This window comes from Tachypleus tridentatus, chromosome 13 (assembly GCF_004210375.1).
Source record: "Tachypleus tridentatus isolate NWPU-2018 chromosome 13, ASM421037v1, whole genome shotgun sequence".
In the NCBI taxonomy this organism is placed as follows: domain Eukaryota; kingdom Metazoa; phylum Arthropoda; class Merostomata; order Xiphosura; family Limulidae; genus Tachypleus; species Tachypleus tridentatus.
Window position 1 is genome coordinate 62393274 of NC_134837.1, and position 60948 is coordinate 62454221.

The following is a 60948-nucleotide window of genomic DNA, read 5'->3' on the forward strand; positions in this document are numbered from 1 at the left end:
CTTCTTAGTATTAACATTATTATTTTAGATGTTTGGAAGTGGTTTAACTTCTATTTCTGAGAGTCTTTATGTTACGTGTTTGCAAGTGTTGTAAGATACCGTTATAAGTATTATTATTTTGCTTGTTTCCCACTGTTATTTATCACTGAGTTGTCCCGAAAGATTTATCTTATTTACTGAATCCTACTTTCTGCTCCATCTTTTTAGTGAAGTAACATTGCTTGTGTTACTTATTATTTGCTGTCCGGCTATTCTCTTCCATACTTCATAGTAACGTGTTGTAGCAATTTATCACGGAAGTCAGGCTTCTTTGAAGGTACCCTGTCGGAACCCTTTCATGAACTTTCACTTGTTACAAGATGTGTTTATGGAGGACTGTGTAAATGTTTTGATTACGCACAATGTTACTATACTGGCGTTAAATTGTTGAACAAAATTAAATCTACGAAATTACATAAACCTAACAAGTAGTTTTTGTGTGATCTGTAAGAAAATGCAATCTATTCTTTTTAAAGCTACTTTCATTCACAGTATTGGCGATAATGTTTAATATATTTAATGTTATTACTTGTGAGTATTACGCTTTTAATACACAGATTGTTTGAAATTGCTAACCTGGTATAAAGATTTCAATTTAACCTTAATTTCCTCAGTTGTGCTAATGCTGTGATAAAACTAAACTGACGAAACAATGCTTTCTATAAACAAGAACGATAAATAGTATACTTCACTACCTATAACCTTTAACTGGTTTATTATTAGTTTTGCTCTATAAGTCAGAAGTTTACATTAATTGGTAGAAGTATGCCGTAGTTCGCTAAAATCAGGAATTTATATTAATACTTAAGTGCATGTTACTGTTCGCTATGATTGGAAGGTTATATTAATAGTAAGATGTATGCTGTAGCTTGCTATGATAGGAAGGTTATATTAATAGTAAGATGTATGCTGTAGCTTGCTATGATAGGAAGTTTATATTAATAGTAAGATATATGCTGTAGCTTGCTATGATAGGAAGTTTATATTAATAGTAAGATGAGTGTTGCAGCTTGCTATGATAGGAAGGTTATAATAATAGTTAGATGTATGCTGCAGCTTGCTATGATAGAAAGTTTATATTAATAGTAAGATGTATGCTCCATCTTGCTATGATAGGAAGGTTATGCACTGCTGGCAAAAATCTTAAGGCCAATGAACATAAAGAAAAAATATGATCTTAAACTTTTGACCAGCTAGTATTTAGGCTAATTTCATATTGTTCACATTTTCCCTATTAAATGTTAAAAAGGTTTTTTTTAATTTTCGAACCTCTACTCAAATAAGTGGTTGAGTCTAACAACGCAAAATGCATATTTTTCTTTATGTTCATTGGCCTTAAGATATTGGCCAGCAGTGTATTAATAGTAAGATGTATGAGGCAGCTTGCTATAATAAGAAGGTTATATTAATAGTAAGATGTATGCTGCAGCTTGCTATGACAGGAAGGTTATATTAATAGTAAGATGTACGCTGCAGCTTGCTATGATAGAAAGGTTATATTAATAGTAAGATATGTGCTGCAGCTTCTTATGATAGGAAGTTTATATTAATAGTAAAATGTATGCTGTAGCTTGATATGAAAGGAAGGTTATAATATTAGTCGGATGTGTTGTTGCTTGGTGCGGTTCAAAGTTTATACTAATAGATGTATGCTGTTATGATCAGGAGTTTATACTTTCAGTCAGATGCCTGATATGATCGGAAGGCTATATTGGCATCTGATGTCCGCACTGACACAGGCCCTGATTTCTTGAATCCTAAACTTGTGCAGGATCAAGTAAGTGTCGACGTTCACTCACTTAGTGAGATCAATGACCAAAGTCCTGAGAATAATGGCAAACCATATTTGCATTAAAGTGACATCGAAACCCACATTTCACAGAGCTAGAGGACTAATGAACAAACTTTTCTAATTAAGGCCAACCAGTTATTTGTTTGTATGACTGATTTAGAAAAGTTACACAAATTGGCTGTCTTAGTATAGTCGTCCATAATTTTGAAATGGTAGACCTAAGGGAGGACAGTTTGTCAACAATACCAACCGTTAACCCTTGTCTGATCTAAGAGTATGATTTGACGGTCATTCTTATAACGCATTCACCGCTTATAATGACTAAGAATAATTTATGAGTGTAATGCTCTAGATATGTTACTGTAGAAGCAGCAAAACCTCACTTGTATATATACATAAATATAAAGGAACAAAGAAGTTATAATAACATTTACATTTTAGTCATTTGAATTATAGTACTTACAGTGTTGTTTTAAGACCCTTCGATATTGTTGTTTGTAGTGTATGATAGGAAGTTTATATTAATAGTAAGATGTATGATGTAGCTTGCTATGATAGGAAGGTTATATTAAGAGTAAGATGTATGCTATAGCTTGCTATGATAGGTAGTTTATATTAATAGTAATATGTATGCTGCAGCTTGCTATGATAGGAAGGTTATATTAATAGTAAGTTTTGCTACTCTGAATCAGCCGTCTTTAATCCGCATGACTAAAAACGGTTTGTTTGTTTGTTTGTTTGTTTGTTTGTTTGTTTGTTTGTTTGTTTGTTTGTTTGTTTGTTTTAAATTTCGCACAAAGCTACACGAGGGCTATCTGCGCTAGCCGTCTATAATTTAGCAGTGTAAGACTAAAAGGAAGGCAGCTAGTCATCACCACCCATCGCCAACTCTTGGGCTACTCTTTTAACAATGAATAGTGGAATTGACTTTTACACTATAACACCCCCACGGTTGAGTGAAAGAACTAAATAAGATTCTAAGAATAATGTTTACTTATTTGTTTCTTATTACGTAAAAATCTATATACTGGTTTGTCAGTGTTACGCCCACCGCCTATATCGAAACCCATTCTTCAGCCTTCGGACTTAACGCTGAACGATTGTGAAGCATAAGTTAATGTAACGCACAGCGCAGAATTATAACAATACTTACAAGCACGTGACACTGTTGCTATGACAGATCTCAGTAGCAGAATGATATGTGTGTGAGATCACGTGACGATGTTGCTACGATAGTCCTCAATTATAATGAACTGATGTAGAAACACCATCGTAACCTGTTATTAGTATACAAAAAAAGGTACTTATATCAAAGAGATTGTAAACACCACCGTTATCAGATATTCCAATGTTAACTTGATTTTCTTTGATAATTTGTTTCTCACTTCAGATTTATAAGCATGTGTTAATATACTCTTCAAAAAAAGAAACGCAAAAGGGATATTTTTGTTATTTTAAAGAGAAATATCTGTAATAACGTTACAAGCTCAGAGTATGTGATGTTACACGTGTTAAGGCACTGATTATCAGACCAAAATGACAATAACAGTTGTGCACTTTGAAAACGGAGGAAAACATCGGATTTTTCGCCAAAACGCATTCGTGTCCAATAAATTTGTTTGAGAGATCTGCATGTTCTGCAAGTGCAACATGTGCAAAATCCCTATAAAAGTGACGGGTTCTCGGTTTCCATAGCTCAGTATTAAGCCACCGACACGCAATACAGTTACGCCAAAACTGACTGACGCACAACGCAACAACGCCATTGGTCGCTTGGAAGAAGGCGAATCTCGATCAGATGTTGCCAGTGCTGTGAATGTCTACCCAAGCACCATCACAAGGCTATGGAATCGTCACCAACAACATGGATCAACTCGTGACCGTCCACGACCTGGCAGACCTCGTGTGACCACGCCCGCACAAGATCGCTACATCCGGTTACGTCACCTTCGGGATAGGACCACCACTGCGACGTCTACTGCCTCAACCATACCAGGCCTGCGTAGGATTTCCGATCAGACCGTACGCAACCGTCGGTAAGATTCTTAAGCCCCATGTGCAACCCATCATGGTGAACGTCAACGACGTTTTTCAACATGACAACGACCGTCCTCACACAGCCCGACTCACCACTGTCTTCTTGAGACACCACAACATCAACGTTCTTCCCTGACCCTCCAGATCACCAGATTTAAACCCCATCGAACATCTTTGGGACGAGTTGGACCGACGTCTGCGACGGCGACAACCTCAACCGCAGACTCTACCTCAGCTTGCAGCAGCTTTGCAGGCTGAGTGGACAGCCATTCCACAGTATGTGATTCGTCATCTCATCGCTTCCATGAGCAGGAGATGCCAAGCAGTTATTGATGCTGACGGGGGGCATACTCGTTATTGACGATGAGTGACGTTAAACTTCACCTAGTGATCGTGGACTTTGCCTTTGCAGACTTTGGATGTTCAGCAGTGAATGTGCAAAGTTTCACACATGTCATACAGAACTACCCGGAATAAACTTGTTAACAATATGTCTCAAGTTTTGCCTTTTGCGTTTCTTTTTTTGAAGAGTATATCTTAGAATGTGAATTCAAGCTTGCGATCTCTCGTTCATGTGCTTCTATGCGGATAATATAAAAGAATTTTAAAGGTTATTTAAAAAATTAAGTAGTCTTGTGGATAAATGTAAGACCGAAGGAATGATCTCAGAACATTATAACTTTTACACTCTTCAAAGTTAAGAAGTGCTTCTTTTACCATGTTAAACTCGAGAAATCTGCAGAATGCTTTTCTTCCTATACCTATCTCATGAGAGCTACAAAGTGTTTACCTCATGATCATTTATGCCCACCTTCTGAGAGACACAAAGTACTTTACATCAGGGTCATCTAAGTTCATCCCTATCCTCATCTCCTAAGGGTTAGAAAGTACTTTACCTCATGATCATCCATGTCTCCACCCCCTTTAAACAACAATTCCTATATCCTGACAACTACATGGCAGCCCTACTGCCAAACTTGTCTCTTGTAGTTTAAACAGCGATCTGACAATACAAAGATAGAAGGTTTCTTTTTACATTCCTACAATGCAATAAATGATTACTAATAATTGAGATATATAATGTTTCCAACAATGACAATGTAAAACAATGTGCCTCTCCTATGTAATGAACAGATAAAGGTGTAAGACATTTTACGACAGTAGTGTTTCTTAACACAGTTATGATATTATAATTTCCGATTATCCTAAAACTGTTTGTGTATTGTGAGTTAGGAAGTTACTAAACAGAGTGAAATATTTTTTCAATTATAATTAGAAGAATAACCCTGTTATTTTTAGCTAATTATTGTTGTTATTTTAAGAACTGATACACTGTAATATTTTCTTTCTTTTTTTGTCACAAACTCTATTGGTCGTTCCCAGCAAATCTAAGAGAACTATTTTGATGAAACAAAAGCAGAATGGTAAAAAGAGTCGACCATCAATTCCTTTCGGTTTATCCATTCTTCTTCAAGAACTGTGTTTGCCAGTTTAACATGGTGCGTGGGGGTGGAGCTTACATTAGATTGATGTTAAAACTACTTGTAGGGAACAATGGTTCGGTACCGTGCAACTGATGCTGAGACAACTGTTGAAACAGCTAATCAGTGATGTCGAGAAAACCCACTGGTAGAGAAATATATATGTAAAAACGGCCGTTTTTACATATATGTTGAAACAGCTGTTTTGTATAGTGGAATTAATGCTAAAACAGATGCTTCATGTAGTGGAACTTCTTTTGAAACATGTTCTGTGTATTGGAGCTGATGCTGAAAGAGATGTTCTGTGTAGTGAAACTAATGCTGAAACAGCTGTTCTGTGTAGTGGAACAGCTCTGTAGTGGAACCAAGGCTGAAACATGTTTTGCGTAGTGGAACTGCTTCTGAAACAGCTATTCTGTACAGTGGAACTGATGCTGAAACTGATGTTCTGTATAGTGGAACTGATGCTGAAACAGTTGTTCTGTATAGTGGAACTGATGCTGAAACAGTTGTTCTTCTGTATAGTTGAACTGATAATACTGAAACAGGTGTTCTGTGTAGAGCCAATGGTGGTTAAAATGTTCAAAATCGTTACGTTTTATCACGCCTTAAAGAAATCACAAGACATAAGTCACACCTAAAGGCACAGAAACAATACTAAGAAATTTGTTATTTATTTGAGCCATCGTAGGAGAATGTTTGGTATTCTACAATACTTTAATTTTTTGTGAGGTATTTTTACACTAGCAAATTATCGATTTGTTTATCTTCGGCTTAGGGAACTGTTCTCTACTTCAATAATGTTTCATCTTTAAATGATCTTTCTTTATTTAGTATTTTGAATTATTTATTATAGAACACTATTATACTGCCAAATAAAACAAGTAAAACTTGCTCATCAAAACAAGAAATCTAACGAATCTGAGTTTCCAGACAGAGACGTATGATCGTGATTATCTTCAAGATGATTGAAGTCACCCGCTGACACAACGGGAAGTCTACGGATTTACAACGCTGAAGTCAGAGGTTCGATTCTCCTTGGTTGACTCAGCAAATAGCCCAATGTGGCTTTGTTACAAGAAAAAACACACACACATACACACAAGAAGATTGAAAGTTATTCTTCAAGATTAATCACAATACGCGCCGTGAGCTCGTGCATGCGGAGTCAAAGGAAACAATCGCCGCAATACTTGCGTGATCAGACTGGGCAGTAGAGAACGTGTTGTTTGTAATAATTGTGTCGAAGTAGATCAACTTTTGAGATTAACAAAGAGTTCTGTTCTCGTCCATCTGTCTACCTCTGTCAAACTAAAATGTCGTTAGCTTAGGAAAAGAGGTTTGAGGGTAAAAATAGTAATCCAACAACATAGTAAAACCGAGTGACTAACATGTTCGTACCCGAAGCTTCAGGTCAACGTAAATTAACCCCATCTTAAGTAGGTTAAATACCTAATCTGATAACGAGAACAAACCTAAGTCTTTTTACTAAGTATTAGGGCAGAGGCCATACAAAATGGTTGACCAACATCAGTCTGTCCGCCCAAATGAATATTGTGAACCTGTCCTTGTGCTCTTGATGTCTCTCTGTTTATACTTGTGTGCTGTTATATTTCTTTGTCTGTCTGTCCAAAAACTTTCTTAGCGTGTATGTATATGTTGGGTCTCTGTATATTTGTTTTTATAAAAGTTACTTTCAGAGTTACTTACAGCGTTTATTTGTCCTAAAAATATTTCTCTTTCTTCCCCAAAGATGATAAAACAATAATTAAGATAATTTCTTGCGTAAAAAAACTGAAGGATATTTGCCGAAAGTAAAGGCCCGGCATGGCCAGGTGGGTTAGGGCGCTCGACTCGAAATCAGAAGGTCGCTGGTTCGAATCCACGTCGCGCCAAACATGCTCGCCCTTTCAGCCGTGGGTGCGTTATAAAGTTACAACCAATCCCATTATTCGTTGGTAAAAGAGAAGCCCAAGAGTTGGCGATGGGTGGTCATGACTAGTTGCCTTCCCTCTAGTCTTACACTGCTAAAGTAATTATATATATATATGTAATTGGCGTTGAGTAGTTGCTGATAAAGGTGCTTATGATAATGAAATATAGATTATTTCATAACAGTAATTCGTTGAGTTGTAGGACTATTGTTTAAACAATTTCTACAACATGAAATACATTTTGATTCAATCCTTTATCTTTAGTCTAACTGATCGGAATCAAATATAATATCTCTCATGATTCATTATTCAGCCTTGCGCTCAAATACACGGTGTCTGCAAGTGTATCGTTAAATCTGTCTCAAACGTGTTAATATAAATATCTAACTGCATGTCCAACTAAATTTCCCTGTGGTTATCAGTCTCAATACTGAAGTCTGCCACTGTATGTAGATATGTTAGATATTTTAACACAGTTCGACAAAGTTCAAACTGTGTGCTTAAGGTTTTAGTAGAACTAAAACAATTAAGTTCAAACTCTGTTTAAGGTTTCGGTAGAGCTTTAAAAATTAAACTCAAACTGTGTGTTTACTGTTTTAAGAATTTAAGCAAGAAAAGTAGAAGTACATGTTTAAGAAAACAAATAAAGTAGAACAATACATTTTACAGACAAAATAACGTAAAAATATGTTTACTAATGTCATTATATTATTAGAAACTTTGGAGACTTTATACGAAAAACCTGGGTAACAAAACAAATACAGTCCACTCTTTGAAAGCATAATAAAACAGACTTGCTACTCGACTATGGGCATTGGTTAAGTTCTAGAAGCGTTGTAAAACAACTTTCTGAACACCATATAGTTTTTGGTTTAGGTCTCGGATTTCCTTTTTCTTGTTACTTTGGTTCGGGATCAAATATACTTTGAATTATCATGTTTCTATTATGTTTCTAGAAACCCTACTTGAAAAACTCTTATTCCTTCATTAAACAATAATTTATTTTACATAAAAATAAAACAAAGGATAACTGGGTATTATAATATTTTGGACTTAATGAAGAAAAAATAATTTTATTAAATAATAGCAGCAAATAGCTACTTGAGGGCTATCTGCGCTAGCCGTTCCTAAATTTGCAGTGTAAGAATAGAGGGAAGGCAGCTAGTCAGCACCATCCACTCCCAACTCTTGGGTTACTCTTTTACACACGGATAGTGGGATTAACCATTACATTATAACGCCCCCACGGCTGAAAGAGCGAGCATGTTTGGTGTGACGGGGATTCGAACCCGCGACCCTCAGATTGCGAGTCGAGTGCCTTAATCGCCTGGCCATGCCGGGCCCAAATTACAAAGAAAAGCAAGTATTATGGTGCCAGTGCCTTTTTAGCTGTTGTAACAAATGGCTTATATAAATAGTGTTCCGACCACCTGATTAACTCTGCACTGAACAAACGCGTCTGTACAAAGTATATGAGGAGAATATTTTTCTTTTTGAAAACTTCTAAGAGACTGAATAGATATCATTATTATTAAAACGTATATCACACTTACTACTATCTTGTGACAGATGTAATTTTACAAAGACAAAAGTGTTGGTGTTATAAATTATATATTTTTTTCCAGTTCACTATTTATAAACACGAAAAGGATTAATTCAGATTTATATCCCAAATGATAAAGCTAATGTGATTTCATAACGTATGTTTGAAAAGATGATAAAATCAGTCTCTAATAAGCTGTTTACTGTAGCAAATTTTATCTAACTCCATCTGGTAGTCATTAAACGAAATAATAAATTATGAACAAACATATGCAGGTTTGAAGCCACTTGAAAATTAGCGTTAAAATAATTAGATTAATAAATCTCCTCGAATATTTAAAACCGCACTTCTGGCTTCCAAATGGATTGCTCATTTTGTAGACGTCTATATTACAAAATCCAATGTTTCCATTTGTGTACTCATTTCCCACAATCCAATATTTCTAGTTGTGTTTCTTTCTTTTAATTTTTCCTTTGCTGCAATCTAATATTTCCAGTTGCTTTTCTTTTTTCCACACCATTCTCTATTACAGTCTAATATTTCCAGTTGCTTTTCTTTTTTCCACACCATTCTCTATTACAGTCTAATATTTCCAGTTGCTTTTCTTTTTTCCACACCATTCTCTATTACAGTCTAATATTTCCAGTTGCTTTTCTTTTTCCACACCATTCTCTATTACAGTCTAATATTTCCAGTTGTGTTCATTTTTTTAGACCTTCTATTTCTCTGTTAAAATCTAATATTTTCAGTTGTATTTCTTTTTAGGAACCTTCTCTGCTGCAATCTAATGTTTCCATTCGTGTTTTTTATCTTGTGTGCAAATTACGTCAATGTATACAATTTCTAAAGTTATTGTGAGTAACCAATTTTTTTAATATTATTAATTTTTCAAATCTAAAGGTAGGTGCATTAAAAATAAATTTAATTATGGTAACTTATTCACTCAGGATAGAAATTCTCATTTTGTTTATAATAAAAAATTCATACCTTTTTTTGGACATATTTAAACATCAGAATTCCAAGGAGACGTTCATGTGTCTATTTAAATCATTTAGAGTGAAATACGAGTGTTTTCTTCGTATGAATATTTCTGATGCTTCAATCATTTAATTGTTTTTTTTTTTACATCGTTAAACTTTCACTCCAGTGGAATTTAATTTCATTAGCTACAGATAAAAACTCCGCGCTTCCAGTTTTCAACTAGGAAAAGTTATTTGTTTAGAACAAGCACAAAGCTACTCAATGAGCTTTCTGCAACCTGCCCACCAGGGATATCAAAACCCGGTTTCTGGGGTGTAAGTCCGCAGACATACCACTGTGCCACTGGAAGGGGAAAAGAAAAAGGAAAAAATAGAGTACATTCTGTTACCAATAACAGTTTAGAATGCTATTTTCTCAGGTCTAACGGCGCGGCATGGCCAGGTGGGTTAAAGCGTTCGAATCCCGGTCGCACCAAACATGCTCGCCCTATCAGCCGTGAGGATGTTATAATGTTTCAGTCAATCCCATTATTCGTTGGTAAAAGAGTAGCCAAAGAGTTGGCGGTGTGTGGTGATGACTATTTGCCTTCCCTCTAGTCTTACATTGCTAAATTAGGGACGGCTAGCGCAGATAGCCCTTGAGTAGCTTTGCGCGGGGTCCGGCATGGCCAAGCGTGTTAAGGCGTTCGACTTAACGATCCGAGGGTCGTAGTTTCGAATCCCGGTCGCGCCAAACATGCTCGCCCTTTCAGCCGTGGGGGCGTTATAATGTGACAGTCAATCCCACTATTCGTTGGTAAAAGAGTAGCCCAAGATTTGGCGGTGGGATAGCCCTCGAGTAGCTTTGCGCGAAATTCAAAACAAACAAGCTTTGCGCGAAATTCACATCATATCTAATTATTTTTGTAATGCAGTTTATTTGTTTAGAATAATATATTTTCGAACGTAACTTATTATGAGTTATCAACGTATAGACAATTGTTAAGGTATGTTCAAGCTGAGATGGCACAGCATCTGTTTAAAAGAGTGCTCAGTTTAGTCTGTTAAGCACACAGCACAGTTTTAAAACTAACTTTAATCTTACTCATCGCAATATTTCAGTTTTTCGTTATTCATATTTTAAGCTGACCAAAAAATAACTAGTGTAAACTAGTTCCATGTAAAAGGAAGTCACTGCGTTTAAAACCATGTTTTAAATCTAGGAGTTGTGTATCTATCTCATCATGGTTCTATGTCAACATGATACAAAAGTTTTACCAACGATTGTTTTACACAAAGTTTCACGATATTGTCTCTAATTTATTATCTACCTTACTCTAACGTTGTCTTCTTTAAGTCCTTTACACTTTATGATGATTTTTTTGAAATTCTCAAGTTTGATCATCTAAACGTAAGCTGGAAAGAGAAGTAAAATAAATAAATTAATATTTACCTATTGTATTATTGTTAATTTGTTCTGGTACTTTGCATGTAATGTTTTTGATAAAAGAAATGACAACAACATGTAGTACCCAATACCAATCTTCCTTTATCGAATCATTACCTTTAAAAAAAAAAAATTTATTAGAAATTCTTATTTTTTCTGTACAAATACTTATAATATTTACTGAAAGCTCAGCAGATTTTATGAAGATACGTAAATCCTATTGGACGACGTATCGATAGAATCGTGTCACGGCTTCACAAATACCACCCTCGTATAGTACCTCTGTATCGCTACATCTTTAGTTACAAATGAATAAATAAATGTCTATGAAGTGCCTTAAGTTATGTGAAAGGACAGGAGACAATATATTCCCGACATCAACGAAAAATTAACCAACGTTTGGAAAAAAACTTATAACAAAACACAAAATTCCAGTAAACACCAAAATTATTCAAAAACCAGGTATAAAATTAAAGTCCATACTATGTAAAAACTTCACTGACAAACATAACACCACGATTATTCTCTTGTTACAGTAGTGTCATCTAAACTGTTATCTTGTTAAAGTAGTGTCTTATAAACTATTCCTCGCAAACGCAAACTAACGTGCCAGGGGTTTAGTTTAGAGAGAGAGAAATCAGAAGAATTCTCTCTCCAACTGGGGTGTTCAGGAACGTTGTGGTTCCTCTTCGTCCCCTCTTGTGGAAGGTTATTGAATTTAGCTGGGTTTTTTTAAAACTCTTTTTGGGTGAAGGAGTGAAGTTGGTCAAATTTAATATTCATGAGCGAGACAAAGGTAGCACCGGAGAAAACAGCCAGATATCGTCCCGAAAGGCAGATGACATAGTAAATGTGAACATAAACACGAAACGACCCGATTCAGGGCATGGCAATAAAGTTGCCTTGGCTGGGATCTAAAGATCCAATGCCTAAGATTTTGCTGTGGGGGGAAACGGGAGTGCCCCGAGAAAACCCACTTTCACAGGACAGGCGCTGAAAGATTTGTCTGTCCTATGCCCGAGACCTGAAAAAAAGAATACATAATATTTGCGTGAGGTTTGCCCTTTATGTACTTTGTTGTGTGATTTGTAATTCCTGAAATATGTTGTATGGTGAAATAAATTTGGTTTGTGCACTGGCTAATTTACAGAGAGATGCAGTTAGTTTAAATTATTCCTTGTTACATTAGTGCTATATAAACTGTTCTCTAATTACAGTAGTGCCATCTGAACTGTTTTCTTGTTACAGCAGTGTCTTATAAATTGTTCCTTGTAACAGTAGTGTCATATAAACTGTTCTCTCGTTAAAGTAATATCTTATAAAATGTTCTATTGTTGTATTGGTATTTAATAAATGGTTTTCTTGTTACATCAAATAAACCGAAACTTTTCATATGAAAAATAAGATCTGTTCTTCATTATGAAGCATGAGGAACACAAGTCGGTTAATTTAATATATATACATATACTAAACAGCTCAGTCAGAAGTCTTAATTAGCGGTACAGAAATAAATCTTGTAAGCAGATAATAAAGGAATTACACATCAGTACTACATGAACTTTAAACATGTGATTTTTTCTCGTCTTTTTTTATTAAGTCAACAGTAATTTAATTAGAAATTTATGACAATAAAACCATAACAATTTCATCGTTGTTTGGTTATTTACAAAAAACACATATGACTTGCATACCCATTTTAAAATCATTGTATTCTAAGAATATGGGAATGTTTTAGAGAAATGTCAGTACAGTTATCAAATGTGCAAAGCATTATGTTAAAGAAAACCTTATACCAATAACGTCTTAAAGTAAATTGAATGATTACAGGCACAACGTAGCTTTCAGTGTAAGGTAGTTCCATATAAACCAAAGAAGTGTTTACGACTGGTATCGGGTGTCTGAATGTTTGTTCAAACATCGCTGGTAGATGCATATTTAAACGACACAGAAAAAAATTCCATTGAAGTACTGCCTAAAGAAAGAAAAACAACAACCTATTCTAATACTGAAGAAGGAAAGTTTGGTTTGTTTTGGATATTTCCCCAGAGCTAGTCGTCCATAATTTAGAAATGATACACTAGACGGAAGACAACAAGTGTTGGACCACTCTAATCGAATAATAGGATATTACTCTTACACTTATAATACACCTAAGGGACACGAATTAAAAAGTTAACTTCCATTTATTGTAGTATTGCACAAGGAAGGAAAATTTTTGTCTATTTCAATATTAAAGAAAACTAATAATTACCTCCTATTTTTGCATATTGCAGAAAAAAAGATAACTAGTTCGTGTCAAATTAATTCTGTAATGCAGAAAGTAGAATAATTACTGTGTATTTCAATACTGTAGGTAAAAGGATAGTTATTGTCTCTTTCTGTTATGCAGAACGTAGGAAACCTGAAGTCTATTGCAGAAAGGAGAATAAACGTCTCTTATATCATCAATGCAGAAATAAGGATAATTGTCGCCCATTTCATTATTGCAGAAAGGATAAATGTCTGCTTCAATATAAAAAAAAACTACATGTTATTTTTATCGTCACCAGTTCCGGTATAACAGAAAGTAACATGACGGTTACCTTTTTCGAATTGCAAAAAGTAAAATGACTTTTGGAAATCGTTCGGGATTTTCTTTTAAAAAATGACGTTTCAGTAAATACAATTAGTTAAAACTATACATTAAATTTTATAGAGATTATTTAAAAAAAACTATTATACTCGCAAACTCTTGGGAATTCAAGTTTCTACGAACAGGAACTACTCTGAAAGAAGGCTTGGGGAGGGGTTATAGCCAATTCAACAGAGTATAAGACACGGTGGTCATCTATAGTTATTGAGACCAACCCCCCACACACACATGTAAAAAAGGTTGGCTCCAGACGTGCAACGAACTGATTTTTTTATCTAGTTTAAACGCAAAGCTGCACGATGTGTAGCTATCCGTGTCCACCACGGGTATCGAAACCCAGTTTTTAACGTTATAATTCATATACTCACCGCTGTGCTACTAGGGTCATCTTGTTTGATACACTTGATAATATTTAACTGTCGTTACGCATATTAACACCTGATGAAAACCTAAACTCGAAATAAAAGGCAGAAATGTTGTTGTTGCGTGAAGTTAAGCGCAAAGCTACACAATGGGCCACCTGGTCCCTGCCCACCATGAGTACCGCTGGGCCACTGGAGGACCAGAGAGAATTTTATCTACACTATAAACAAAGTACACAAAATGATTAAAATGTGAGTCTTAGAAAGAAAGATGTAGAAATTTCAAAATAAATCAAAAGAGAGAGAAAAGAGAACTATATTTGGATATAACTGAGAAATAAAGAATTAAATAGCTTAACAAATACATGTATGAAGATAAAAAGTTGATTGACTGTTTAATTTGAATTTTCGCACAAAACTACACGAGTTCTACTCGCGCTAGCCGTCCTTGAGCTGAAAACGATAGACCAGATTGAAAAGAAGAAAGAAAACAGAATAAATAAATAAATATGTTTATAAAACTAGACATAAAAAAGTATTGATTTGAAAAGAAATGTGGACAATAGAAATATAGAGATGTAGTTAAATGAGCTTGTTTTTGAAACATTAAATTAAGAGAAAAAGAAAATAAATGGTTTTGGGGCGTCATATAATTACCATGAAAAATCACTGTTTATAAGTATGTCCATAGGAGAGAAGAAAGTATTAAATATTAAGAGGCAATGATAACGTCAAAGGTTACTACGAAGAAAGCTGAATAAATAAAGGTTTTCTATACAGTGAACAAAGAAAGAGAAATCTTTAGAAACAAAGAAAAAAGAGACAGGCTTATAATGATCGTGAGATAAAAATAATAAATTTAGAAATACTTCAATGAATAATTTTTGTAGAAGCATTCTGTCTTATTTCTTGTAGAGCGCAACGCGTGCACGAGCTGTAACTTCAACGAGTTCTAAATTTTGCGTGTTGCCTAAACCGTTGTTTTCGTCTTCTTGTAAACACACCATTGAGCTAAAAATTTACATCAGATTGGATAATATTCTCAAATTATATACTTTGAATATCATGCAACACAGAAATTACCGCAATGAGTAAAGTTCAATTCCAGCTGTTATCAATAACTAAGCGATATACACGTAAATTTAGAAACTTTTAAGTATATTTTGCAACGTAAGTAAAACGTAGTACGATTTGTAATAGTATAAAAAATAATAAATTATGCTTCGTATTGAAGTTTCGTCGTTATTAAAGTTTTCTTTCTGTGTACTGATAATAAATAATTTATTAAATTATTAATCATCACGAAATCTCGACATCAGTTATTTTTTCTGTCACGAGAATTAATAGGAATACGAAACAGGTGGCGTTAGTTCAAAATCAGTTTATGCAACTACTGACTGTAGTTTTTAAGCCTAAATTCGAAAGTAATATACATAAATGATTTTACCTGCTGAAACTTTTCCGTACTTTTATTTAATGTCGAAATATATTTTATATTTAGATTTTTCTCACTATGTGGCGCCCTTTTATCCTGTTGAAAATATACGAAACAGCACATGCTTAATTTGCTGAAAGATATGATTTAATTTTTTACAAAATCATTTCTCGAACCATGAGAATACAGAAAGCTGCGTACGCTATATTACCACGGCTTTAAATATTTGTTTCATAAAGTCACGTGACAACCACAGGCGCTATAAAGTTACGATGGAACAACATTCATCACAACTATGTTTTGATATTTCTTGATGTTACGTAGCTATTTTGATAACATGGAAATTAATCACTTCTAGAGAGTATATGGCAAAACAACTTCCGATGGAAAATATCCATACACTCAGATCGTGGACTTTGGATGTTGTAAGACGGGAATATTCTCGTACTTAATGGCATGGGAAAAACAAGCGAATTTGAATCAATTTGGAACACCAATTAGATCTGACCAGGTTTTCTGATTTTACTACTTTCTGGGTATGTTTGTTTGAAAATAAGCATGAAACTACACAATGGGCTATCTGTGCTCTGCCCATTGGGGGCTCGTTTTTTATACTAAATCCGCTAGAAATAAAACAAATGTAAGAAAAATAAAAATGAAAAAATAACAAACAAAGCAGCACGAAAAGCAAACAGTGATAGTAATACCATTCGAGTACCATAGTAGTTTTATATTTAGTATTTTGAAAACTAAAAGATGATATGAATACTCATAATAATTACACATAACACATCTATGGTGTTAATGTGAAAGTTGTACCGAATAAAAAATTCAAACACAACTGACATTCCTACCTGTTGGACATGGTTCTTTATTTTTATTTGTTTTCAAGTATTTTGTTTATTTTTTACCGTGTACAGTTAATTTTTGATAACAGAATATTTCATTACACTAAATGAGGGTGAAGTAATTCTCAGAAAAAGAAAAAAAAAATTCCTTCGGTTGGCTCAGCAGATAGCCCGATGTGGCTCTATTATAAGAAACACACACACACACACACATATATATATATATATATATTCAATAAAACAGTGCAAGTTCTCCAATGCGTATTCAGTCATAATTGGAAAGAAACGATTGTGATTTTATATAATGTATACCATTCTACCTCTCTAACGATCACCATATGTGCATGCTTATAATAAGGCTATGATGTAATATAATTTAAAGAAACAACATAGAAAGTTCTAGAACATTTTAAACACCTCTTAAGTATATATATATATACAGTCATGTGAAAAAATTAGGACACCCAATGAAAGCCTGTGTATATATGTAACAATTTTGGATAAATGGATACTTAATCTCAATTGTAACAATACTGAGAGATTAAAGTAATATAACTAAACAACTAAAACTGAAGAAAAGACTTTTCAAGATCTTCTGTAAAATGAAATTCGACAAAAATGCATATTCTAACTGAGGGAAAAGTTAAGGCACCCCTACATTTATACCCACTTAAAATGGCTCAACTCATGCACAGGTGTATCACACCAGGTGCACGTGCTTAGAAGATCGTTACTCAGCATTGTGAATGAGGCTTGCCCTATTTAAACCTCAGACATTTAGTTTGGTGTGCTCCTGACTGTTGAAGTGAGAGTGAGCACCATGGTGAGAGCAAAAGAGCTTTCTGAGGCCTTCAGAAAGAAAATTGTAGCAGTTTATGAGTCTGGTAAGGGATTTAAAAAGATCCCAAAAGATTTTGAAATCAGCCATTCCACTGTCCGGAAAATAGTCAACAAGTGGAGAGCTTTCAAAACAACTGACAATATGCCCAGGTCTGGTCGTCCAAACAAATTCATCTCGAGAGCAGACCGCAAGATGCTAAAAGAGATATCCAAAAACCCTAAAATGTCATCACGGGACCTACAGCAGGCTCTGGCTACTGTTGATGTGAGAGTGCATACCTCTACAATCAGAAAGAGACTGCACAAGTGTAACTTGCATGGAAGGTGTGCAAGAAAGAAACCTTTGCTCTCTAAGAGAAACATCAAGGCCAAACTGAAGTTTGCCAGTGATTATGTAGACAAAGACCAGGACTTCTAGAATAATGTTCTTTGGACAGATGATTCCAAGACTGAATTATTTGGACACCAGAACAGAGGACATGTATGGCGTAAACCAAATACAGCATTCCAGGAAAAGAACCTCATACCAACTGTTAAGCATGAAGGTGGAAGTGTCATGGTTTGGGGCTGCTTTGCTGCAGCAGGACTTAGACAGCTCACAATTGTAGAATCCATCATGAATTATACTGTGTATCAAAGGGTGCTTGAGGATCATGTGAAACCATCTGTAAGAAAATTAAAGCTGAAGCGGAACTGGACCCTGCAACACGACAATGACCCAAAACATACCAGTAAATCCACCAAGGATTGGCTGAAAACTAAGAAATGGAGAGTCCTGGAATGACCGAGTCAAAGCCCAGATCTTAATCCCATTGAGATGCTGTGGGGTGACTTAAAACGGGCTGTACATGCAAGAAACCCTTCAAACATCTCTCAGATGACAGAATTCTGCATTGAGGAGTAGGGCAAACTTTCTTCAGACCGATGTCAGAGACTGGTAGATGGTTACAAGAAGCGTCTCACTGCAGTTATTTCAGCCAAAGGGGGTTACACTAGCTATTAGGGGGTAGAGTGTCCTAACTTTTTCCTCAGTTAGAATATGCATTTTTGTAGAATTACATTTGCAGAAAATCTTGAAAAGTATTTTCTTCAGTTTTAATTGTTTAGTTATATTCCTATAATTTCTCAGTATTGTTACAATTGAAATTAAATATCCATTTATTCAAAATTGTTGCATATATACACGGGCTTTCATAGGGTGCCCTAATTTTTTCACATGACTGTATATAATACCAGTGGGTTTGTTTTTTTATCAATAGGTTTTAAAGGCTTGAGCCTAAAACGCAACAATCTGAGTGGTGCATCTTGGGAAAAAAATAAAAATAAGTTCAATTTCGAAATTTTTTGGATACAAAAGAAATTATTCTCCATTTCATTGGATTTTAATTTATTGTTGATATAATGCTTATGGATCATTTTCATGGTGAGTCATTTGAGAAAGAAAGACACACCTACAGTTACAGACCTAGTGTGCTTCATATGCCCCTGTGCAGCACATTAACCTTTGCTTTTCAAAACTAATTACATATACACACGCACAGATATATATATACACACACGAATACATATGAATAAATTCAAATGATTTACACAATGCTACAGTTAATCACCTTCCTATAATTCTCTGTCACACCGTACAGTGGCGGCGCTAGGTATAACATAGTCGAGTGCCATTTTGTTTCAGATATAAGTACTGAAAAAACGCCACATAAGTCTTGAGCGTTTAGTTGCTCAGGTATTTCTAAAATGACCATTTGACCAGCGCCTCAGACTCAAGGAAGACCTCGAATTTATCATATTTTGGCATTTGTTAAGCTTGACAAATTGGTTCTTTTTTCGTGCCTCTCGGTGTGAGCTGCAAGTTATACATACACAAATGATAATGCACAAAGTAAACATACTCAAATTATACATTCACAAATTATACATATACAAATGAAACGTACATAAATTATACAAAGTAAACATACTCAAATTATACATTCACAAATTATACATATACAAATGAAACGTACATAAATTATACATATACAAATTAAATATCCAAATTATATTTCATTCTTCTTTTGAGCAAATTATTATCTTATTTTGTTTTCATGTGCCATTTTTTTAATTGTAGCCAGGGGCCTCAAAAGATGAAGTGCCTGCCTCTTACAATATAAAGGTATTGAAGACGTGGATGACTGGTATACGTAGAAAGTCCTCCAATAGATGTACCCGAATGATGTGTGTGTCTGTTATACTTTACAGTTACCTGTATGGTACCTTACATATCAAGGTTCTGAGTAGTAGATGTACGTGTACGATGTGTGTATCTGGTATACTTCACAATTATTCCTTAGGTGTGTCACTAAATAATGAATATTTAACTTTGTAAATCCTCAAACTTACCACTGGAAGGATGTTACAAAGCGACAAGATGCCCATACCTACTCGTAATTCTCATATAAGAACGTCATAGTGTTATTGAAGAGAGCACTTAGCTAGTACCAAAACCTCTGTTACAAGTCTGTGACACATGTTGTGTTTCAGAGCCAATGGTCTCGCCAGATCAGTCAAACTACATCTGCAGATCGGAAGTGTAACAGTTCAGATTATTACAAGTTCCTCTGGTGACCAAATGGTTTATCACATAGTGTCTCTATTAAAGAAATATTCTTTTCCATTATCCTCCACTTACCCTTCGGTTTTCTCGATGCTCCGAAAATGGTATAGAAATTACGAATAACCCTATATGTTCACAGATCTCAATATACCATTTCACTCTCTCGATAAATGTGCGTTCATTTCGAACAACATATTTTTGTCAAATACGAAAAACCGAAAAGATAACTTAAAAGCACTCGATAGAGAAAGTTTTTGTTTTGTTTTTATCGCAAGCTTACTTGTTTTCCTGAAATACAAATTACTTTTCAAATGTATCACAATAATATCTCTTTAACCGTATCATTAAAAGTGTTTGTTTTTCATTGTAACTCGCTGTTTTTATTTTTTAAGATTTGTGTGATTTATAAGTTTTATAAACGCTCTTCCAGTTCTGTGCAATTATATTTTAATTATCTTGGCTTTCGTGCATGTTTGTAATTAATTAAACTTACAATAAGTACGCTTACAAGCGTTAAATATTAGGTTTAGACCCAATAATTGGACTTTGAATATTGTTTGTATCTCTAAGACACTAACATTTTTTTTACAAAGTCTGTGATACCCATCGTTAAGCCTTCACGAAAACGTTTTGTTTTCTAAGGTTCGTTACGGCTTATCGAGCACGTGGTGCATGGAAAATATAATCATCCATTTACAGCATTAAAAAAGCTAATTAGAAACAAAACCGTTGTGTTGTTTTGTTTTGAACACAGTCTTAATATTTTTTTATATATATATATTCTTACTACTAATGATGTGTTGTTTTTTTTTAAATTTAAGACAGTTATTAGAATATTAGCATACATGCAAGTAAATGAACGTTAAACAAATTTTATTTTCATGTTTTTGTCGATATATTTTTCCTACTTCTCGCATTTTCAAATGCATCCATAAATTAAGGCATTCAAATTATTAATTAATTAAAGATCAAGATAACTAAGTATAATTTGTAAATTGAAATGAAACTGCAGTTATTTACAAATGACTTAAACAGACTCATTAAAATATAAATTAAATTATAGAAAACTAAAACTTCGCCTAGTCAACTTCGAATCCCCGTTACACCAAACATGCTCGCCCTTTCAGACATTATAACGTGACGGTCAATTTGTTGGTAAAAAGAGTAGCTCAAGAGTTGACGGTGGGTGGTGAAGGCTAGCTGCCTTCCCTCTAGTCTTACACTGCTGAATTAGGGACAGCTAACGCAGATAGCCCTCGTGTAGCTTTGCACGAAATTCAAAAAAATAAATAAACTGCGTTATTCTTCCTTTATCTGTTCTGAACTTGGTTAAATAACTTTTGAGATGAAAATCTTATTACGTGTACAGTTGTTTTTTTAGAATAAAAAGCTTTCTGTTGAAACAAAAGAACGTATATTTTAACTTCATAAACGCTTAACAAATAACTAGTGTAGGGTGCCAAAAACGTCACACAAAGGGTGCGAATATAACATAAAAAGGTTTTGGATCTGAATCGATAAGCCTGAAGCAAAATAACATAAATGTTACAAGTGCCTTTTTAAACAATATGAAAACTTCACATCTGAGAGAAAACCCTTAATTTTTCTCTTTGTTAGTACATGGATTAAAATATAGGACTGGCCCTGAAGTGGCGCTGTAGTAGGTATTCCAATTTTCTTATAAAAGTAGATAACGATATGGACGCGTTGATGGAAAAGTTTGTAAACCATTAAAATAATTTTCTTTTACAAAAAAAAGTGCGATTCATTAATCAAATGTTCAATATATCGTGTCTGTACTGCGTTACTGTGTACAACTCTGAAAACAATTTGTCGTGCCAGACCATTATGAATTGATTTTGGATTAATTGACAAATATCGTGTGCGCCATGTGTTCCAGTGATATCTAATAAACAACGTATAAAACCAGTTCTATGAGGCACTAGACTCAAAAAAGTTATACGCGCGTCTTGCCTGGGATTTGTACTTATACTTGAGTTTATTTCAGAGGCCTAACGTGCACCAAACAAGTCTCAACCTATGATTTCTACATATATATATTTTGAAGCTAATTTTCTTTCACATAATGTGATTTGAAATTCCTTATCGAATAATTTTTAGGCCTCCTATTAATTTTGGAAACAGTACTAGGTTCCGTGAAATCATATCTTGCTTACACGTGACACATTTGACCTCTAGATATTCACTAACATCGTGCTATTCAAAAACAAATATGCTGTGTAGTTAGTTCAATGCTTTGTTTTGTTTTGGGAATTTCGCACAAAGCTACTCGAGGGCTATCTGTGCTAGCCGTCCCTAATTTAGCAGTGTAAGACTAGAGGGAAGGCAACTAGTCATCACCACCCACCGCCAACTCTTGGGCTACTCTTTTACCAACGAATAGTGGGATTGATCGTCACATTATACACCCCCACGGCTGGGAGGGCGAGCATGTTTAGCGCGACGCGGGCGCGAACCCGCGACCCTCGGATTACGAGTCGCACGCCTTACGCGCTAGGCCATGCCGGGCCTAGTTCAATGCAAGTGTGAGCTTTCAATTCTCTTTTTGTTACCATGCCCCTCTAACTTAACCTGTCCACTCACTGAACCTTATATTATGCTTAAATATTGTACAATATATTTACATTATAATGTATAGACACTTTATGTCGAATATAAGGCAAAAAACTTATAGAATAGCAACAGTTTCGTTGAACTCAAAAAACTGGACTCATAAACAACCATTTACTGTCAACATTTCTTTGGTTTAAAATTTGAACGTTACCGTTTATTTTGGAACAAAGCCATATTAGGCAAGTTGGTGTGTCAATCGAACATCAGGTTTGGCGTTGTATGTGGATGAACTTACCGCTTTCCCACCGGGAGGCTGAATGCCAGACGGAGTTGATGCTGGTCTGGAATACGGTACGTCTTGTGCCATCTTAAGAACTATAGTAATTCACGTAAAACGTTTTTTTTTTAGCATTTCTTGTTCGTTAAATATCCTGACTAGTTAGTTTTGATTAGTTCTCATGAATTTTTGATAGAAAATCTACATCAATTTTTAATCATGACGAAAGTTTGTGGATGCAAAATTCATTGCTAAAATTAAACCTAGATGATGAACATCTTTTAATATGGGTGGTAAAACTGCATGATTTTTCTGCAAATCAATAGGTAGTAAGGGTGAATGTTTTTGGTGCAAATTAATTATATATATATATATATATATATATATTTTGGGGGGAAGTAAGTCAGATATTTAGCAGCAAAGTAGTCGCTGACAAATATTGGGTGAAAACATTCGATTTCACAGCAGACCCCTTGAATGAAACATTCCCAAATAAGTGTCAAGCGAAACACCTTTTTTTTATACAAAAGCATCCAAAGTACACATTTTACTACATCTATATTATTATGTTATTTTAACTCAAATTGTTATATTTTAGTGCTATCTATTATTGGCCCCTTTTCTTCAAATACAAGTTATACAACACATTGAAATCAGTCTCAAATGCGTGCGAAGTTATCTTTTTTTTTGCGTTTCTAATTTCAATTTACCTGCCCCCTCACATCACTGTATAAAGTTCCCAACTTGACTGAATATGTTCAGCCACTTTTCAATGATGTCTTAAGTAATATGTTATGCAAGTCATAAAAACCTGGGATGAACTAATCATTCACCATCTGAAACAGTTAAGGTCTCTACAAACGAAGCAATCTTGGCAAGAATTTGGTTTTTTTTTTTAAATCTTTATGTTCCAAAATGATCTTCAGGGTCTCAGGATGTTCAGAAATTTTGTTTTTTCTTCACCTCGAACCTTTATCTCTTTCTATTTTTGCAAAAAAGTAATGAAGCATCTCAGTTTTGTCTCAGGAAAATACTGTCTGTTATAAATGTTCAGTCATTATTATGTATCAGACCTTTTTTTTTGCGAGTTCAGCTGGTTAACAAAACGAAATTCACAGATGTTGAAGAAAAAATTAATTTAATCTACAACACAAATACAATGCATATTTAGATTATCTTTTCTAACATATAAAACACTTCTGTTTCTGAGGACAAAGATTTTATTTCTACAGAACAGTTGTATTTTCTTGAAGCACGTCAAGAAACACAACATATTTTGTCATACTGTCAAAGAGCATTCAGTTCTTGTTGTTTTGATTATGTGTTTGTTTTGAAGCATTCAAGATAAGACAGTAAAAATCATAATAGATCATACAGGATAAAAAAGTATGTGGATATCCTTCATGGTAACTGAGGGCAATTTTTCTAGAATTAATTTAAACATAACTTATTTATTAAAAGTTAATATATTCAAAGGTTTCTGATACTGCAGTGGACAAAAAGTGGAAGGTAAACATTTCATTGTTCTAAATAATAGGAAGCTTTTAAAAGATTGTCATAAACTATACATACATAACATGAAAAATACATACTGAAGTTGTGGTCAACTTGCTTTAAATTAGAAACATACATAAATAGTTGAGAATGGGGTAAAGATAACAATGAAGGGACATTCAAACAGTGCAGTTCAAGTAGACCATTTGTAAACAATTTCTCTCTAATTTAAGGTGATATTGGCCTACTGATGAAGAAAGTCATAAATGTACATCCTGCATTGACCAGGAAACTATCATACTTTCAATTAGTCTTGAAAAATTTAAAATGAGCAATAAAAAGGATGGGGAGGGGTTCACAAATAAAATATAATAACTTGAAAAACAGGAATTATTATCAGTACAATCAGGAATGTACAATATTATTCCTTAAGAGATAGCAAGGGAATGTTTCAGCTGGAGTGATTACTGATATTTCTTATTCTGACTCTTTAAACAGTTTCAGTAAATTACCAGAAGGTCTCCTGACAATTACAGATGCATAAGGAACACTTAGGTCTATTGATGATTGGTTGATTATTACACACACACACACACACACACACACACATACACACAAAAGAAAACAAACTTTTATCTAACATATAATAGTTGCAACTTAAAAATAAAAAAAGGATTTCCATTGTTTTACCATCTCCAGCATGGATCATAAATGTGTATGCATTGAATAATAATGATAAATAATAATTCTAAAGACAATTTACCTTTAGGAGCTTTTACATATGTTTATGATAAAAACAGTTTCTAGTCATGTTAATATTTCTATTTGTTATTCTACTCTTTCACACCAGAAACATTGGTCATGGGAGGGTTCTGACTAAAAGGAAGGATAGAAAAATAGAGCCAGTCTCTAGGTAATTTTTTTTGCTCTTTGTTTTTTACAAGAATCTTCCACCATTGTGATAAAATCTGAAAAAAATGAAGTAACTTACTAAAACTGATCTTAGGCAGTTGTATGAATAATTCTATTATTATTGTACTCGCAATTTCTTATTGGCTGGTTCTTTGGGTGCCTCAGTTTCACTAACTTTGGGTTTTTCTTCAACTTCATCACTTAAAATGAAACTGTCGAGATTTGAATCTTCAGACTTTTCTGGACAAGTATCAACTGAAGAGATTTTGGAATCATGGCTGTCATCTCCTGGCTCTTCATAGTTGTTATCTGGCTCCTTGTTGACAACAGCATCTGCTGGTGTTTGGTCATCTAGTTTTTCATCATGCTGGTGACTATTTGATTTACCATTAGGAGTGGCAGGGTCTTCATCTACTTTTACCATAGGCATTCCTTCCAGCAGGGAAGGTTCAAGCTCTTTTGCCAAATAGTGGGTCCACAAGGTAAGCTCTACCTTATGAGGAGTCCATTTGCCTGCAGAGCCTGCCAAGAATCAAAAATAGGTAAAAGCTGGAAAATGCTGATAAGGCATAATACTTCAGATTTATAACAGCACAATCATAAAAACTGAGGATTAAGTAGAAAAAGAAATTAATACTTTCAACAGATTCATACATATGTGACTATAAAAATGAGAGTTTGTAGTTAATACTTATTTATTAGTTGCTCTATGGTTCATTGTATAGTGACTACAGTGGAAAAAGCATATTGTTCAAGTGGTATGTACTTGAATATAAATTTCATTCAAGAATTAAGTTAGTGAAGGTTTTTATGTATAAAAGTAAGATCTGAAAAAATTTAGAACTAAGATTGTACAGGATTCAAATTCAAATTTTTGAGTTACAATCAAATGGTCTAATGAATCAAGCTCAGGTTTTGAGCTTAACATCACAACCAAACTTTATTTTATTAATTTGTTAAGACTGAAATGGGCACAACTCTCAAGCTATGCTAATCAGTCTTTAAAGTTATGAAACTAACAGAGTGAATTTTGTGTTAAATGTGCCAAGTTCATGCTTTGAAATGAACAGGAATAACTAAAAGAAAAAATGAACAAAGAATATGGCTTGAACTTGAGCATTTGCCAGTTAACAGAGCATTCTAATGAATTAAACAGTTCTAATAACCTATCTAATCAGTTACTCATGAGCATAAAGTTGTTCTTTCAAAGGATCACCAAGATAACAGTAACGGCTATAGAAAGAAAAAAAACAGATTACACTGTGACACTGTAGCTGCAAGTTATATACAGAAAACATTTACTTTAATAGCATTTTTTAAAAGTATAACATTTATTTTCATCATTTTAACTTGTTAACTATCTGGTAGTGCCTCAGATAACTAGAAATCTTTACTAAAATCCTTTCAAACAACTATAAATCTTCAATTATTTCAAACAACTAAAAATATTCTCTACAATCCTTTAAGAAGGAAAAAAAGGACCCTAAACTCGAGCTCTTGGTTAAGTTGATTACTTCAAGAAAATAAAGAATATCTAGAATTTCCTTTAGAGTGAATCGAGTGTTAAACTTAATTAATGAAGCAGATGGTTCTTTAAAACAAAACTCCACACATGGAGTGTTTATTGTATTGTAAATAAGTAAATATTAATTTGGATCAGCATCAATAGAAAAAATATACACATAAAACTTACTTTAGAAGAAAAAGAAAAGTATAATGGAATTCTCTCAGATGTAATAATAAGAAAGGGGGATTGCAATTTGTAACCACATGGAAATATAAACAAATGTGTCTAACCTAGTATTCGCTTTTATTATTTTACACTTGTAAAAACACGTGTAAATACCTTTATGACCATCTGGAATGACTGCCACCAGTAATACATAGTATAAACATGGTGTCCACACCAAGGGCAAAATGAAATTCCCCAATTTCCCCCTGACCTTTTCCTGATCAAAATTTAACAATAAATAGATAATATATAATGTTAAAATCGATATACAATTACAAACATTTTTAATTCAAACCAGTCTCTGGCTTACCTCTAAAATATCCATAGTAATTACTACCTCAATCTCAAGAGCGTACCATGCTTTGAAAATCCATAGTTTTACAATACTAAAACTATTAATCTGATTATGCTGTTAGGTTCTTTTATCTTTACAGTTTGTTTTTATTCATTCCAGCTCCTAACATCTTGTTTGTGACTTGGCAAATAGCAAGTTTTTCTAATATATGATTCAGATTTGTTTGTTTGTTTTAATTTCATGCAAAACTACATGAGGACTGTCTGCACTAGCCCTCCCTAATTTAGCAGTGAAAAACTAGAGGGAAGGCAGATAGTCATCACCACCCATTGCCAATTCATAGGGTACTCTTTTACAAACGAATAGTGGGAACAATTACCACATTATTACGTCCCCATGGATGAAAAGGCAAGCATGTTTGGTAGAACACGGATTTGAACTCAAAACTCTCATATTGCGACTCAACCACCCTACCATCTGGTCATGCCAGATCCATTTTTCAGATGTCTGATGTATTATATTATAGATTATTAGATAAAAAAGGATATATTCAGTTATTTGGTGATGCTATTTCTACACAGATTCATACATAACATATAGTGCTGTATTCTCAGAAACCTTTATATGCCTCAAATCATCAGTTACTCTTAATGATTTACTTGATGTTTTCCAAAACTTATTATTATTTACAACTCACTAATATTATACATCTTCATACAAGTTTATTTTTACTTTCATTGGTATTAAACTATCTGTTCCTTGAAGATGCTGCCTGCTCACAACTCATGCCTATGGTGTACTGCCCATCATGAATTTGTGTGCTATAAACAATACTTAGTGGTGTATATTTTAAAACAAAATTACTGATAAATTGTTATTTCAAACAGTTATTATTTACAATAACTGAGTACGTACAAGTACAGATATGAAATGAATATAACTCACCAAAACTATCTAGATTTGTTATCTTTAAATTCTTAGGCTTTATCAAAACAATCAAATTTTGTTTTAAACATCTTTTGAACATGCCAATGCTCTATTATATCCATGATTACTGACTTGATGGTTGTCTTATTAATGCACTAAAATTTTGAAGATGAAAAAATATCTAATGGAAAACAGCCTATCTATAAATAGTAAATTGTTAGGTTTTTAGGCTGTAGTAAAACAGTTCTCCATTACCTTGCTTCAGGAAGATGAGATGAAACCTTATCTAGAGCCCTTACATTCCAATTAAGTGGGAACCTTCCTGTTATTTACATAACCTATTAAGGCCACCTTCATGCTTCGTGACAACTAATGATGAACAAAATAATGCTTATGCACATTTTATGTATAATGATATGATAAATAAGCTGTGAGTAACCTGTATGTGGTGTTTATGCACTAATGATAATTTACGTTTTCATCATCTGTATCCAAGAAGCTTCAATGAACCACAGGATATTCAATGATTTTTTCCATATTTTTTCCTGCTAAATGAACTTTCCATGATGTTTCCAGCAGGATAGACAAAATATAAAGTTGAGTGACTTTTCCAAGTGGCATAACTTGTGGGAACTGTGCTTAATGTATAAATTTAATTTACTAATAAGATACTAGAAAATATGTTAGATTTTGCTTCTTTCCTCTCAGCATTTAGATGTAAGCTTCAAAAACAAATACAAAATTAATATTTCATCATATTCTCAGCTAAGTAATTAATGAGAAACAAAACTCAGAGAGGAAACAAATATTTTTAAAGAAAAAAACACTATACTGAATAGACTTAGTTTTACTTTCATTAGAAACTACTTAAATTACAGAAACGGGTAAAATATAACGTACGTACCACTGCAACAAAGTGAAACATTACATTTGAATTACAAGTAATTTTCTAAATTACCACACTTAAAAATGAGTGAATAAATTAAACTGTAAAACATTCTATCTAATGACACTCCTTAAATAAATATTTACACATGCCAAGGTAGAATGTAAAAACAGGAAATTATACAGTTTAACCATGCTTATTAAACCTACAAGTTAATTTAAAAAATTGTTGCTCTCATTATAATAAAATGTGCATACTAAAATTATTTTATCACCAGATGGCTTTTCATTGTTATAATTTCCATCAGTTAAATAGATATACTTTATGAATGTGCATTGCTCCTGGTAAAAATACAAACTGAAATAGTGAGAGCCACCTGAATTATTATTTTGCCAACACAACCCAATTTCATTAAAAAACACTCCTGTTACTTTTTGTTTCCAAATTTTTCACTGTTTTTGTGATAAATAACTAAAAAAAAACTTCTGAAGAAAGGACTCAATGTTTTAGTTAAGTTACTTAAATTGAATCATTTAAGAATTGAAAGACACTTAGGGCTAGCACTTAATAACTGTTTCCATGACACAAGTGGATGGGCATAGTTACACGTTCTCCATGGATGGGATGCCAATCCATTGCAGGTTAATCCCCAGCTATTAATATCAGTTGGTATCTATTTTATGAACAAGTAGATCAAAGTACATTTTGGATAAAATGCCTTGTTCACATACACAATGACAAGGAAGAAGCAAACTTTAACATGCAACCAGGTAATTCACTGTTTAAGTATATATCATAATTATTCCTGCTAGGAAATAATTAAATTCACTCTTAACTAAAGGTTATGGAATATAACATCTCGTTTCTTTTACTTTTCATGGTTCATGCATTTCAAAGCTTTAAGTACTAAAATCTGAATATCTTAATTATAATGAATTCTGGGAAATTCAAATTAGTCATTAGATTTTTATACCTTTTGTAATATGAAAAAAAAGTACAGTAATATTTTAGCATAATACAATCAAACAAGTCCTAATTTGATACTAAACAACTTGATATCTACTGATACTACCTAACTCTTTTAATTTGCTTTTCTTTTTAAACACAGTTTTTAATTGTTATCAAAATATAAATTCCAAATTATATAAATTGTACACAATCACTCATTAAAAACGTGTGAAACTTAAACACATAAAACTACAGAAATTATTACATTTTAAAATGTAACCAAAGATCTTCCTCACTAGCTTTCCATAACAAATTGAACATATTTTTAATTAAGCCACCAGCTTCTTTTCATCTCACAGCCAACTTCATTTTCCAAAAAGGTATAATAAGTCGTCTCAATTAAAGCTTTTATTAAGTGTTTCATGCCATTACATTGAATTTGGTGCAAATTTATTTTTCAAAATATAAAATTCCAAAATTAATTTGCATTAACAAATAAAACAGAAGTTAACACAAATTTTTGAAACTCACATATTACCTACTTGCAGGTTAAATGTGTATGATGCTGTTATGTGACATGCTAAAGTAAAGAATAAAGCTGTTCGTTTGATAAAACAAAAATTCAAGAACATTTACACAAGTTGTACTTAGTTATAATTTATGGAAGAGTTCAAAACACCTTGTTTCATAAATAAATGACTTAGAAAAGACTCAAGATAAATTAATAATTGTGATATCTGTCACAATTTAACAATTTTGTACAGGTAGGTAGGTATTTCATGTTTATTAGCACAAAGCTACTAGGCTATCTGTGCCAAACAATATGTAGTACACTATAACGGTATATGGAAATGAAGGTAGAAATACTTAAAATATTTAAAATTAAGACCTGCCAGGAAGACTGAAGCATTAAGTTCAAACTTGCTGTCAGTCACATGAAGTTGGCCTTTTCAGTCTTGGGTTCAGGTCAAAATAAAATTAAAATGTATAAAAAAATCATGCTAAAACAGTATATAGTCCAATAAAAACCTTAAATTAAGTTAAAAAGACTAATGGCTCTTAAAAATGTAAAAACATTAGTGAGGTGGCCAGTATCACCTATGACATTGGCTAATGTCAAGGGCAAACCCACCTTAAAAACATGTTTAAAATGGCGTCGTCATTCTTAGTTGTAATGACGGCATGATAATAAAATATGTACGATTATGACTCAAGTACCACACAGACCACATATTGGTGCATTAATACCACATAAAAGGAAGTGGTGAGTTAAAAAACTGTTAGCAATGCGTAGCCTAGCCAAAACAACTTCCTACCTTCGATCTTTACAGAAACAAGATGGCCAAAGAGCTAAAGAAGGCTTGATTTGAAAAAGCTTACAATTTTTTACAGTACTGAATAAAAGTGTTAGGACAAGAGTATATATTGTCATTCTTTCTACTTTATAAAGCTAATTCTTCCATGTCATTGCAGAATGTAAATTTCAAAACTATGATAATGTTTCACTGATTCATGTTGAGAATACTTATTTTTTGGAATTCCAATATACTTGGTACCAAGGACATCTCATAAGGGTTTTGCTTTAATGAATATATTGACCAAATTTAGGGTCTGCATGGTACCCCATGCAGTGTCTTAATTATATAGAAAGAATCTAGCAAGGAGCTAGTGTATGTTACCAGTATATGCTAGAAGATATTAATATAATAGCACTCCAGAAATAAACCTTGATAAAAACAGTGTTTAACACTATATATTAAGTTTTGTTGTCATGTCACGACTTAAAACGCATAGAAAATTATCACCAGAGTAAAGGGTTCACATAAAAGGTTTGTGATGCACGTTGGACTCTCCAATAAATCACTGCAGACTTGAAATGCTCCCTAGATATCATCAAGTACACCTTAGATGAAACAGGTAAATTTAAAAATAGAAAAGTAAGAGGCAGAACATGCATCTCGTTACACCTGGTATGGGTATTAAAACTTTTATTGATAAGCAGAGAACAATGTTTCGACCTTCCGGGGTCATCTTCAGGTTAATAAAAAAAGACGTGCCCAACAATGGTCAATTGCAAACTCTCTTTACTTATCAATAAAAGTGTTAATACCCATACCACCCGTTCTGAGATACATTTTTATTTCAAGTGGGTTACTCGTCATCAAGAATTAAGAGGCAGAACACCTAAACTCATTGATACTGATATCAAGTATCTTTGTTTATCTAGCCTTCAGGACAGGGGAGAAACTGCTACTGATCTTAAGCAAGAGATAAACAACTGTGTACCAAATGACAAAAAAGGGTACAGACCTACAGTATCAAAAAGACTCAATGAGAATGGAATATTTGGCAATGTAGCAATTAAATAACATTTACTTCACTCTTCAAATACGGTCAAGAAACTGAAATTTGCTAAAATGTACAAAAATTGGAATGTTGATAATTGGAAAAAGGCATTATAGATGGACGAGTCCAAATTTGAAATATTTGATTCAAAACATAGATTGCATACCCAGTAGTAGAATGTTGAATGATACTTACCTCAATGCATAGAAGCATGACGGAGGTAGTGTGATGGTTTGGGGGTGTTTTAAGGCTGAAGTAACAGGACTTGTTTACAGAATACATGAAATAATGGACCAGCACAAGTACTATCAGATACTAATCTGTCACGGTATACCCAATTGTTTGCCTATTCTTGATAAAGGATTCTAGTACCAAGTATAAATGATCCTAAATGCTCATTCAACCTATGAAGAAATTACTTAGCTAAGAAAGAAGCTGCTGGAGTCATTCAAATGATGCAATAGCACTCGCAGAGCCTCAATCTCAACCCAAGTGAACATATCTGAGATTTTGTAGATCAAAATGTTGACAAATCAAAAGTTTCTTTCAAAGAAACTTAAAAGGCTCGTATTAGAGACATTTGAAGCAAAATCCCAAATAACACTGTTTAATAATATGTTGCAACAATGCCTGAAAGACTGTCTGTAGTTATTAAAGCAAAAGAGATACAAAATATTAATTGTTTACTGGATTCAAGAACTTCCACTGAACATCTGTTCTACTACATATGAAGGTTACTAAAATGTTAATGTTCTACCTATGATTTATCTTCCATTGTTCTTTAAAAGTAGCCTGAAATCCAGGTTTTGACATTTTACTAACACCTTTTGCACAGTACTGTATTTTTGCCTAATATTCAGAGAATGTTAACCCTAACATAACAGGACAGATTTCTTGACTCACATTCAAACTTTTATTGAACAGCTAAATTATGAATTTATGTCATTAAATTTGATATCAGTCTGTAGATTATAATTCAAATTTTCCTATTATACATTTTTTCTTAATTTAAAAGTAAATATTTTAAAAAAACACCACCACCTAAACATCACTTTTTGTGTGTCACATGGTATGATGAATGCAGCACCAGTTCAAATTAGATGCTTGTGATGTCAAAATACAAAGTCTATGGTTTTGTATGAATTGGGAACTCAAGTTATTGATATTTAAAAGCTACAATATAAAATAAAAAACCTATCTTTTCTATGTGCTTTGACACGGTTAATGTAGTGAATCAAACACAGCAGGTCTGCTCACCTTCAATTTTTGAAAACAGTCACAGTCCCTTACATACACTTAATTCTATATATAACATGTGAATAACCAACTGAAAGCTCAGAATGTTCCACAACTAGTTTTTCTCAGCAATTTTCAAATATAACACTGTCATTTCTTTATTTTGAGACAAACCTTCAGGCTGATAAGTTGAGTCTTTTGCTTTTTCAAAATTTCATTTTTTTAGACCTAAATACAGCTCAGTTACTAAACTTGATAAATTATAATGGAATTCTAAAGCAGGTATCCATATAGCAATTTATGATTTTTGGTTATTAAATTGTGTATACAAAACCTAAAATACTTATTTCATTTCGCATTCTCTACATCCAAAATTCTATAAGGCTGAGCAACCTATGACAAGCTGCAACCGAGTACAAAGGACATAGCTATAAGATATAATTGTTTGCTATTACAATTTATTTACTGTTCTATGTTTTACAAAAAATAAGTTTAAAACTTATTTGTAAATATTAATAATGTGTATATATATATATATATATAATGTATTATAACTGAAATGTGACTGTTTTTTCCAAAATACCAATCCATTAAAACACAGACAAGAAAGGTCACATTGTATGAGTAAATATTATATTCTTGGATACAGTAACATGAGGTTAATGCACCACATCATTGTAATGACTATTAAGTGAAACAGCAATGAATGAAGGGTCAGTATAATAAAAATAATAAACATATATAACTGTATAATGTTATGACACTTGAGCTATTTAAATTAAACATTAGTGTTTTCAAATTATAATTTGTTGTCATTCTAGAAAGAAAAAAAAAATTATATTTATTTTCTAATCCTTTGTGGTGGTTACAAGATTGGTCAAATTTATAGAACATATAAAGAGATTCCAATTCTGAGATGGAAATAGATAAAATATGAAGCTTTTTCTTTAAACCATTTCATAATTATCTGGATTATAAATATTTCACATGTGAAATTTGAAAATATTCTGATGCATAAAAATATTTTTAATTTCATGATGAAAAAGTACTCAGCATGTTGAATGATTAACACTTTGAAAGAAAACAATTTATGAAAAAATCTTTAAAATATTTTAATACTTAATTCAAAAATTTGATACATTGTGTACAAAATCCTTGTACTATTTACCAATAGCCTGCAAAAGTTTGTAAACATATGCATACATTATCAAATATCACACTATAGTTACTCTCATGAATATTTATGTGGTTACGAGCTGGGTGGATTCTACCCAACCCATAATGAAAGGGTTAACATCTTACCCAAAAATTAAAATGTATTTCACATATAGTCACCTCTCCACATGTACATGTACCAAGCTTCTGAATTAAACACCCACTCCCTACATGTAATAATACTGAACTACTCTATAATGAGATCAGAATAAGACAACAGTCCTCCAAAAACAGACTGATGGCACACTCCCATGCACAGTATCCTCCTTGATTATCACATACACACTAAAATTTTCTTTATGATAAGGCTAGACACATGCTTGAATCAGAGAGCAAAGAGATGTGAGTACCTATCTAAAACACATTTCTAGGTGTGGAAAATGTCAATTTCCAAGATATTACTTGTGTATCCACATAACAAATAGCTAGAATCTCACATTGAAGTGGTGAAAGTATCAGTATGGATAAAGAGAATCAAAAGGATGATTTCCATTCTGATAATAAACTAATAGAAAGAGAAGAGTTGCAAAATGTGTCACCAAATAAGGGGAGAGGAAGAATTTACTGGAATCATAACATGGTGGGAGATTACACCTATTTTATGTATGGAATAGTCCCTACCTAATACAAGTGGTAGATAGCTATCCTCAAAACAACCTTCGGTTTGTTGCTGAAGTGTGACAAAGGTGAGTGGAATGGAAATACTGCTCTCCCATCCATATATCTCAGAGAATTGGCAGACATACTTTTTGTGCCCAGGGCAACAAGTTATACAGTACATGAGAAATACCTAATATACTTACCATAATAAGCTGGTGCTGAGACAAATCTACACCCTAAGGAGAATGCAAGACCCATCAAAATGGCTTCAATAATCAAATACAGTCCAGTTCTTAGCAGGCTGTGGTGGTCTGTGTTACAATTCCAGGTAGACACCCATACCATACTTCTGATATAAGGGTGTATCCACTTAGTCTCATATGAGTGAAATTACACTGACACTAAATGAGAATTCTCTGTATTAAACCCCCTAAGTTGCTTGGTTCTTGATAAGCAAGGGCTCCCCCACTCCCCTGAAAGACTGTGCAACTGGTTACTACAAACAGAAGCTGATGGCCAGGTGTGACTGCAGGGAACTACTTTGTGTATTTTGGTTTTATTTTAAAGAGAAGTATAGCTTGAAAAGTAAAATACAATAACTGCTAAAGCAGCCTTGCAGAAAGCCAAATCTCAACAGCAACATTAAGCAGGGGCACGTAAGCTTAACACTTTTATTATCCTTACTTGATGCAGACTTTGGGAGAAAGAAAGATGTATTCCCTGTGTGGAAACACCAGCCATGTGTTGGTTTCTACTGTCTCCAATATCTATTTACTTTGTACATTGAGATGGTTGTTTGTTTTGTTAAAGTTATGAGTAAAAGAAATCACAAACAACTCATACCTTTAGTACCTCTGGGAAAGATTGGAGAATGAAGAAACCTAGAAGCAGAAGAAATTGTAATGATGAATGATAAATATGGGACAAAGGTGTTGGAGTCATCTACATCCCTAAAGATGCTGTGAGATGATGAACTACATTAGAGGTAACATGAGAAAGGTGAAAGGTGTCATCATACACAGACGAATAAACACACCAGATGAGTTGATTAACTTGACCAAAAAATGTGTTTGTGTTTTTCTTATAGCAAAACCACATCAAGCTATCTGCTAAGCCAACCAAGGGGAATTGAACCCCTGATTTTAGCATTGTAAATCCAGAGACATACTGCTGTACTAATGGGGGGCTGACCAAAAAATATAGACACGAGAAGAATAGGAAACTCATGGCAAATAAAAAACAAAACAGACGATATCATATGTCTGAAAGAAAAAAAACAGTACAAGCAAGATAACAGCAAACTAACATGATCTGAAGTATCATACAGAAAATAAAGGACAAAACCTACATCACTCTTCTAAGCAGCTTAAGCCTTAGAGATAAAATCAACTTGTTAAAGTAAATAAGAATGTGAGAGACATAAAAGGCAAGTGACAATTAAAAGAAAATATTTTGCAAGAGTAACATGGTAGATAAAAGGTTTGAATGAGGACATACATATATATGTAAGAATCCCGAGTACTAAGCAGAGATTTTTGTCCACAGAAGGAATTACTCATGAAGATCAACTAAATAGATGGGTTTGGAAGAGATGTATAAGCACTGGAGAAAGAAAAGACATTGTTTATAGAAAAAAATGGAAGACTGTTAAAATAAATTGTATTGTAACTGACAATCACAAAAACGGAAATATCAAACTCAAAAATTAGATAAAAAAAAGGAAGTACAGTGAGAAGATGAAGATTTGAACAACTTGTGATGAAAAATTACAAGAATTGATGGCTTACAAAAGAAAGACAAATTGTCTATTCTGCAGTAACAACTCATATACCTTGCAAGGGACTGAACAAGAGCCACATGTGAAGATGAATGCATGGAATACTGTGATAAGAGATGATATCTGATGCTGAAATAAAAAGGGACCTTCAGGATGAAAAAGATAATGGCCCAAGGATCACTATAAATTGAAGAAGTAGAAACCATGACTGAACTGACCCAAAAGAGGTTATAAGAATAACCCAATAAGGAATACTGTGAGTTAAAGATTGCACATTGTCTGGAAACAAGTTAAATAGGAGGATAAGTATACAGAAATAGGGTGGACCAACTAAAACTCAAAGGGAATATCATCAGGGTCATGGAGTCTAGGATTGGAAGCCAAAAAGGTGAAATTCTTATGTACAGAGGAACCAGAAATGCTTTAATAAGACCACTCCCAAAGTGGGAAAAAATTAACAGAAACTCCAAATATAAGAAACATTCTGTCAGGATTCAGTCCAAGAGAGACAGCCAATCCACCACTAATTTTCACAGCTTCCAGAGTAAACAAACCAAAAGTCGTATATTGTTGTGAGCCTAAATGTAGAGCTTGAGAACAAAAATAAAAAGTCCCATGAGTGAGTGCCTCCTTGTTGATTGATTTAATAAATGACAGTCTAAATGTTAAAACTTATGAAAACAGGATGTCCAGACAACTGTTATAATAGATGTTGACATGCACACTGAACTTTCTACATTTCAAGTAACTGTGGTGTGGAAAACATACTCTACAGGAGACCACATACCTCAACTAGAGATATGTGTCCAAATACGTGTAAGAAGGGATAAGGGTGGAAGAGGGCTGATGCTCAGAGTCATGTTCAATATACTACAAAAGTGAGAGGTAAGGAAAGAGAGTGAATCACAAGATATAATCGAATTCACTAAAACATGACACTAAAGAACACATCTAGACAAAAAATGGGCAGACATCAGAGACAAGATCCTCCAAATTAAACAGGACCTTCTGCACAGTAAGAGAAAGAGAAATAAGAGCCTTGAAAAATGGAAACTCCATATGATGGAAATGTAAAGAAGGTTGAACCAATCCAAGAAAAAGGGATGATAAAGACTTCCAAATGAATTAGACACAGAACCAAAGACAATACTGACTTAGAAGTCTGACCAACCAACTCAAATAAGCAGACACCCAAATGATAATAGAAGTTATGAACAGAAGATGCCTCCCAGGACAGAGTTAGGAACATCAAATGTCTATATTGTGGTAGAAAAGCAGACCCAATAAATGAGTTCTATACATAAAACCCTCAAGACTGAAGTGTGAGACCAAAATAATAAAGATAGTCTCTGAGAAAAAATTTGCGAGATCCAAGGGTTTCCTGCAAATTGAGTCCACAGCTAGACAAAGTGTAAAAGTGAAAGGATGAAGAATTCCCTAAACAATAACATAAAAAACACACAAAAAAACACTACTGCAAGAAGGGTGCCATAGAGAGTTACCCAAGATAAAACTGAGAAAGTATAGCTTCAACAACAGCACATGTGAACAGTGGTTTAATGACTATGATGAATATTCCTGTCAAAGAAACCACTGAAGAACACGACCCAAAATCTCAAAGTGTGGTTAAGAGACGAAAAAACAGTAACAGAAGAAAAGATAACAATTATCTCAAACTGAAATTAATATAACAATCTGTATTTTCTTTTCCAAAATCAAGAGAAGAAAATTCAGAAAGATAATATTTCAAAGGTTACAGAAAAGTTGAAAACAGTGAGTGCAAAAATTTCACAATTCAAAATGAAATAAATAAATAGATACCGGAGTGCCAGGGGAGGGGGGAGCATTTGATACAGACGAAATGCTTAAAAGGATTGCCATGCATGGATGATGTACTGTCTCCTATTGATGGATGGCTATAGTCTAATGCTGATTACATCGTAGATTGATGTAGTACCTGTTATTATGTATAAATGTTGGAGTTCCATCTAAAAGCTTTACACATGTGCACAAACATTGACACAATTGTGCAAGGTATTAATGTTCTGTTCTATGGAGAGGTGAGTAGTAATTCTGTAAGTAATTTTTAATCCTGTTTTCATTTTAATTTTTTTTCTAACATCTATTATACTTTTATAATGGTTGAGACAATTTATAATCACAAAATTTTCCATAATTATTAACAGGTTTACATTTCATCATTTTGTACATAAACATACTGAATCCTTTGTGACGACTTACTTTGCTTATTCAGACGATCACAGCACTTCTTAATCTGTTCATTATAATTCAGATATTCTGCTACAGTATAGTCAGTTGCTTCAACACCTGGTGTTGACAACATACTTTCATCAGCCATGAATGCAACCTGTTCAGGATAACCTGCTGCCAAAATAGCTATAAAAATATAAATTAATATGTGAAAAAAAAAACTGTATTAGTACTTTATTAAATACTTTTGAATTTAAGTTTTACCTAACTATATTGTGAGTTATGAGCTAGGAAATATTTCAGGAGCATAAGGCTCAACTTCTTGTGGAAATTAGACACTACTTTTAAAAACCACATGAGCAAGCTTTACTTCTATTCACATAACTTGGTTGTTTTTGTAAGAACTAGCTTAATTTTCAGTAACACAAATAAAGAGAAAAATGTTAGTCAAAACATAATAATTCACTAATTTTTCATTTTTTTTCAAATGGATTTGTGAACAGGTTTTAACATTTGTACATAGTAAGTACCAAACTTTCTGTCAAAACCTGAATGATCATAGAAACAAAAATAACAAAATCAAAATATTCATTGACTTTTCAAAGTCTTCACTTTGACCATACAACCAGCTTTCAGCAAATTTCTAAATCTAAGTTACAATTTTGTGGAAATACAAGAATTATTATTAAAACCTCGCAAACCTGATGGTGTGCAATCATTGTAACACATCTATCAATTTACGAGTTGATAAGAATAATATATATAAATATGTATATAAATCTAAATTAAAAATGATAAGCACTCTAAATATTCATTGAATTATACAGCTGGGTTTTATTACTACCAGCCTGATTTATGGGACACTAAAATTGATGCAGCCTATAACAGATTATACTGATTTCAATTAATTGCTTTTACCTCTAACTTAAAGTTATTAATCAGTCAGCTATTCAAACAAAGTTTTAACCTACAGCTATGTTTCTCCAACCACTGATCCTTGGACTATCACCAGTATTTCACAATCACCTTGCCAGACCATTGGATTTCACAAAATGTGAAACAACAGAATATTCATATGTAAACTGCAATGATTTTCCATTGTATTTGTATTTTAGTGACCCATCATGACGTAGGAGACAGTGAACCAATCCCTAGTGTCAAAGAGGTTGAGAAATACTGGTCTAGAGAACCCTTCTAATATGCTATTAGAGAACATGAATGAGGTTTCAAATAGTCACAATAAACAGTAGATTACTGACTAAGTAAAGTAGATAATAAACTGATTTCATACAGCAAAGAATTTAACTAAATACAAGTGAAAAAATATCTTTATTCATAACAAGGAATTCCAATTCCAATGGCTGACATCATTGTTCTGTATTAACAGTCTCCTACTAGCTATTTTGTTTTGTAGTCCAACACAGACAGGATCAGGTTTATAAGTATAATATTGTCACAGTTTGTTTTAATATTTTATTCTGTAGAATTCTCTAGCTTTTGTTCTGTCAACATTTCAAGAAATATGGCATTAATAAAAAATAACACATTCCCTCTTAATGTTTGATAACAGCAAAGGTCAAGAGTTATTCCATTCTATGAATAGCAAGGTCAAGAGTCATTCTGTTCTCTGTATAATGGGGTCAAAAATCATTCTGTTTTGTTTGTGATGAAGCCAGATGTCATTGTTCTCTGTAAAATATGGTCAAAAGTCATTGTGTTCTGTGTATAATGGTGTTTAAAATATAACTGATTTCTAGGTCTTTGTAAGTTTGTTCTGATATTTAGCTCCTCTGTATTTTTTATGTAACTTTTGGAGATTAAAATTTGTGTATTAGGCTATGCAATATGTATTTTATGCCTTTATCTTAAAAAACTAATTATAATATAGAAAGTTAGTTGCATCTTTATGTTCCTAAGTCATCCAAATCTTGCTGTCTACTTAGCATAAACCCTTCCTTTTGTCATTAACATGTATGAAAAGAATCACATTAAATCAACCAGTTCCACTTCTGTCTCTCAGATCTGAATAAAAAACATCAAAACACCACTAAAGATCCCAATGAAGAGACAGTAGAAACTTATAATAATCTTTTGAAACAAGCTAAGTAAAATATCTGAGTCAACTAAGAAGTTAGCATTAAGTTATAAGCTGTTAAGTTATTCGTGTAAGTATGTGAATTAAAAAACAATCATTACTTTCTAGCATTTATCAAGTACTTCTATCATTGTACAATAACAGTTATTAATTTACCTGAAGCTGTGGCAGGCCCAACCCCTTTCAGTGTTGTAAGAGCTGTAACAGCATTAGAGATGTTAGGGAGTTTTCGAAAAGCCTTTTTACTTGTTTTTTTAACTGCTGATTCAGTGTTGATTCTAACAAGGTCCATCAGACGTGGGCGGAACTTTCCTCTCTAAGTAATAAGAAATTTAACTTCACACTTACATGAATTGTATTAAATTATTACTGACCATAAAAAAAGTTAATAATTACCATTTGGTGAACATATAAGTATTTCCAGCACTCTAAAATATACAGACACTACTTCACTGTTTATTAGACAATAAACTTACATTAATCTCATAAAGCTAAGTGAAATATAATAATAAAAATATTACACTGAAGACAAGAATAATATTGCCTATATACACACCACAGCACTGAACACAAAGAGAAATCTATGCTTAAGATTTAATGTATATTTTTTACTATAATTGTGAATACCTATGGTATGTAATACACTTAGTTATATACTCAGCAAGTAAAGATAGAGAGATTCATTTCATACATAATTAAGCTTTTGTCTATCCAAGTATAGGTTAGATAGCAGGACACTGGTTCATTGTGTTGAGAATACTTTGTACTTAAACTTCACTTAAGCAACCCAAAAGAATGTTCATATTTATGCAGAATTTAGTTTTATACAAAAAATTAAAATTTCAAAACCTGCAAGGTATGAAAAATTTTACTTTATGAGAAATGTTATGAAAGGTTGAATACTTCTTTGAGATTCATTTTTAAATTACTCAAAAGTTAAGACATGGTCACACTCACAAGATGAAACCTAAATTAGCTTCTTAATAGCACTGATTACTTTATGTCACCTGCGTCAATTTTGTTTTGATGTGGAAATTCAAAATCTGAAACATGTTCTTACATTTTGTTAACTAAAATAATATTATGTACTTTGTTTGGCAAAATAAAAATTAATATAATTTGATGTGTTTTGTTACTGTTTTCAAAGATAACTTTAGTTTGACACATTAATGTTTGGAAACTATTCCAGTTGGACTTGACCAACAAAGATTGGAGACAATTTAAATATTACTTACTTGTAATAGTAAATATAAGCTGGGTTTAATTATTCACACTGAACTTACATGTGCATGTACATTTTCAAACAAACAGAAGCACTTGATGTGTAAGAATTAAGATAGGAACTGTCTGGTATGGGGCTTACAGCCCTAACAGCTCAGTCTGAAGAATATCAGTCTCAGAACACTAGTACAAGCCGAAGGATATTGGTTTCAAACCCTAATCAGAGCATAATATTGTTATTCCTTAAAAATAAATCGTTACAAATGGTGATGAAGTAAGATATATTAAAAGCTATAACAATGGCTCACAATCTGTTTCCATTTGGTTATTTGTATCAACTCTTCATGGGTGATGTGAGGGTCCTTTCTTGTATGTATGACCTTAGGAAGCTGTTCTTGATACCTAGAAGAATAAACATGACACACACCATCTTAATTAATTAATATATTCAACAGCAATATAAGATACAATACATATTTCACAAATGTTCCGATACTAATTGTAAGAAAAGAGACTTTAATTTGATAAAGTTACAAATGGATTACAATTTAGGAATATAAATAAACTAAAAAATTAAAATCATAAAGTACATTGTAATATACTTTCAACCACCTATTGATCTAAATCCAAAGTGCACTAAATATTTAAATTAGATTACCATACATCTTCTTGGTCATAGAAACCAAATATACAGTTAAGTCTGAAGCTTTTCCTTGCCAAATAAATTTGTTCACAGTACAGACAATGTAAGAAAATAAATATTAAAACCCAAAAAGAATTTTTAAAAAAACTCGCCTATTACATACAAGTAAACAACTCATGCATATCTAATAAAGAAAAGCTCTCTTACCCAAGATCAATACTCTCAGAGGGAAGGTACCTTTGAAGCATATCAAATCTATATACATATAAAAAACCTCTTTGCCTAAAAGCAGCCTTTTACCATGCATGAGGTCTCTTGTGGCAATTAACATGAAAAATCAATATGCCACAAGCATGTCTTTAATTAAAGTATGCTGATAAGTTCCATCTACTTGCAGAATTGGTTCAACACAGTATGGTGTCTGCAGGAAAGCACATACAAGAAGTTTTTTTTCAACGATCACAGCTAGTTACTAGAACTGTTTCCTGTTTTGTTTTTTTCCACCTGATCTGCATTTCAAAACTTTCTTGGATATTAACGTCCTTACAAAGACTATAATTACTTATAATGATTACGATTTTTTCCTTCTACTATTGATCAGAACTAATCAGTCCCATTTTTAGTGCTTCATGTAGCATTAATAACAAATAGTTCTATGCAGATGTAGAAATGCTTTCACAACTGAATGCTGCCAATAACTGATAAGAAGAGGAAAGCACACACAGTGAATCAGTATAATCAATAACACTCTTACTGACGTACAGTACGTATCAGTATTTCAATACAACACGTTTTAGATGTACAGTATAGTGGTGTCTTTACTTTATAATCTCTTTTGTGCTAGACTTGTTTTGAAAATATTAAAACAACTAAATATTTATCTTACCTTTAAAACTGTTCTAACATTAATAGTCAGTCAGACACCAAATGCTAAGTAAGCTAATGAATAGATATGAGAGCTTGAAATTCAATTAAAAAACCAAAACTTCTACTTAGATACCATTTACTGATATTATTAGGCAGGTAGGCTTGTATCTGTTTATTTATATATATAAATGCATGAATCATACATAAACAAGAATGACTAAATTAATTATGTTACTAATAACTTCCATATGTACAACTGTTTTCTTAATTTCAAGCGACACGCACGTAAACGTGAGCAAAAAAAAATGCCTGTTCCTTATATGAATACTTTCATATTTTTAAATTGTATAATGTTGTAATTATCTTATTTAAATGGTAATTAAGAAAATCATTTCCATTTCTGTACTAATATTCATTAGGATATCTCAATTTTGTTTTGTTCTTTTGTCATCAGTTTTACGAACATCCACATACTACAAGTGGTACAACAGTATCCATGCACATGAAAAAGTAAACTAAAGCACATTCCATCTGACATACAACAGCTCGTATACAAACACCAGAGAGCTCTTGATATAAAAAAACTATCTTTGTACACTATATTTGTTTGCTCCAAAAGAAATCTCTGATAACATGTATACTCAGATAAGATGTTCTATTCTAACAGCTCCATTAATCCTGAGCTTGTTAAAAAAAAAAAAAAGGGGGTCAAGTTGGAATAACGATAAGGCTCCTGGTCCAGATAAAGTTTAACGATAAGGCTCTTGGTTCAGATAAGGTTTAACAATAAGGCTCCTGATCCAGATAAAGTTTAACAATAAGGCTCCTGATCCAGATAAAGTTTAACAATAAGGCTCCTGGTCCAGATAAAGTTTCTCCTAGAGTTTTGAAAGAGATTAAGGATTGGGTATATTACTACCTTTAGTAAGTCCTTAAATGGTGGGTAGGTGCTAAAGGACTGATAGTGTGTTTAGGGGAAGAGTTCATAAATATTTGAATGACAAGGGTTGGCTTTGAGTTTTTCTGTGCATATGTACAGTATAGAGGTCAGTTAAGTTGATTGTACTTATAGGTGGACTAATAGGTCCTTTGTTGTCCTTAAATGTTAGAAATATGAACATTAACAAAGAATTGTATATACATGTAGGTATGTAAGTAAAATTAATGACATCAAAAGAACAACAGAATTAAAAACCAGCACGTTACAGTACTAGGAAACACATTAGTTACACATATGTTGGTTATCTCTTGCCCTAAAAAGAAAAAAGTAACATATGATTAAAATGGGGGTTTTAAGATTAATACCTATATACTAGTTGAGTTGTAGTTTCATAAATCCTTCAAAGTAATTCTTAAAAGACTAACAAATAAGTTAAGAGCAAAACACCCATAATATTTTATTTAATATGTGCTGAGTGAATATCTTAGTTATTTCTGTTTAATTTCACAAACATAAAAATTTATAACAGTGAGAACACTAGATGACCAGCATCACCCAAAATGATATCAAGCAATTTCACCTAAAATAGTAAACACAGTGTTTACAACCATAAGCAGGTTACACAATATTATTAAAATAAACAAGGTGGCAGAATAAGGTGCTAATATTCATAAAGAAAATAATAATACATAAAGCAAATTGACTGAAAATGAATTAAACTTGGAAAATCTGCAAGTAGAATGGAAACTAATGCATACATTGGGTTATTTCTTTCAACCTTTAGCTTCACATACATTTTCTTCATATACAGGTAACTATTTATCCACAGCACATGTTGCTTTCAAACACAACTACAGTTTTATGACTTCAAGTAACTTGAAAGTTGTTCAACATTTTTTTCATAAAAAGATAACTTCAGTTTGATGCACCTAATTTACAGTAAACAGACTACAGACATGTAATATATAACATCTAATTGTAAAATAACAGTGTTCTATGGAAAGAGTTTCACATATCTACTTGTTTGTTTCTACTGAAAGCTGTATTTTATACATAACACTTTTATTAAGCTATTCCAGCATTTAATGTCTTATACAATATATTTTTAAAATACACAAGTATAATATTATAGCCCTCCAGTTTTTTTTCTAACCTTACCTCTACCCAGTTGAATGTATTATGTAACTCCTACCCAGTTGAATGTATATGTAACCCCTACCCAGTTGAATGTATATGTACATTTAACTCAAAAATTTCAAATTACATCACAAAATACTAAATTCCCCCTCTTTCAACTAAGGATTTCTCTTCCAAATACAAAAGTATTCATAAGTATGTTTATATGTATGCTTAACAGACTACAACTTCCAGTTGGTTCAGAACTACAGCTGCACAATGTTTAAGCTCTGCTTGTTAGAACGTTGTCACTTTATGGTATATAATAAGCTAAGGTAGGTAAGTTTGCATGGACATGAATCACTAAATAGTAGTCTTACAGGGCATGTACAGTACACCTGTTTCACAGCTACTTCCAACTCTTCATAATGTAAATATGCATTTACTATGATTTGTAAGGCTTCTCAAGTTACATTCAGTCTATATTAAAGCCAAAAGATGGTAAAGATGAAACAGCAAAACAGAACAACAAGGAACCATTTGGTCCTTCATGGTTGCTCTTGCAATACCCATCCTTAAGAAAAGTAAATATTTAAACAGAAACTTTATTTTTCAAGGAATATTCCATTCTGTTCTTATAAAAACTGCAGCCTACACTACTATTGAAAGCAACTCATTCCCTAAGTCAATCACCCTATTACAAAAACAAAACTGTTTTAATTGGAGCCTGGCTTGTATTTTACAAATCTTAAACTCGTATCCTCTGACCTTACTGTTTTCAGAATATAGAACAACAAAACTGTATATTTTAAGCATTAGAATGAAGCAGTATTTACTAATGCACAGTAGTGAGTTAAATATGCTTAGGTTTAATAAGTTAAGCTTGCATTTTCAAGACAGCTAGATTTCATTGGTGAAGGAAAAGTTGCCAAAGTATAACTATTCTCAACTTTATTACTTTTTGTAGATCATTGTTGTGTATATATATGTATACAGATGTTAGAGTATACATGAAGCTACTGTCATAACAAAGAACATTAACCTAAATGTTTAATGAGCTCACAAAAAAATATTTTACTGTAATATTTCTTATGCATGTTTCATGGCTTTATCTGCTTTCCTTAAAATGCCAACAAAAATAAACAGTGTATACGTTCTCATTTGAAATATTTGCTTCTTCTGTCATTCTATCAATATAGCCTCTATACTTCAGTGGCATTTTATATTATAAAAATTCACCTTTTTAATTTTTACATTAGTCGTTTTATATAAAAGCTAAATTTTAATTCTGTGATCCAAGTATCTCAAGCCTTCACATTAATATCCTGAATGTACATGATTTAATGCTTTTAAGAAACAATAAACAAATTCAAAATATATTTTGCCATGAAAAAAAGTAAATGAGCAGAAAATTATATATATACTATTTTCCCGTGGGTAATTCTGTCACCTAAAATTTCATACCACAACAGTTCTAAACTTTCAACAAGATAATTAAAACTTAACTTAAAGCCTTGCATTCGGTTTTTTCTTGCAGAGAAATACTTTTGAGGATAGTTGGTTTGATTATATAATGTATATATCTGGCATTATGTTATTTCCAGCTTTTCTTTTAAAAAAATCGATGCGTATTGCTAAACTTACTTTGGATAGTACTAACTTGCTGATATTCATGTTACATTTCCTGAAAAACATGATCTGTATAGTTTTATACTTTATACTACACATTCAGTTGTAGCCAGGAAATAGTTTCACTTCCTTAAATAAACTGTTTTCACTTCAGCTGGTATATTCCTCTTTCTAATCTATTTTGGTTTTACGTACAACAAAAGTTATCAATAAACTTATTAGTACTACTACTATTAGGGTTAACCTATTGTATCGTATGGATAAAAGGAATGGTAACATACAATATTTACTTATTTTAAAAAAGGACTACGTTTCTTTATATACTGGAGATAATAATACTGAAAATTACTGCTGTTCTCCGATATTTTCGACATTACAGCTGCTACGGCTACCGACTTTCCGCCGTGATCTTCACCTCTGCGTTGAACACCCCAAAGTACGACACCCATGATCCCGTTAGCTTTCAGCGCCCACAAAAATACCTTGAGCAAACCACGTGTCCACTAGCGCGTCCAAACAACTTATTGATTACCACGTGATAAGACTTTTCAATTAATATCCGCGCGAAAGGTTCAAAAGTTGCAAACACTTTGGCATACAGCCGCAGTTTATAATCTTAACCACACAACACTCACAAAGCCCTTGTAAGTCATAGTACTAAGGTGATCGGCCTTGAAGCCTGACTTTAGCACGAGCGACGCTTCTCACTTACCATGTATCCAAGTTGATAAATTCCTCTGGCCCGTTTTTCTTCGTTCTCAAGGCAGCTTTAAGTTTCAAAACATCTTTGTAAAGAGACAGTGCATAATCCCACTGCGCCGGTGTGGCTCTCATAAAGAACATTAAAGTGGAATCATTTACACCAGCCATAATGCAACACGTACAGTAGTCACCCTTACAGACGTCGATCGTGTCCCTCACTGTTACCCAATGATAAGGCAGTATGAGACAATGAAACTAGGAAAACGTACGTAATTCCGGTTAGTGTCTATAGATGGCAGCACTAACACAACAAAAGCAGATACCATCGTTTTTGTAAAGCTGAAAAGTTAGTGTAAAAAAATAAAAATTATAAACCATGACTAAATGCACAAATAGACAGGCTGATTGTACGGTAATTGAATTTGAAATAAATAACAAAAACTAATTCACTGAAATATATCAGGCTGAAATGTAAATATGTTACTCATCACAAATGAAATAAAAATCAATTGAAGCCTTGTAAATATATATTTTTTGTTTTCTTTTGTTTTTAGTTTTTAAGGGTTGTTAATAAAGTATTATTATTATTTCTAGCAGTGGTAAAAAATGAATAAGTAAACGTAATGATGATTAAAGTCTAGATCAGACGATTTCGCGATAAACGTTATGTAAATATACACAAAATAAATAAAACCTATTCCGAGCTCTTAATAAATCTAAAACTAAGTATACAAATGTGTATTTAAAAAAAAAGGTAGTAAACGCTATAAAATACAATTTTTTTACAAATACTGAAGGAATGACAATTCGATTAATAATTCGTTGTTTTATGGAAACAATGCTAATTTGTGGTTCATGATAATTGAACAATATCAACTTAACGCTGTTTTGTGTCTATCTTAGGTTTTAGTGTTAGTTTATGAAGGTAGTTATATCAATTACATAACTTTTCAAAATATCAAATAGATTTATTTTACGTAGATTCTCAAGTTTTAATCAAGTGTTTGATCTTTCAATCATTTTACTATTAAGAAAGTCAACTTATAGATAAAATAATAAGTAGTTTATAAAACATTGAAATGCATTTATCATAATAGATTTTTAACATGTGTTTTCTTATAGCAAAGCCACAATGGGCTATCTGCTGAGCCCACCGAAGGGAATCGAACCCCTGATTTTAGCATTGTAAATCCGAGATTTTTAAGAAAAGTAAGGTTTGTAAAAATATCGACTTGGTCTTTGTTTTACCGGTAGCAAAAACGTACATGCTCGCTCTTTCAGCCGTGGGAGCGTTATAATGGGACGGTCAATCCCACTATTCGTTGATAAAAGAGTAGGCCAAGTGTTGACTAGCTGCCTTCCCTCTAGTCTTACACTGCTAAATTAGGGACGAAACGTTGTTTTATTTGTCTTTCATAATAATGTTCAGAAACAGTTTCATGGCATATGTTTATTTAATCAACTCACGTCTGAAGTTGATAAAGGAGTTAAATGGAACAAGGAACATTTGGAAGGCTTTTCTTTTTTTTAGGCATCGTATATAATTATGGTTATTTCTGTTACCGAAAGTGTACAAGGATTACATTTTTATCCTGTTATGTGTGTGTGTGTGTTTGTCAGCACGATTTTACGAAAACTTCAAGTGGATTCAAACGTTTGAACTATGACTCAACTTAGAAATGATTAATTTTTGACATTTTGGAGGCTCGAGATCATAGCATATTTATATATATATTTAAATGGAGACCGATTTTTCACATGACTTTGCTCTCTAACTCAATCAAAAATGATCGTATTTTGAATAAACCTGGTGAACATATGAAGAATATTATTCATTATTGCCTTACCAAAATGTATCCGTGTTTGTTGAAAAAAAGTTTGGTTTGTTTTGAATTTCGCGCAAAACTACTCGAAGGCTATCTGCGCTATCCGTCCCCAGTTTTGCAGTGTAAAACTAGAGGGAAGGCAGCTAGTCATCACCACCCACCGCCAACTCTTGGGCTACTCTTTTACAAATGAATAGTGGGATTAATTGTAACTGTATAACGCCCACACTGCTGAAACGGCGAGCATGTTTGGTGCAACAGGGATTCGAACCCGCGGTCCTCGGATAACGAGTCGAATGCCTTAACCACCTGGCCGTGCAGGGCTGTTAAGAAAAGGACACGTGTGGACACATTTCCATATATTTTGAGAGCTGATTATGATTAACGCTGTAATGTGGAGGTTTGCACCCTGCTGGATGCTCATCTGGTTTATAACAGACATGGAGAAAAGGTATTACGATTGGCTTGTATGCATTTCTGAACATTAAGCTGACCAGTTGTTGAGAAACACTGGTAACAATCTAGGACTTCACATTGGAAAAATTAGATACATGTATGTCACGTGAAAGCTCATCAATGTGAAAGGGGTGTACCTTACATAGGCTCCGCCTTTACACTGGATCATTGACTAATAGCAATATAACATATTCATGAATTGATGTCATCTGTTGGTGTAAATCACCAACAGTTAGTTCTGATGGAAAACCTTAAATGTAGAATCGATCACACCCTGAACAATAACAGTAATTGCAGTGTTTTTAGCTAACGGAAATAAGAAGCTGAGCGCATGTGCAGGTGGTTTTTAGGTAACAAGTTTAAATTTCTTCTTTCTTTCTTTGCTGAATTTCGAACAAAGGCTACCTGCACCAGCCGTCCATATTTTTGGAATGACAGACAAGGGGTTAAGTGGCTGGTAAACATCACCCACTCCCAGACTTGGAATACACTTTGTTTGTTTGTTTTTTTTTGGAATTTCGCACAAAGCTACTCGAGGGCTATCTGTGCTAGCCGACCCTAATTTAGCAGTGTAAGACTAGAGGGAAGGCAGCTAGTCATCACCACCCACCACCAACTCTTGGGCTACTCTTGTACCAACGAATAGTGGGATTGACCGTCACATTATACGCCCCCACGGCTGGGAGGGCGAGCATGTTTAGCGCGACGCGAGCGCGAACCCGCGACCCTCGGATTACGAGTCGCACGCCTTACGCGCTCGGCCATGCCTTAGCAAGAAACCAACTTGAGTTATTTTAGTTAGATTATATGCTGTTCTCTTAAGTCAGGGTTTGGGTTTATAATTGAGAGTTTAAAACAAGAAGTTTTTCGTACATGTTTTTTTTGGTGGGGTACGTAAAGGTACATTAATTCATCACGCTTAATGGCATTTTGAGAAACGTGGTTTCTGTTTGTTTGTTTGAAGCTCAGCACAAAAGGCTATATGTGCTCTGCCCCTTCCCAGAGGTATCGAAACCCGGTTTCTAGTACTGTAAGTCTCAGACATATCACTATGCCACTAGGGGGAGTGTTTATTCAGTTGTTATTGTTTTTTCCAGTTCCAGTAATGTACAGTATGACTGTTATCGTCTGTAACGTTCTAGATTAAACAATAAATAAAAATCCGCGGAAATTGTGTGGTTTGTTTATGGAAACGATGAAGTTATACAAGTTTATACAGCAGTCACTGAAGGAGGGAATTAGTAACGTCCACTGCACTTGGTTATACACTGTGCTTAAACACAGTCTGAATGTCTATTATAACTCTCTGTCAGGCTTGTAGTACCTCGTTATATGTAATCGGCTATGACGTCCATAATACGGTGCCTATCACTTGAAGAGATTCATCTGTTTGAGTTGAGATTTTTTTTTTTTTTGAAATAAGACACTTATTAATGGAACAAGTTCTGTACGGTCATACTGGCTTCAAGCTCTGAATTTTGTATCTAATAATATCTATTTCAAACACTTGTAGTAAACAATCCAAGCTATGAATATATACTTTCTCAAAGGTAAATAAAACTGACATTTGATGATATATGAAATAAAATGACATTTTCAAACCGATGACATAAGCTGTTGATTTCTTGTGGTAGAAGAAAAATGAGAAAGGAACAAGCAGACGAAACTTTAAAATAGGGTTAATAAAACGGGAGGTATCAAAAACAGATAAATGGAAGAAGGAATTAAAGAGAATAAGTAGATAAAATATTAAAACAAATAAGTAGAAGGATGATTGGGAATCGTTAAATGATATTTTTGCCAAATTCTTTGGGTCTCGGAGTTGTGTAAAGTTCTCAGGGAAAAACAGAAAATAAATACAAGTTTTGTGTCAGATTACGATGTTGATGTTGTTGGCGTTACTGGCTATTACATTTCCAAAATCTAGATCCTCACGTGTGGAGAAACTTGTCAGAATTATATATTCCATACTTACAGTCTTTCCGCTGGTACAGCGGTAAGTCTACGAATTTACAAGGCTAAAATCAGGCGTTCGATTCCCCTCCGTGAATTCAGCAGATAACCTTATGTGGCTTTGCTATAAGAAAAACGCACACTAATATTTTTGCAAATTGAACCAATGCGAGAAAATTATTTGAACTATATAGAGCTAATGTTCTATCGTTTTGTATTGTAAGTCTGAAACTGAAAATTATACAAATTTTCCCCTAGTATTTTATAATTTGTGTAAAATGCAATTAATACCACCTAATGCTTTCTGCCCGGCGTGTCTCACCGGTTAGCGCGCCAAGCTGAAGATGGAAAGGTCCAAGATATGTACCACAATGACATGCTTCTGAATATACACCATACTTCTAATTGTAGGGATGCTATATCTATGAAAATAAGAACAGTATTTAATTTAGATAGTCGCATAATACGCTGCTTACTGGTTGCCCTCCTTCTAGTTAGTAACTCTAAATTATGGTTGATTGACCATTAACATTAGAGATCTATGGTCTGATCGCTTGGTCTAGATGTCACATAAGGTATTGTTGAAGTTGGAAATACCCAAGTATCTACTGGCCTATATTTAAATATCAATCCCAAGTTAGATAAATCATTAAAATAAACAGTAGTGTGGTGCCATCTATTGTGACTATTGCTAAAAAAGAGAAAAATTGTGTAAACTATTTTATATACCTACAGATCAGTGCTTCTCAACCTTTTCCAATATAATTCTTCCTTATAAGTTTGCCCCTCCCAGTGGCAGAGCGATATGTCTGCGGATTCATACCGCTAAAAACCGGGTTTCGATGCCCGTGGCGAGCAGAGCACAGATAGCCTATTGTGTAACTTTGTGCTTAATTCTAAACAAACAACAGCCAGTTCGAATAAAGACAGAGAATACTGAATTAAAATGCAAACTTCTTTATGATAACTTAGATATACATCAAAATGTAACTAGAATGAATACAACATAAACACAAATATACATCAAAATACAACTGGAATGAATGCAACATAAACACAAATATATAACTAGTATGAATACAACATAAACAAAAAACAAATGTATTTATCAAACTACAACTAGAATAAATAATAATAACTAACAACTTTTTATCCTTTAATTTGTTCACCTTGATTTTGATACCACTAACCGCTGGGTGAAGTTTTGTTTGTTTAATTAAACACAAAGCTACCAGCGGCATGTCTCCGGATTTACAACGCTAAAATCAGGGGTTCGATTCCCCTCGGTGGGCTGAGCAGATAGCCCTTTGTGGCTTTGCTATAAGAAAAACACCCACCCACAAAGCTACACGATGGGCTATCTGCACTAGACGTCCCTAATTTTGCATTGTAATACTAGAGGGAAGGCAGCTAGTCATCACCACCCACCGCCAACTCTTGGGCTACTTTTTACTATCTGTAGTACTTTGTAGCTTCTAACTGATTGGCCCTCTTTTTGAGTTGGTCGCCTGGGGTGAGATTATTCTCATTTCTAGAAGTTGTCTCAGAGACTTGTACAAGTTAATATAAGTTGTAAGTTCTCTCCTTTGAATATGTCTATTTAGAATAATTTAAGAATGGTAGTATGCTGCAAAAACTTTGATTTTACATATGATGTGGTGTTTATTGAAATCATTAACGAAGCATGTAAGTGACACACGTCCAAGAGTCAGATGCAACGAGTTATGACAACTAAATGGTGAATTTATTAATGGTAAAATAGAAAATACAAAAGAAAAGTGCAATATCCCTAACATTATACATTGTGTTTATACAGCTAATTCAACTAAGTGATTTGACCACCTTTTGATATCTTGGTCTTTATTTAAGCCCATATAGTCTCAAGAAGGTTCATATTTGGACTTTGTACAGGAAAAGCCAAGTTTGTAAATGTTTCATAGCCTCTTTATCATAAAGACATAATTCATCACTTTTGCTATGTGTTTGAGATTTTCTTGTTGAAAAGTGAACCTCTTATCAGTATTTGTGCTTCTGAGAGAATAGTCTAATAGGTTAGAATATGTATATTCTCATTAGCAGTAAGGGTGTCATTGAGTTTGTGTAGCTCATTACACTGTTGCCTGAGATTCAGCCCCAAACTTGTACTGATCTCCCACCATCCTTTACTGTCAATACTATATATTGACCATAATACAGTTTTCTCCACCATTTAACTCAAGCTCTCACTGATTGTTGCCAAATAATTCGAACTCACATTAATCTGTACTTATTACACATCTCAGGCCCGGCATGGCCAAGCGTGTTGAGGCGTGCGAATCGTAATCTGAGGGTCGCGGGTTCGCATCCCCGTCGCGCCAAACATGCTCGCCCTTTCAGCCGTGGGGGGCGTTATAATGTGACGGTCAATCCCACTATTCGTTGGTAAAAGAGTAGCCCAAGAGTTGGCGGTGGGTGGTGATGACTAGCTGCCTTCCCTCTAGTCTTACACTGCTAAATTAGGGACGGCTAGCACAGATAGCCCTCGAGTAGCTTTGTGCGAAATTCAAAAACAAACAAAGAATTATACATTTCTAGCTTTCACTGTTTGTGGTCAATGTTCACTTCAACCTTTTGGTTTGGTTGCCTCTTCTCAGCAGCATTTCAACACGTTACATACACAGTAAGACTTAGAAAGTTACATTCAAAGACTGAAAGCTGGTGGGTGAAGGTTTCTAACAAGTTATTAGTTCCAAAGTGAAAGAGGGATCTTTAGCAAATTATTTTTTCAGACAGTTTTCAACAAACTCCTTAAACTAATGAAATAGGAATTAATAGAATTTGTCCGTCAGTTTGAAACATCTATAGAGTGTAAAAAACAGTAGGAATTTTTGAGAGTTAGGATAATCTCAATAAATAAATTAAGAAGAGTGGTCAGATGGTAAAAAGATTAGTGGATATATTATTAAACAATGTATAGTGTGCAGTCCAACGACGTCTACTTTTTAAACAGCAGGATTTCCATTTGCACGATATTTAATTCCAAGATTTACGGTAACAAAAGTTAGCAACTAGGTTGCGCCATACCGATTGAATAGTAAGGTTTGACTATCACCCATACAGTGCACTCATGGTTAAAAGTACGGAGCTTAATTATACGATAATGAAAAGGAAACCGTGAACCCTCAAATCACCGTCCAGTAGGATTACTACTAAGCCACCCCTGGCTTAACCAAAGAGTGTATAGTAAAACTTAGACCGCTTTTCGGTCCGGCATGGCCAGGTGGTTAGGGCGCTCCCCTCGCAATTTGAGGGTCGCGGGTTCGAGTTCTTGTCATTTCACACCAAAACACACTCGACCCTTCAGCTGTATGGGCGTTACAATGTCACGCTCAATCCAACTATTCGTTGGTAAAAGAGTAGCCAAAGAGTTTGCGGTAGGTGATGATGACTAGTCTTACACTACCAAATTAGGTACGGCTAGCGCAGATAGCTCTCGTACAACTTTGCGCGAAATTCAAAACAAACAAACTTCTCTCTTCATGGTGTAGGGCGCAAACTCAGGGCTGTTACAATATGTTGCCATGCAGCCGACGTTAAGAAATAGAAGACACTACAAGAGCCTTTAGATACGATAGATTAATATACAGCTATGATCGCTCGCGTCCATGGGTCGCCACAAGAATAAGCTCGGTAACAAACTACCACCCGACTTTGATTAACCATGTTTATGGGTCACTACTTCATACGTACGCTAACAAACTTCCACACGGCCTTGACCAAGCATGTCCATGAGTAACTTCGACACGAACACGTTTAATTAACATCACAGCATGGTTTCCTACATAAATGCATCAGTATATATATATATCACTAACAGTCACAATCATTTTCAAGACAAATTAAACGTTATGTTTGCGTCACCTAGCGTTAGGTGTCCTTGAAATAGAAGCTGTAGTGCAATGAAATCTGTCGCAGTGCATTCTGGGAACCGTCTATTCTCGGTATAATGAGGAATGAGATCTAGAACTTACCCAGCAGGACACTGCAAGGATTGGAAGTATGAACACGTCACTCCTTTTACTGACCCCTCGCTAGTACAGCGATAAGTCTATGGATTTATAACATGAAAATCAGGGGTTCGATTCCCCTCAGTGGGCTCAGCAGATAGCCCCATGTAGCTTTGCTATAAGAAAAACATACACACACACTCCTCTTGCTGGCGCACAACTTTACGGAAGGGAAAAAAAAATCCAAATCGACAATATATTCTTGGAACTTTGTGTTTATATTTGTGAATCTTAAATAACTTTCCTAGTTATATGTTAAGAAACTCTCAAACCAGTATATTCACATTCTGAAAGTAGCTTCTTCGTCTAGAGTTCACATGATAATAATTATAGAAGCATGCTCTCTCAGAACACGGGGAAAACAGTAGCTGATAATCAAATCTAACGACCAAGTGTTTACTTTACATTGTCGACTATGCATGTAATCTGTTCACACCATAGAAATTATGTTAGAATATTCTTTGATTTTACTTGTTCAGATTACAGCCTTGTAATGTTTCTATGAGGTCAATTAGATCGTTTAAAAGTTTGCGTACATTGGTTTAGCCCGAATGATAACAGTGAACTCTTTCTTATATAAACTAATACAGACCGTTGTGGTATTGAAACACGGTTGCGTGTGGTTATACAAGCATATTTAAATATAAGCTCGTGAGACTGGAAGCCATAGATAATACAGATTTACGGGTTTTGGCCTTCTGAATAAGTTACACGGTACACGTATAACATCGTTTAGCCCTCTATCCATCTGTTCATTCCAAATGAGTTAAAGTTGTTCTATAAACCATCAACAGAATTTTAAGTACACCAGATTATGCTGCAGGCTGGTGACAAAGGTCCGTTGGTGGTCTGCGAGAGGTTAAATATTGGCCAAAGAAAGAAAAAACACAAGAGGATTTGCTATGGGGGGAACGGGTGTACCCCGAGAAAACCCACATTTGCAATTTATATGAACGAAGTGAATGGAACCATTTTTAGTTTTCTTGTATGTGATCAATAAATAGTGTGTTTGAGAGGGCATTTTTCCCCTTGCGTTTTACGATACATTGTTCATATTATGAGGTAAACTTAACATCGTAGTTAAGCTCAGTATTTTTATTTAAACTGTAAATTTCTTTGTTTGTTTGTTTTATTTTAATTTCGCGTAAAGCTACTCGAGGGCTATCTGTGCTAGCCGACCCTAATTTAGCAGTGTAAGACTAGAGGGAAGGCAGTTAGTCATCACCACCCATTGCCAAATCTTGGGCTACTCTTTTACCAACGAATACTGGGATTCACCATCACTTGTAACGCCCCCATGGCTGAAAGGACGAGCATGTTTGGTGTGACAGGGATTCGAACCCGCGCCCCTCGGATTACGAGTCGAATGCCTTATTGAACGTCGAATTAGGCCTCGCTATGCCGGGCCTATAACTCTCAGGTCAATTTCCATATTTTATAAATTGACCCAACAAAGTAAAACATTTCAGTGCTTGTCACTTGAAAAGATATCTAAAGCTAGGATAAAGCTACAAAAAGCCTGTTGTGTTTATCACCGACTATAAATAAACGTCACTGTGAGCGTTTACGACTTTTCGTAAACAAGAAGAAAGTGAACCATCGCGAGTCATCATGGGTAAGTGGATTTTCAGATTGGAAGCGCTATAGTAGAAGTATAGTAAGATGTGAACTGTTAGCATATCATATATAGTGTATGGAACGTTAGACGAAGTCCTGGAAATTAAAATGAAATGTAAATTTGACACGTGATATTTCATATTTGGTTTTTAAAGGTCGTGTAGATATACGTTGAGTTGGCTGCGGGAAATAAATATAATCCAGCATCGGAGGAATAGTAAGGATATCGAAAGTTTGTTTCAGCCCTACAGTAATATATATATTGAAATATAAACAAATCGCGTTGAGAAAGCACAATGGATTGTATGAAAAGGTGCACCGTTATATTCAATAATAATTTTTGTTTGTTTGTTTTTAAATTTTGCACAAAACTTCTTTGTTTTGGAATTTCGCACAAAGCTACTCGAGAGCTATCTGTGCTAGCCGTCCCTAATTTAGCAGTGTAAGACTAGAGGAAGGTAGCTAGTCATCACCACCCACCGCCAACTCTTGGGCTACTCTTTTACCAACGAATAGTGGGATTGACGGTCACATTATAACGCCCCCACGGCTGAAAAGACGAGCATGTTTGGCGCGACCGGGATGCGAACCCGCGACCCTCAGGTTACGAGTCGCACGCTTTAACACGCTTGGCCATGCCGGGCCACAATAATAATTGATATCAACCTGGACACATCCAAAAATGATCAGTTGAGACAAGTTATATTTAACAGTAAGCACGGCTGATTATTATGATAAACAAACTGAAATTAGAATTCATGAGTCATTTCTAAGAGTTAAAGAAGTGAACAACCAATCTTCGTCTGAACTTGAAAACATTTGTTTGTTGTTTTCAGTTTCTGAACAAAAAATGTTCTTAATCTCGAAAGGCCCTATGCTAAATAAAGGGTGTGATAGTGTTGATATAGTTGGTGTATTCAATGTCCAGTCGAGAATACGAGAGCGAGTGCCATGTGTTAATACCACAGGAGGTAGGCTAGTCGTTTGGAGTCCAACTTTAACACCAGATACAAATGAATTTATTTAAATCTAGGCTATACAGTCGCGAGTGGAGAACACAAGTCACCAAAATCGAAAAAGCTGATGGTTAGAATAACGAATTTACTCGGAGAGTGAGATGCTGACAACAATTAATGCTTCAATACCAAATATTCATTTACATTCGCAGTATCGAAATTATCTGAGAAAAGCTATGCCTTAAATTCTTTGTTCTGAACGTTAATCAGCCCTTCAATAATACTCATCAAATCTGCTACTACAATGAACAAATTATCAATTAAACTGTTACCTGACGTTCGTTCGGCCATTTATGCACTTTCCAATACTTTTAAAATATCTCTCAGCACAGCGATTACTTCTTCCACAAAATGCAGTAAATCCATAAGTGGGTTGTTGTTTTTTAACATCATCTTATTATCCATATACGTTACATATCGTATTGTTATTACACTGTTGGACTAAAAATGGTAACAGTGTTATATTTACAGAGTTTTATGACTGATATTTGTCAGTCGATTTCGGCGTCTTTGTTAGCCACTGGTTCTCCTTGCCGGAGAACTAACGTTTGAGCCGAAAACAAGGTTTTATACCAATTCTTATATGGCCTTACGATTCTTCAGTTAACACCATACATTTGATTTGCAAGTAGGTTTTTTTGTCCATTGGTTTAATTTTTCTGAATCGTTCAACCAATAACAACTAGCGTGTGATTGGTAGTGGTTGCTAGTTGCTAGACGACAGCCCATTAGCGCGTATTTCTCCACGTTTTTCCGATCAAAGTTCCGCCAACATTTTTATGTGGCTTACTTCCTTCAGTTAATGAAGATAACACCAAACTTTCTACACTCTTTCTCTCTCTGCTATGCTCATGTCTGTCTAATATCAGTGAGAGAGATCGCTAGTTTCGATTTCTTCTCCTGTAACATGGACTGTATCTTGTTTCACATTCTATTAAGTTATCGTTTCATTTCTATACTTAGTTAACTGTCGTTGTAAATCTTCCAAAGAGTATATGTCAATGTGCACATCTTTTTTCTGCTTGACGAATAATCACGAAAAAGTTTTATTTCTCGTCAAAGTAACATTTGTAAGAAATGCTTCACTAACTACGCACACAGTGCAACGTGTTATTTAAACGTAGTACTGAATAACTTCGATTAGTCTTTACCGTAAATTAAAATCTTTTATGACTAGCTTCAGAGACTATGTGCTTTTGGATATCATCAGAAGATAAGATTTACTGTTAGCATTGGTGATATCTAATTGTGTTACAAAACCTTAAGTCTCATCTGATTATCTTCATACAATGATTGTTTAGTAGTTTGTATTATAGGTTTACATACGATCTTCAAAATCTATCAAAAATCGTGGTTACAAATAAAAGACCGAGCACCAATATGAATCCAGTTCTTTACTAAAACACCTGCAGTCGTTTAATGTTGTGTTTTTCATAA

General features: G+C 33.9%; 1 protein-coding gene across 2 annotated transcripts; it reads right to left on the reverse strand.

Moving 5' to 3' along the window:
- Positions 1-23926: 23926 nt before the first annotated feature.
- Positions 23927-60061, reverse strand: LOC143238894 (uncharacterized). 2 transcript variants are annotated; one of them, XM_076479522.1, is made up of 6 exons: positions 59784-60061; positions 48608-48936; positions 43009-43102; positions 41636-41795; positions 39415-39570; positions 23927-25733 (listed from the first exon to the last, which is right to left on the reverse strand). In XM_076479522.1, the coding sequence occupies exons 2-6, from the start codon at positions 48763-48765 to the stop codon at positions 25330-25332; spliced, it is 972 nt and encodes a 323-aa protein (XP_076335637.1). In that variant the 5' UTR covers positions 48766-48936; positions 59784-60061; the 3' UTR covers positions 23927-25329. The 2 variants fall into 2 exon arrangements, with proteins under 2 accessions (XP_076335637.1, XP_076335638.1); XM_076479523.1 differs by lacking the exons at positions 48608-48936; positions 59784-60061 and adding an exon at positions 43551-43986.
- Between the last annotated feature and the right edge of the window lie 887 nt (positions 60062-60948).

Coding starts and splice junctions, on each gene's coding strand:
- LOC143238894 (XM_076479522.1), bottom strand. CDS start 48,765: ATGGCTGGTGTAAATGATTCCACTTTAATGTTCTTTATGAGAGCCACA. Junction 43,103..48,607: donor TTTATCAACTTGGATACATG/GTAAGTGAGAAG, acceptor TTATTCTTCTAG/GTATCAAGAACAGCTTCCTA. Junction 39,571..41,635: donor TGGGCCTGCCACAGCTTCAG/GTAAATTAATAA, acceptor ATATTTTTATAG/CTATTTTGGCAGCAGGTTAT.